At 42.3% G+C, this 72,089-nt stretch overlaps 3 long non-coding RNA genes across 4 annotated transcripts in view; 1 reads left to right on the forward strand and 2 right to left on the reverse strand.

The window, feature by feature from the left end:
• The window catches only part of LOC131495798 (uncharacterized), a 15,974-nt gene extending 8,325 nt beyond the window's left edge, over positions 1-7,649 (forward strand). Inside the window, exons 5-10 of one of the 2 annotated variants that reach the window (XR_009254125.1) lie at positions 348-708; positions 4,304-4,389; positions 4,506-4,751; positions 4,832-5,977; positions 7,090-7,185; positions 7,293-7,649. This is a non-coding gene — a long non-coding RNA (uncharacterized LOC131495798). Of the gene's footprint in view, positions 1-347; positions 709-4,303; positions 4,390-4,505; positions 4,752-4,831; positions 5,978-7,089; positions 7,271-7,292 lie in introns of those variants that run through there. The other variant, XR_009254124.1, reaches the window with a different exon arrangement.
• A 22,639-nt stretch (positions 7,650-30,288) lies between these two features.
• On the reverse strand, positions 30,289-35,037 carry LOC131495664 (uncharacterized). The gene is made up of 3 exons (XR_009254056.1): positions 34,680-35,037; positions 34,455-34,547; positions 30,289-30,743 (listed from the first exon to the last, which is right to left on the reverse strand). It is a non-coding gene; the product is annotated as an uncharacterized LOC131495664 (long non-coding RNA).
• Positions 35,038-60,321: 25,284 nt separating this feature from the next.
• LOC131496186 (uncharacterized) lies at positions 60,322-66,182 on the reverse strand. The gene is made up of 3 exons (XR_009254367.1): positions 66,048-66,182; positions 64,067-64,195; positions 60,322-60,649 (listed from the first exon to the last, which is right to left on the reverse strand). It is a non-coding gene; the product is annotated as an uncharacterized LOC131496186 (long non-coding RNA).
• Between the last annotated feature and the right edge of the window lie 5,907 nt (positions 66,183-72,089).

Here is a 72,089-nt window from a genome sequence, read left to right on the forward strand (position 1 = left end):
CAGCTCAGCCACTTACTACCCATTTGGCCTTGAGGACATCACTTAATGTTTCTCAGAATTAATTTCATCAGCTATAAAATGAAAATCGTAAACCTAGCACAGTGCCTGGCATACAGAAGGTGCTAAATAAAAAATAACTGTTACAAATGACGCTTCATCTCAATCAGCAACTGAGCACAATAGCCAGCCACTATCAAGTACCTCTGTCCCCAGTAGGTAGACTACAGGGAACATCCATGCAAGGAGAGAGATAACTCCCTGGGGAGGGGCAGGACATACTCCTCCACCCCCACCTGGAGACCCAGGTCGGGGAGTTTCCAAGTTCAATGAGCTCTGTTTGTGTTCAGCGAGAATAACAGGATCACAACGATCTCATCAGCACAGTTGGAAAGCAACAAATATGAAGCCCAGATCCAGATCTTCAGGCACAGAATGTCACCAAGGAAAAGCTGCCTCGCTCCTTCATGACAACATTCCCCCAAGAAACCATTGCTTGGAGAAACTTCAAGTTCTGTGCTGAAGTGCAGTGCAAAGCTAAACAAGACTCTGAAATGCAAATGTCTTGTCAGCACAGAGCAGAGCAAGTTTTTATAAGGTAGATAAACCTAAGGAGCCCCAGCTCCCATCTTCCCTGGAGAGAAGGGATAGAGGACAGGACAGGAGGCAAAGAATCAGGGGCAGAGTGGACACCTGACACAGCATCAGAAGGTAGGAGATGAGTGAATATTATTTATAGTAGAGCTTCTAACTACTCAGTGATGTGTATAATTCACTCATTAAAATGCAGATTTGTATTTAGCAAATCTGGGATGGTGCCTGAGACTCTGCATTTCTACAAGAGGAGAAAATTGGGCTAGATAACAAGAATTTTTTAAATACTTTCATATATATATATATATATATATACACACACACACACATATATATATAAAGCTGGGTTTTTTAAACACTTATTCATAGCGGGGTGCAGAGAGAGAGGGAGACAGAATCTGAAGCAGGCTCCAGTCTCTGAGCTGTCAGCACAGAGCCCAATGCGGGGCTCGAACCCATGAACCATGAGGTCATGACCTGAGCCGAAGTCAGATGCTTAACCGACTGAGCCACCCAGGTGCCCCTAAAGTACTTCCTAATTTCAGTTCTTTTTTAAACATTCATTTGTGGGTCGCCTGGGTGGCTCAGTCGGTTAAGCGTCCGACTTCGGCTCAGGTCATGATCTCACGGTCCGTGGGTTCGAGCCCCGCGTCGGGCTCTGTGCTGACAGCTCAGAGCCTGGAGCCTGTTTCAGATTCTGTGTCTCCCTCTTTCTCTGACCCTCCCCTGTTCATGCTCTCTCTCTGTCTCAAAAATAAATAAATGTTAAAAAAAATTTTTAATAATAAACATTCCTTTGTTTATTTATTTTGAGAGTGGGGAGGGGCAGAGAAAGAGAGAATCCCAAGCAGGTTCCATGCTCAGCACAGAGCCTGATGCAGGGCTCGATCCCAGGACCACGAGATCATGACCTGAGATAAAATCAGGAATCAGATGGTTAACCGAGTGAGCCACCCAAGCATCCCAAGAAGATTATTTTTAAAAAAAAAATTTTTTTAACGTTTATTTATTTTTGAGACAGAGAGAGACAGAGCATGAATGGGGGAGGGACAGAGAGAGGGAGACACAGAATCCAAAACAGGCTCCAGGCTCTGAGCTGCCAGCACAGAGCCCGACGCAGGACTCGAACTCACAGACCGCGAGATCATGACCTGAGCCGAAGTCAGCCACTCAACCGACTGAGCCACCCAGGCGCCCCCCAAGAAGATTATTTTTGATGGGCTGGAGAAAGAGGAAAATTTATCAATGCTGGAAACTTAATAAATTTTGTCTCCTTGCATAGGAACATGTCCTAGCACTATGCTTCATACAATGTATTGCTTAATAAAACGAAGGATAAATTATAAAATAGTTTGTAGGAAAAACACTTGTAAATTAAATGTTACCATCATAATCATCACCATGTTACCCTGGGCTCTCCCTGGCATGTTGTATTTAAGAGTGCCAATCAGTCCTCATCTATTCAACATTCTAAGGCTCTCAGGACCTCAAAATGAGCCCTAATTTTAGCCCAGAATATACCCTGAGCCCACACTATTGTTTATTCCATAAATATTTGTGCCTAAAGCTAAGCAGAATAATTTTTGGCAATGTTATTCTACATATTTTTCATTTCTGGTGATTTGGTGGGTTGTGTTGCCCAGCAGCCCTCCATCCTCACAGACTGAGTTACCCATGACTTGGGGTAGGATGGAGTAGAAGAGAGAACAAGGAATTAAATTTTCCAAGAAGAAGACTTTGACGTTCAAGTTCAATTTTTTAAGTTCACAGAGAAGAAAATAATCTTGAGAGCCCTGGTTTTCCAGTGCGAGAACTTGGCACTTGAGAAGATGAAAGACTCTTTCTGAATTCTGTAAAGTAGGCAGGATGGAGACATGAGGTGGGAGCAGTTTACCTCCACTGGAAGGGGAGAAGCTCAAGGAAAATCATGGAGTAGAATTTTGTGGCATGAGTGTCCTGATTGGACTCAGCCTATCCCTTCTGGGGCACCTCTCCAGGTGGTTGCTTACAGAATTCCAAGTGGAAAGAAAGGCCCCTGTCATGAGTTCATAGGGCATTGGTCAGGGTCACTTGTTCTGAACCAGAAGGACAGGCCACACATTACACGGGCTGCAGATATGGAGGCCACCAATGCAGTGAGAACAGAGGGTAATGCTCCCAAACCTGGAAGGACCAACTGCTCCACCTCAGAGGCCAGCCAGGACCAGAAGCCCGAACACAAACCAGACAGGAACCGTCCTCCCTCTCGCTGACATGATTCCATAACTCCTTCCTGCAGGGAGTGCCACCCTAGGTAGGAGAAGAGAGAACACTTGATGAGGGATAAGGATGCCGATAGAAAGTTTGAATTTAAAATAAGTGAGTTTGGGCGTGCCTGGGTGGCTAGGTCAGGTTAAGGTCCAACTCTTGATCTCAGCTCAGGTCATGATCTTGCAGTTCATGGGTTCGAGCCCTGCATCAGGCTCTGCACTAGCAGTGCAGAGCCTGCTTAGGGTTCTTTTTCTCTCCCTCCCTCTCTGCCCTTCCTTCACTCTCACTCTCTCAAAATAAATAAATAAATAAACTTTTTAAAAAGTAAAATAAATAAGTTCGTTTTTACTGTCTGGGTAGTGAAAAAAGACTACAAATCGAGACAGAATTTGACTAAGCTACCTTTAATTGTCAGGAATAAGTATTTTCACTATAGCAAAAAAAAATGATGCCTAGTGACAGTTTTAAGAAAATAACAGTGCAGTTAGCACATCTGAGTTGTGACTAAGTTTCAGACCCACTACATGTCTTGGTTTTGGGCAAAAGTAAGAGCAAAACAGGTCAAATCTGTACTCCCCTATGCAGTCTACAGTTCAGTGGGAAGACAGTGGTTAAACAGGCAATCCAACAGATAAAATACAAGACGACTGTTGTGCTCAGTGCTATGAAGGGAAAGTACAAGGAGGAAAGGAAGACCGTTGTCCCAAATCCTCCTGCCTGCCCATCTTGATGCCAGAAATTCAGCATCTAGACATGAATTCTATTGGTTCACCATCATTTTCTCCAAAGACTTGTGGAAGGAGTTGCTCGTGAACTTGCTAACCTTTGCATTTTGAGAGTTTAATAATTGTCATTCTGTTCAAAAGATCAAAAAGAGGAAGGCTCCAAAAGTCTAGTAGGGGACGTAGGAGCAAGCGGGAGGGGACCCCGTAGTAGCTGGGAGCAGGAAGTGGGCAGCATATGGGGAGGAGCACGTAGGAGGATCACTCACCGGGGAAACTGCGGAGGAACCCAGGGGGTTTGTGGGGATGGGGATGGAGGGAGGAATAGGGGGAATAGTGGGGGGGGGGAGGCAGGGGGTCACAGGCAGGAGCACATAGAGATAGAGGGAAGAATGGGGGGTGGGAGGGGAGGCAGGGGGCACAGGCAGGAGTGCATAGGGACGGAGGTTTTCACAACAAACTTGCTTGGCAGTCTTGCCCAGGGTTGCTCTGCCCTGTACAAAAGCATTTGGAGCTTAGCAGAAGTTTAACATGATACTGTGAGTATAGTCTGATGCCTGCACTAGGGCAGTATAGAGATCACCTAGATGTCAGGTTAGCTGGGACACCTGGAAAGAAGTTTAGTCTCTTTTCTAGACTCAAGGGACCTCAGCTTTCATCTTAGGGCCCAGTGGGAAGCAGGGTCCTTCTTCCAATGAGGACAGGAGACCCGGTTAGCCAGAAATCCCTCTCACTTCCAGGAAGGAGTATGGCGTTGTGATTAAATCCATTGCTCTGATGTCCAGCAAAATTCAGACTCAGCCACTTACCAAATGAGGGACTACGGGTGAGCTATTTGACCTCTCTGCACCATCACTTTCTCGTCTGTGAAATGGAAACAATAAATGTAGTTATCTCCTCATAAGATCAAATGAGACACCTTATGCAGCATGCTTTTTACAGTTACCTGCTACTCACTGGAGTTCAGAGAGAGGCAATGGTGTGAAGCTGGTCGCGGCCATCCAGACAGGTGTTCGCCAGCATCAGCATCACCTGGATGCTTGTTACACCTGGGCTCCACCCCAGACCTATGGAACCAGAATCTCCAGGAATCTGTATCTTAACAAACTTTCCAGGTGACTTTTATGAACCCAGGTTTGAGAAGCATGACTCCATGATCACAGATAGGCCTGAAGTCATCCATAGTGTGTAAGTAAAGCACTGGGGGAGGGGCATGGGTGTTGAATTCTTGCTGGCAGAGTATCTTATGCAAGTCTTTTCTTCTCCAGAGGCAGTGATAAGATTGATGAGAACACCCCATCATGTGCCTGAAAGGGTTTTGCAACACATCAAACAACGTGAGCATGGAAGAGATTGTGATTCTTATCGCCACATTTGTAATAGGGTTTTTTAAAGGGAAAACAGCCAAGTCCTTGGCTTTCCTTCCCCTGCTCTTGGCAAAACCTCCTACTGCTCTAGGAGGATTGCAAGAACATTGACCCAGAATTCCCTGCATGTTTCCTGGGAAAAGCAAGCTAACTCTGACAGCTAAAACTGCTACACGGTGTATCATAAGATCCCTGCTGCTCAGACCCGACAGCTATTCCCTCTGGTTTCTGGCCTGCACAGCTGGCCCACAACGGTGGGGCTTTCTGTGCCTTGGGAGCTTTCTGCTGATGGAGGATAGCTTCCAGGTAGCCCCAGGATTTGAATCAAGACCAGTAAGTGGGTAAAAGCTACAAAGAGTCGGGTTTCATGCCCAAGTAAGGAAGAACTTTGCAGGGATCAGAGCTGCCCCAAAGTGGCCTAAGCTTCCCTAGCAGGTGGCAAGTGAGATCCCTGACCGAGGAGATGGTCACTCACAGGCCAATGACCCTTTGGTGGGGCTATTTTATCCTTTTTCTTCTTACCGAGGTCTAGGAGCAGTGTGCTCTGCCTGATACCTGAGAAGCCTTCTCCAAAACATCCCTAAATCCCTTCTTTCATTCAGCTGGTATTTGCTCATCACCTACCACAAGTCAGGCGCTGGCCTACACACTCAGGATGAAGGGCCTTGCTCTCGGTTTAGACTAGGTGAACAAGGCAGGCCTCTCTGCACAAGTGATGTTGTAGGCTGAGATCTAGATCACAAGCAAGAGCCAGAAGTGGGGAAATTATGTGGATGAGCACATCGGGCCAAGGGAACAACTGGTGTAAAGCAGGTCCTGATGCAGGAGTCCTGGAGCACAGTCAGTAGGGGCAAACCCCAAGAGAAGGCAGGGAGAGACCAGATCCTGTATGGAAGGCCTTATTAGCCAGCGTATGGGGTTTGGAGGAGTTTTTCTTTTGTTTTTTCTTTCTCTACTGCAACACTTAAACAGACCTGCTGACTGCCAGCATCATTGAAATTTCTTCGTTGAGCACCTACTTCCTGCTACAAACCTCAGGAAACCAAGGTCCTGTCCTCCCCCAACCAGCTGCTACTTCCTCTAAACACCGAGGAGCCTGGCCTTTGCTTTCAGCATCTTTCTTCACTAAGTATCATTGAAAAACTTGGATCTGACAGCCAACTGCTTACTTTCTGATCCACCAGCTGGTTACAGAACCAACATCCTTTTTCTTCTTTTATCTGTCTTTTCCATGTGATGAAACACAGGTGCAGAGTGGATACAGGTCCAAATACAACCAGGAAAGAACAAACTCAATCTCTCCAGGGGAGGGGGGTGGGTCAGGGGGGCGCCAATGTAGCACAGTGGTTAAGGCACAGGGTCTGAGCCCAAATACAGGTTCCTTCTCACTTGCCAGCTATGTGACCTTAGGCAGGCCATCTCTCAGAGCCTCAGTTTTGCCATATGTAAAATTAAAGATAATGATAGTCCCTACTTCACGGGCCGGTGAGTACGGACTGATATTTTACAAGTAAAGAATTAAGAGCAGAGGCTGATTCTTAGTGAGTGCTTAAGAACCATAAGGCTTTATTTGGCCCAGTCATTGGCTTTTTGTGAATGTTAGCATTTGTTCCACACCAAACGCATATTTGTTGAATATCTACTATGGGCCAGGCATTGTGCTAGGCATGGTTTCACAGAAACAGCTTTGGTCTAGAAGTCATACAACCTGACTCTTTTGCAAGGAGTCAGGTGACCAAGGATCAGCCTCGTCATCTCTGAAGTCCTCAGGTCTCTTGCCCCGAAAGGAGTGCACTGGGATCACATGACTTCTGAGGCTCTTCTGGTCCTGGCTTGACAGAGTGACTGTCCTCAGGAGGATGCAGCCTTCAATCCTGCCCAGATGGGGCTGACCCCCCAGTCACTCACATCCACTGGTCCCTGTGTGTGAGCACATGCCCTGGAGAGAAGCAGGCCTGATCACTGTCTTGTGTTCGCCATAAAATATTGATTAGGGAATTTAAAATTTCGAAATGATTTAGGAGCCCCGAGACGGGGACGTAATGTGCTGTGCCCAGCTGCGTTATGAGCCATCTATCTCCTGTCAGCAAGCAGCACGATACTGACAGAATCAATACAAACGTGTCTGAAGAAAAGCTTAACTCATTTCCTTTCTCCAGGGGCAGTGGTTGGAATGGGTCAGCCTTGGGAGATCAGCACTGAAGCTGGAGCCTAGACACCCATCTGCCAGGTGCAGGGAAGGCAAGACTGTTCGGGTACTGGCTATTTTCACTTTCTCCATTGACTGCTACACGTATCTCTGCTAATACATCAGGAAAATTAATAAATCTAGAACTTACATTCTCTCCTTTCCTTTTCTAAGGTTTTAAATAGGATCTCTGGGCTGTGTCCTGAAGGGAAAATAATAATAATAGCTACCAAGAACCTTTATTTAGCATCAAGAATCTTCTAAGAATCATCTTACTTCTCAGAGCCTCAGTTTCCCTATTTGTGAAAGGAAGAGAATGATCACACGGTCTCACGGGGTTGATGCCAGATTAAAGCAGAGGCACTGTGATTGTACTTAATGCCACTGACTTCTATATTCAAAAGTGGTTAGGGCACCTGGGTGGCTCAGTCAGTTAGGCATCTGACTCGGTTTCTGCTCAGGTCATGATCTCATCATTCGTTAGATCAAGCCCCGTGTTGGGCTCTGCACTGGTAGTGTGGAGCCTGCTTGGGATTCTCTCTCTCTTTCTCTGCTCCTCCCTTTCTGTCTCTCAAAATAAATAAATAAACTTAAAAAAAAATTTTAATGGTTAGAATGACAAATTTCATGTTATGTATAATTTACCACTATAAAAAAAAAAAAAGAAGAACCTAACAAGGTTAAAGCAGAGAAACTATAGTGCATAGTACATAAAAGTTTCTCCCAAAATGGCGACTATTGACAAGACTGGGGGGCAAAGTGTAACAAGTGATGTGTCCAAGGTAACAAGTTTCAAAACCACAGAGCTGGCATCTGAACCCAGGTCTCCTGATACTATCACAGAAGCACTGTCCTTCCAGCTACACTGTGCTACGAGACAGAGCAAGTGTGTTACAGGAATCCTCTGTATCCTTCTTTGCCAGGTTCTCCTACTTCCTGACCAGCATCCCAGATGCAGGTCCTACATTCCTCAGCAAGGTTAATAAATATGTCACTCCCAGCAAATGGCTTTGCTCCTTCCTGCCTCACACGTGGTTCTATGCACCTGAAACATTTATTAAACCCACTGAGAAGCTTGAATAAGAATTTAATTTTTCTAGCTAAACAATGGTGTGTGCAGCAGGCAAAGAGAATTACTTGTTTAATCTTACCTTTGCATGCCTACTCAGTTTCAGGGGGTTGTCTTACCCCAGGAACAGCATGACATCTCAGAATCTAGGAGCCTAATTAGCACATCCGTAAAGGACCTATTTACTACATAAAGGAAAAACCAATCTGTAGGTCTTTGTAACTCAGGATTTTTTGTGTGTGCGATAAATTTATCTTCCTAAGGACATATATACACTAAAGCCACTTTTCCCCAAGGCAGTGTTGACCCCCTCACGGTGCAGAGTACAGACCTACTCTCTGTTTTCTCACCTAAGGCTTAAATTCTAGAATCTTTGTGTGGCTTTTGCTTATCATATCTTACCTTTTATTCAACCCCTTCCTGTAGTCTATCATTTATCACGATTATTGATTGAAAAAGCACTTTTTGGGCCCCTACTACAGGCTAGGCAATATGTACCATATGGAGAGATAATTAAGACAGAGTTCTTGCCCATAGAAAACTAACAGTCTAGCAGAAAAGACAAACATGAAAAGAAAAGAGCATAACTTAGTATTTGAAGTGTGACTCAGGGGTGCCCATAGAGGGGACAGTTTATTCTCCTGGAGGGCCAGGAACAACATCAAGACTGAGTAACTTGAAATGCATATTCATGCTAAGCATGAAGGACCCAAGTAGACGGAGTGAGGAAAAGCATTCTAGAAGGCACATGGCCAGTGGCATGGAGCTGAAGAACAGGATGGCTGATTAGAGAACTGAGTGTAGTTTGTCAAAGCTGGAGCATAGAGTGTGGGTACGGATGATGGGGGTGTAGATGGGGGGCCCAAAACTGTTGCTTTGGTTGTTAGCAGCCAGAAGATCTGAGCAGACATTTTTCCAAAGAAGACATACATATTGGCCAATGGGTATGTGAAAAAGTGCTCAACATCACCAATCATCGGGGAAATGCAAATCTAAACCACAATGAGGTATCGCTTCTCACCTGTTAGAATGGTTATTATTAAAAAGATGAGAAATAACAATTATTGGTGATGATGTGGAGAAAAGGAAACCCTTGTTGTTGGTGCAAATGTAAATTGGTGCAGCTGCTATAGAAAACGGTAAGAAGCTTCCTCAAAAAATGAAAAACAGAAGTACCCTACAATCCAGTAATTCTACTTCTGGGTATATATCTGAAGAAAACAAAAACAGTAATTTGAAAAGATATGTGCACCCTATGTTCACTGCAGCATTATTTGCAATAGCCAAGATATGGAAATTACCTAAGTCTCCATCAGTGAATGAACAGGTAAAGAAGACAGAATATTATATGTCCATTAAAAAATAATGAGAGCCTGCCATTTGTAACAGCATAATGAAACTCAAGGGCATCATGCTAAGTGAAATAAGTCATTCAGAGAAAGACAAGTCATACAGAGAAAGACAAATACTATATGATCTCACTTAAATGTGGAATTTAAAAAGAAGAGAAAAAACTCACAAATAAAAAAAAAAAAAACCCAAGCTTGTAGATATAGAGAACATATTGGTGGTTGCTAGAGGTGTGGGCAGATGGGAGAAATAGGTGAAGGAAGTGAAAGATACAAACTTCCAGTTAGAATATAAGTAAGTCTTAGGATATAATGTACAGTATGGTTAATAGTACTGTATTGCATTTTTGAAAGTTGCTAAGAGAGTAGATCTGAAAAGTTGTCATCACAAGAAAAATAATTGTAATTATGTAAGGTTACAAATGTTAACTAGACTTATCATAGTGATCATTTCACAGTGTGTACAAATATGACATAATTATGTTGTACACCTAAAACTAACATAATGTTACACATCAGTTTTACCTCAATTTAAAAAAATGATCTGCTAGATTCTATTATTGTTCTCAATTGTTCCCTCTCCCTTTCTATAAGAAATATGCATCCCTTTCTACCGCCAAACAACATCAATTTACAGAGACTCCTTGTCAAAGAAATATATTCCTTGCCCCCACTGACCACTGGTCACATGAGACTTGCTTTAGCCAACTCAGTGTGAACCAAAGTGACACGTGCCACATTCTACAGAAGAACCACCGTGTGATTCAGCCATGTCTCTTTTTATTTTCCATAAGAACCGTTATCCCAGATGGTGGCTGTTTCTTCAACCTAGTTAAAGGAAGAATATATTTGTTGTAGGAGCAGTGCCCTTCCAACCCACAGACGATCTGAAATGTGATCAAGAAATAAACTTTTGTTGTAAGCCACTGACATGTGGGGGTTGCTTGTTACTGCAGCCTAATCTAATGGAAACTGCCTAATACAAGGCTCCAAGAAACAGGCAAATGGAGCTTTAATGTTTAAAACTCTGCCAACCAGAATGAAAGTTGTGGACAAATGACTAAAGGAAAAGGGGCATTCATTCTCCCAAAGTCACAGTCCATTTCAAACATGACACCATTTCCTCTCTTGCATTCACTGCACAAAATCTCAGATTTCTCACAAAAGACCTTTGATCATCTTTCTAGACAGACACTAGTAGGGTCTCCAAATTCTCTAAATTGAAATTATTCAATTAAAGTCTAATACCAAATAGATCTAGGAAATTAGATGGAGCTAGCTGATTTCATGCTTCAAGTTTTTTTTTTTTTCATATCCAAACCTGATGGTTTCCATCTGTAAAACACCAAGGCAGTAGACCATCTGCCACTTAAGTTTCTGCAGTAGTACTTAAAGCAGACAATGCTTTTTGCCTGAGGAAAGTTATCTTCCTTCTTGTGTTAGCTTATCCAAGAGAGACAAAGATAGAGTTCTGGTGGTATTCAGAGGAAGACATTGCTACAAGGGTTTTCACAGATTATTCGAGCTTCCTTTTTAGAGATGAGAAAATTGAAGGCATAATGTGACTTATACATAGCAGCTGGCACATAATAGGTACTCAATAAATAACTATTGAATAAATGGATGAATTACAAACTGAATGAATGAGTGAATGAATGCTCACCCAAATAGCTGATGGCAGGACTGGTCCTAATTAGGCCTAGTATACCATGTCAAATGCACTTTTCCCTAGGATGAATTGTGTTTTCCCATCCATTCATCCATTCAGTCATTATCCAAATTGTATTTTGCTGCTCCTGTGTGCTAGATATAATGCTGTACATTGGGGAGGAGAAAGATGGCTTGGGCAGGTCACAGCTTCTGCCCTCCAAGAGCCCTGGTCTAATGTGAGCTCCTCACCAGCCTAACTTCCTCACCAATACCACCTTTGTATTCTATTTCTTTAATTCTTCAATCATCCTCCCCTTCACAAAGGAAATGTTTCTATGGGTTTGCCAGTAGTTATGAAGTGGCAATTGTCACACTTTGGGACCTCTGGATCTTTTTACATTCTTAAGCAATTATTGTAGACCCCAAAAGGCTTTTGTTTAATGTAGGGTTTTTTTTGTTCATCTTCCATAACAACTGTTAACGCTAACAATATTTACCATATTTAAAAGTAAAACTAAGAAATTTTTGATATATGTATTGATTTATTCAATACATTTAAATATGACTATAGTAAACCCACCACATGTTAACATAAATATCATTTTTCTTTTTGAAAAATTATATTTTTCAAATAAAAATAATTTCAGTAAAAAGAGTGGCAATGTTTTACATTTTGTCAAATATCTTTAATGCCTAGCTTAAAGAAAAGAACTAGATTCTCATGTCTGGTTCTATCTTTCATCTCTTGTGACATCACATGTCTTGTAGCCTTTGGAAAATTCCATGGTACACTAAGAATATGGAAAGTAGAAACAATAAACAATGCCTTAATATTGTTTTGAACATAGTTTCAATCTCAGGGACTCGCTAAGTGGTCTTAAGGACATCCCCCAAATCCCTGGACCACACTTAGAGAACCACTGTCCCAAAGACAATTTAATCTTCCTTTCAATTGGGGAGGAGGGAAATTGGAAAGTTAAAAGGGAAAAGAAAATGCTAAGGGACCTGGGTGTGTTAAACCTCTGAACAGATGCCCATTTAGGATAGAGAGTCAAGGTGGAACATGGTTCCCCCCGTAACCACTTAATTATTTTTTTAAGGTTGGACAGCAACTCCCCAGGAACATTTAATACTCTTTACATCAGGCCCCATGAAATTTAAGGCAGGGTCATTGCTATACCAGTGTTTCTCCTCCATTAATCCTGTTTCATCCTCTTGAGGACCAAATGACTTACAAGGATAAAGCAAGTTGTTTTAAAGGAAAAGGTACAATCAATTACCCATACACCAATCCCATGTCAAATAAATAAATGTCACCTTTACACTAGCGAAGACAAGAATAATATACCCCCAAAACATGTCTAAGCCTATGAAACCTTTCTTTTGTGTATATATTACTCAAAGGGTAACTCATTGTAGCAAAAAAGGATTTATGGGAAGTTATAAAAATATGCAAAATACATAATAAAAATAAAAACAAAAATAGTAACATTAAAAAAAAGAAATAACACCTAACAGTAACATGAAGCCATGGAATGATAGGAGAGAAAAATGCAAGATTAAAAGACATGCACAATGATCTAAATCATTTAAATTTGAGGTCCTGATTCCTATAAACCCGAGCAAAGGCAGAAACACAATTAGCTACAAGAAAATATATGCTAACTTTATCTAACATAGCTTTACTGGCACTGAAACTGTGGGTTCTCATAGAGGTGGACAGTAAATGGCATAGAGAAAATACATTTCTTATAACCTCCCTCACTACAAGCTGAGGCCATAACAGAAAGGCCTTTAGGCCACAAATTTAATATCTGTAATATATTGAGAGTCTCATGATTCTCAGTAATTCCTAAACTTGTACAAAGGTTTCTGGTGGCTTTTCACCTTCAGTGACTCACATCCACACTCCCTAGGCCGGCATTCAGAGCTACAACCTAATTTCCTGAAGTTATCTCTCACTGCACACATACTCAAACCCTCTACCCTAGACAGACTGCTATAGTCACCCCTTGAAACTTGATTCCTGCCTCCGCACTTTTGTCTATGCCATGTCTCCCACGGAGTGTGTGCCTGGTAGGTATTTGTTACTTCAGGGCTTATGCCATGATCAGAGAAATACAGATGAGTAACCTCTCTTCCCTTTAAGCTCTTTCTCATTCATTTTTGTTGGTTTGTTTAGTTTTGTTGTTGTTTCAGGAAGAAGAGAATGAAATGGAACAAGTCATGTGGACCAGAGTATCACATCTATGATTCATTTAGTGTCTCCATACAATATACCCACCCACGCCTTTCCCTTTCCTATCCTATCCCTATCCTATTCCTATCCTATCCCCAGTTCACTGATTAAGTTCCATGAAACGTCATTCATTCCATCATTTATCCATTCAACAAAGATTTAAGAGTCAGGTGCCATTCTGAGCTATGGGGATATAGCAGGGAGTGAGGAAGACATAACCCCAGCCCATGCAGACAAAACACAAGTAAACAAGGAAATTGCAAGCAATAATTGATGCTATAAAAGCCAAAACAAGGTACTGAGAATGAAATTAGCACTTGGGATAGGGGAGTCAAGGAAAGCATCCTTGAAGAGTGATATTTCAGCTAAGACCTAAAAGAACAAGAGGAAGTTGTTACAGGAAAAGGGGGAAAGAGCATTCAGATGACTAAATATGAGTCAATTTTCTCATCTGTTAAATAAAAGAATAACAGTTCCTGTCTTACGTGGGTGATGGGAGAATTTAATGTGTTAATCCATGGAAAGCACTTAGAACTGACTAGGCTCATAATAAATGCCATTAAATTAGTGATGTAAATTACCATTCCTGGCAAAGGGGACAGCATGTGCAAAATCCCTGATGTGTAAGGGAGTATGATATGTTCAATGGATTAAAAGAAGGCTGGCATGACTGGAGCATGGTTAATAAAGATGAAAACATTGAAAACATGGTATGAAAAAATTAGAGAGGTAAAGGCCAGAGCAAGGAAGGTCTGGTATATATGACAGGAACTTGGGTTTTATTCTAGAGTTGCCACTGTGTGTAGGGTGGACTGTAATATAGAATAAGACTGGAAGAAGAAAAACCAATTGGGAGGTGGGTGCACTAGTACAGGTGGAAGATGATGTAGGCTGGGACTAGTAATAGCAATGGACATTGCAACTCATGTGAAGAGTCGGGAAAGAGGCACCAAGAGTACCTTTCTGGTGTTACTCAGTAAGAAATGTCTATAGGCAACAGTGTCACGTAGACAACAGGATTTATAAGTCTAGAACTCAGGAGAGGTGAGACAGAAGATATAAATATTGGGGTGCCTGGGTGGCTCAGTCGACTTTGGCTCGGGTCATGATCTCACAGTTCGTGGGTTCAAGCCCCACATTGGGCTCTATGCTGACAGCGCGGAGCCTGGAGCCTGCTTCATATTCTGTGTCTCCTCTCTCTTTGCCCCTTTCCCACTTGCTCTCTCTCTCTCTCTCTCAAAAATAAATAAATGTTAAAAAAAATTTAAAAAGAAGATACAAGTATTATGCACATCAGTGTAAACATATTTAAATACATGGCACTTGAGTAGGTCAGATAGGACAAGACTTTGGAAAGAAAAAGAGAAGAAGAGCCAAGTCCAAGCTGTAAAGAATCTCAGTATTTAGAAGTTGGGTGTAGGAGAAAGAGCCAGCCAAGGAGATTGGGGGGGTCATGGTCAGTGAGGTCAGAGGAGTCAGGAAAAGAATTTTTATGGAAGCCAGGAAAGTAGAATAGGGAGAAAATAGTCAACATTGTCCCAAGATGTTGAAGGTCCAAACAAGGTGAGAATGAAGAGATGCCATTGTATTTAGTAACTTGAAGGTCACCGGTTATCTTGGCAAAACTGAGTTCAATCAATTGGTAGGGTCAAAAGTTTGACTTGAGTGAGTTGAAGAGAGATTGGGAAGTTAAGACATGGAAACAATGTGTACAGACAACTCTTGAAAATTTTGTGTATGAATATCAGAGAAATGAGACAGTAGCTGGAGAGCATGTGGAGTCAAGGAAGGAGTTCTGTCATAACATCACTGGTATTTATTGGAAGTGAACTTTGGTTTCCATGACTTTGCCTCAGAAATTCTAAGCTCAGGCACCAAATGGCTTACATCTTTTGTCCCCTAAGGGGAAGCTTGAAGTTGTAGGAAAACACTGACATATGTAAGTAGTCCATCCTGGGCACTCCTCCTACTTTCTTCCCCCCACCCCCAGCTATTATTTTACTTTTCCAAGCCTCAGTAGGATATTCCTAAACTTTCTTTATCCCAATATCAAAATAACCTTATTTCAGAAATTAATTCAAATCGCAACTATTCTTGGCTGGGAGACATGTGTTCCATATGTCCTCACCCCTGCCTGAATGCCACAACATCTCCCTCTCTCACCTGGATGCAGAGTAAGTCATTAAGTTTCAATGCACCAAAGCAGCATTCATTTAGATAGACACTACAGTGAGCCAAATATACTCATTTAAACATCAATAAACTCGACTTCCAACTGAGTTCATTTGTGCAGAGGGAGGTAGGATAGATTTGAGGAACATCAGTGAACCCCGTTAGCTCTCAAGATGTTATTAAAGCAGAGGAAGCACCAACCTCCCACCAATAGTTCCTAAATGTGATCACTTTCAATTTGTTCAATTCAGCGGATAAGTGACATACAGATTCGAGGCTTGGAATAAATCGTAACAAGAATTCCAATGCTGTAATGTTCTAGCAGGAACTAAGAGCACACATCCCCATCCCACTCTACTGAATTAATTTGGGCCTGTTGTGGCTGGGTAGGCTGCTAGTATCACAAACCAGTAAACTTGTGAAAAGCAAAGTCTGCTTCTATCACCAACTGACTAAAACACTAATGGCCCTACAACCTCCCAATGCAGTTTGATTACTGATTTTTTTCTAAGGGCCGTACTTTATCTAAGGGCTGTACAGTGTCTGTTGTATATAACACCATAACAGAAGACAATACAAAGCCAATTCCCTAATCAAGATTCTGTTTAAACTCTATGGGGCGCCTGGGTGGCGCAGTCAGTTAAGCGTCCGACTTCAGCCAGGTCACGATCTCGCGGTCCGTGAGTTCGAGCCCCGCGTCAGGTTCTGGGCTGATGGCTCGGAGCCTGGAGCCTGTTTCCGATTCTGTGTCTCCCTGTCTCTCAGACCCTCCCCCGTTCATGCTCTGTCTCTCTCTGTCTCAAAAATAAATAAACGTTAAAAAAAAAAAAAAAATTAAAAAAATTAAAAAAAAAAAAAAAAAAAAAAACTCTATATATCGAGGTAATCTTTGGTTGGTTTGGAGATAGAGGTGTTGCCTTGGATGGGTCAAGCACCTTTCATTTCATCCAAGAGCATAAGCTCAGTAAACATTTTCATTAAAGCACTTTATCAAAACAGAGGTTTATTCTAACCTAAAAATGAGTAAAACCATAGTTAATTAATGTGCTGGATGTTTATCCTTGGTATAAACATTAATCATTTGAAAATAATATGGCGGGGAGAGAGACTGAAACAAACCCACTCTTTGTTTAGATGTCTAATGTGGACTAGGAGCTGCGTTAGGGGCTTTCCTTTTAGTAACAGACTTAATTCATGCACCTGTCATATAAGGAAAGTATTATTACCACTGATTAGGAAGTGGAGTCTGGCATGTTAAGTGATTGGCCCAAGGTCACCCACCCAGTAAAAACTGATTCAAGATTTGGCTGATCCCAAAGTCCATATGCTCTTCTCACTTTACTGAGCAACCTCCCCTACAAAATGACCCAAACATATTACAAATGAGAAAGGGGAGGAAGTCAAAACAATTATTTGTAGGGTCAAGACCCTAGAGCATTCACCTTTACAAGAAATAAATCATGTTACCACAGCGATCCATGCCAGTGAGTTAACTTCTCATTTATTCATTCCGCAAAATAATCTAATTATTTCAAGCCACCAGAGAACATGAAATTATCGCTCTAGTGCACTAAATTGCTCGCCAGTAACTTTAAAAAGCTAACCAAAAGGTCTAAGTTATTCCTGGAAAACCCATCAGCCTATTAATCAGGGAGAACTCATCCACTGCCCACTATAAATTGAGGCATCGCTTCCTATTCAGCTTCTGAAATCTCACATACTCTAAACAGCTAGCCCTGTGCAGCCACAATACGAGGTAGTAGTTTTCTCAGAAGATGGTACTTGATCAGCCCTACTTACCTAAACCTGCAAATGGAGAGGCAGGAAGGGAGGGAAAGAGGAACACAGAAAGAGTGCCAGTAGGCTGCATATGTGCATGCACATGCGTAGACACTATTTATTTTTCTCTGTGTTGATATGTTTAACCATCTCTAATAGACTCCATAAATGCTTTCAAATCCAGTTTCAATGGTCTATTTGCTGCCTAGTATAGCATATAATCTTTTCCAAAAGTGGTATTGATCTTGTTAAGTCTCCTCATCATCTAGACTTTGAGCATCCCTCTGCAACATCATTCCTGTGGGCAAACCAGGCACTGCTTCCATGCAGCTGTCCATTCCCAGTGTCTGAGAGCCCTTGCTTACTAAATCGGATCAAGAGGCAGGGGATAATCATGATAACAGCCACCAGGTATCGAGACGTACTATGCCAAACACTTCACATTCATTTTCTCAAACAAGCCTCACGACAGCCTATGGTGGAAGTATTATCATCCCCCTGTGAGGCCAGGTATTATATGTTATCCCTATTTAAGACAGGGAAACCAGGATGAAAGAGTTTAAGTAGCTGGCCCAAGCCCATTCATTCCACTCAAAGGCACCATCCACTGGGTCCTCCCATCTGTCCTCTCTTTCTCTACTGCTTGCTCATCACCGCCCTCCCCCCCCCCCCAGTTTTTGAAGCGTCTAAGAGAACTATGTGATTATTTCCTTACTCATCTCTAAGGGAAGTATCCAATTCCATTGAGAAACCTGCAATGAGAGACAAAATGGAATGTGAAGTAGCATCCTGTCCCCCAACCCAAAGCTGAATATGGAATGAAATTCAAACTCCTAAGGCTGTGCCCGATCTTTCCTCCCAACCAGACATTCTCTTCCTCTTCCACTTCCTCCCTACTCCACACCACACACACAGTCATATCTGGCCAAGTCCAGACCCCAGAACACTCTGCATCTCTGTTCTGGTTGAATTCCTACTTTCCCCTCTACAGCCTTTTCCCTGACATTTCAACCCATCCAGACCCTCTTCAGCCTTCAAGGCCCTGCCAAATTCCACCTGTTCCTCGAGGATGTCCTTGTTCCCAAGTCAAGGTTAATCTTCCTCCTTCTGTTCTCACTGTACCCCTTTACCTCTTGTTCATGGCTGGCCTTATATTATAGCTACTCAGGCATGTCTATCTTCTCAGCTAAGCTGTGATTCCCCAAATGTGACACGCCATGGCTTATTCATCTCTGCACCCATTTCTCTGCCTGCCCCCACCCCATAGCCATCAGCACATTGCTTTACAGAAAGTAGATCTTCACTACACATTTAATGAGTTGAATTGACTGTTTGGGCCCCAGGTGGCCCATCAGCAATAGATATTAAAGGCAGAGACCCAGAGAATATTTCAGCTCAGAATAACACCTATGAGTAAAGGAAAACTTCTCTTTAGGCAGAATGAAGAAGGAAATTGAAACTGAACCATTACCACCTCAAATTTAAGAGGAAGGAGTGGAAGGATCCATTGCCTGGGCTGATTGTCAAGGCCTGGGAGGGGTTTCTGCATGAGAGATGAGGTGGTCCTCCTGGGTATGTGGAAGGACTGATGGGACAGTCTAATCGAACAGGCAGGCCTGGAAAAAGATGAGGCTGAATGTGAAACTTGGCCTAGGTCTTTACCTAAGACCAACTTTCTTTGCGAGGTAACTCAGTTCTCACTGCTGAGACAGCAGGAAGCTCTGCAGACAGCCTTCTTCCTTGCCCTGTGCCACTGACAGGGAAGATTCATAAGGCCTGGTGAGGAGCAGTGACCTGCCTGCTATCTCTTTATGATCTCCAGCAACATGCTATGTACGTGGTAGAGAGGGAGGGGGAGCCAGCAGAGGAGCAGACACCACCCTCACCCCCTCGACATTCACATGACCTGATTGTGTCAGTGCCACTTGTCCCCCCATCTGTCACAATGTCAGCTCCTGCTGGGGCCCCGGGATCCACAGAGGTTGCTCCATGTATCGCCCCATTTATCTTTGCAGGCGGCAGTGCTGATGTGTTTGACACTTCTATTTGTTATCCTACAAAGCAGGGTCCCCACTCTTCAAAGCAAAGGGGTGGGGGGGGGGGGGAAAGTCAGGCGTGGCACAGGACCAGGACAGAAATAAGCACTAGGAGAGATCTGGAGAAGGAGGTCTGCAGCATCTGTACATCTAAAGGAGATGAGAAGAGACACCAGGCAATTTGGGAAAAGCAAGCCATACGCTTTGCTTTCTGGAGGATGGCTGAACCAGCAGAACATGTGTGTGTGTGTGTGTGTGTGTGTGTGCAGAGATTGTGGCATGACACTATGACTCTCCAATGACAAGAACGGTCTGGTGTGCCTTTGTGAGAATGTCCAATGTCTGGTGGCCACCACATTCAAACTCCCCTTCCCCATCTTCTCCTCCCCCACACCTTCTTCAAAGAGGGGACCTAATGGAGACATGGGTCTTCTGCCAGCTGATACCTCAAACTAACCCTTGCTATAGGCTATGGCATTTGTCACAGTCTGTGCTCAGAACACAGACTCTGTCTTTGAAAAGATGCTAATCTTGGAGCAGCCCTGGGTCTCCCCAGACTCCTTGGAGCTCACATTGTCATGAAAAAGCCCTCTGCCTGGATAACACACCCCACAGGAAGCTACCCGGCAGCTGTACAGATGGGCCCGTGCTCTGTACCAAACGCTGACACCAGAGGGTCTAGTGGGGTCTGGGACAGACTAGACTCCAGAAATAGTCCCCATGGGACTGGGCTGTGAGGTGTTGATTGATGTAGAAAGGAAACCCGGTGTGACTATCAGTTAATGAGACTAATTTCTTGTGGCTCCTTAGCTGATTCCAAATGAATAAATGATCTGAAACTCCAGGACCTGGGAATCCTTAAGAATGGTGCATAAGGAAGGGGGGCAGTGATCGGGCCCCCACATCTGGTCAAGGTTTAGTGGAACAGACGTGGTCTTGGAGTCCAAAAGGATTAGAATAAGAACCTAATGAATTGATGAGGGAAAGCACCAGAACACAGCAGATCTTCTGTAATTGGTATCTATTATGACATTTTTGTCATTATTGTTACTAAAACCATCTGCAGCCTGGCCAAAAGGCTTCTATCTGGACACCAAATATCCCACACTCTATTGCTTCACACTGAGCCTGGGGAAGGAGTGGGAGGGAATGAGAAAAAGCATCCACATTTGGGAGTGTCTGGAGCTGGCTGGCAAGGCAGACTGTAGTGCATTCAGAGAGCTGAGTGATCGTCAAGGGGACAAGAATGGACAGTTCCTCAAGGAACTGTCAAGGGAAGTCCAGCAGTGAGGGTGTGATAAGGATTGGGGCAGGGTGGGGGACAGCCCAGGGACAGGCAGAAAACAAGCTCTGCTCTGGAGCCTGGGGACCAAGGGGTGGGGTTTTCCCTCATCCTCACCTTCATGCAGCCGCACTGACCACCATAGTAATAATAAGTATAATGATTGCTGTTTTTGAGTTCTGATTATAGCCAATCACTCAGGTAGGCATTCTCCATATATAATTATTTCATTCCTTATCTTAGATAGGAAATTACTTCTCGACAGTTAAACTGGTTTGTTCAGTGTCACTCAGTCAGCAAAGGAAGCTGAACCTAGAGACTTCTGATGCTAGTTTGGGCTCTTTTCACAAAGCCACACCGCCTCTCAACAAAGGAATGGCTTTTCAACTGTTTCAGACCAAGCTAAAAAGAGTGCATGGTTTGGAACATCAAAAGACTAGAGCAGGAGCTTCTGACCATGGATCGTGGGCTATGAAGAACCACAGGCCTGTCTCCTGCTGCTGCCCAGTCCATGAAAACCCAGAGGGCTTCAGGGAGAGGTGACCAGGAATCCAGCTGGCTGCTTTGTGCTTCTTCCATCCTTGAGGCTCTTCTTGGACACCATTTGGTAAGGCTTTGAAGCTGCCATGGCTCCCACATATGTCCCTCCCCCAGGCTGTTCTCAGGTATCCCAATGACATCCCTGCTTGAAAGGGTGAACTACTGAGAAATTGAGATGAGATCATAAAGTAGGCCTATGGCCTAAAGAATACCGAGATACTGGTTCTTTGACTACTGGCTCAGTGGTCCCCCACCTGTCTAGTGACAGTCAACCTCCAGGGCTCTGAGGGAACCGCTGGGCAGGGAAATATAGCCCAGGAAGCCACTATCACTTGGCAATTTCTTAAAATGGAGAGGATCTTGCCCCAGAATAAATAACAAGAATGGTTCTTATTCTCATGAGAATATGCCCATTTGTTCATGCTGGAACTTGGTGTTGTATTTTTCAAATGACTTTAATATGACCATCAGTTATTCAAAGAATGCCTCTTGGGAACCAGTTTTATATATATATATATATATATATATATATATATATATATATATATGTGTGTGTGTGTGTGTGTACTATAAATATTTTGTATACACTCAACACTTACATTGAACATCCTTTATCTTACATCACTAAAGTCCTCTAGAATTATATTTCATTAGCTTCTCCCCTTCCTTGCTACCATAATAGACTGTCTACTGTATAATACCATTCCCATTATATCACTGAGGACATGGAATCGGCCAGCAAATGTTGTAACATATCCTTTTATTTTATTTTTTTAAGTTTATTTATTTTGAGAGAGACAGAGCATGAGTAGGGGGAGGGGCAGAGCCTGCCATGGGGCTCACACTCACAAAATTGAGATCATGACCTGAGATGAAACTAAAAGTCAGATGCTTAACTGACTGAGCCACCCAGGTGCCCCTGTAACATATCCTTTTAAAATATACCCTTTCGCGGTGCCTGGGTGGTTCCGTCAGTTGGGCGTCTGACTTCGGTTCAGGTCATGATCTCACGATTCGTGGGTCCTGCCCCACGTCAGGCTTTGCTCTGACAGCACAGAGCCTGCTTGGGATTCTCTGTCTCCCCCTCTCTCTGCCCCTCCCCCACTCACTCTCTCTCTCAAAAATAAACAAACATTGAAATAAATAAATAATAAATATACCCTCTCCTGGAAACTCTTTGTAAGTGCAAGGCAGGTGGCACACCAAGGCTCATCAAGCAAGTAACCAAGGAAAGTGAGATATTTTTAGCCCATCCTTTTCCCCTGCTGACCCCTGGCCCTGTTAACTCAGGCTGTAAGTGAAGGGCTACCAAGCTGCCCATCTGCTTTGTCAGTTTCAGACATGGAGTCTGGCCCTTGGGTTAGTGGTGGTACTTGAGTTTCACTAGCTATTGAGCTGGAAAGAAATATGTGGCAAGGAAAAATAGTACCTATGCATAAAAGCAGAAAGCTATCATATATATGTGTGTGTGTGTGTGTATATATATATATATATATATATACACATACACATATATACATACACACACATATACATATATATGTATATATAGCTAATATAATTTATATGATGTAATTATATTATATTATATTATATTATATTATATTATATTATATTATATTTAGTGCTCCCAAAAGAATTGTAATGATTCCATTCTATCCAGACAGCCTTAGTAAAGGGCCTAACAGACAAATGCAACACCCAGATGCAGCCTCTGCCCAGTGAAACAACCAAGGATACAATGGGGAAGGCTCAGTTTGGTAGGAGAGGCTGACATCACCTAGGTCAAATCACGACATGCTTATTTAGAAGACCCAATTTCATCCCTGTGGAACTCACCATTTCTTGGCTGTTCTTGCCCAAAGAAGGATAAGGTACTGGGACAGAGGGAACATTGGACTTGGGCAAACAGGCTTGGCTGCATGTTCCGGATCTACCGTAGTGGTTAAGTCACACGCTTTCTCAGCCTCAATTTCTTCATCAATAAAATGGAATTCGTATCTTTCCCGTGGATATTCGTGGACTGTTGTGAGATACAAATCAGAGTTGTAATTTATAAATTATAAAATGTATAAGGCCATAGAAGGAAATTTCCCTGCACTACAACTGGAAAACTATGTAATAGCTTTCAGGTTTGGAGGCAGATACAGACAAACCCGTGCCTCTAATCTGCAGGATGTGTATGCAAGTGTGCTCATCCTGTGTTTGGCAACATTTTATAAGTACTCATTTGTGGATATGCGCTGTACACATGCAGGTCTTTCCAGGGAGGATATAATGCCACGTAGGAGGTGCTAGAGACATGTACAATACTCCATGTGAACACAGAGACTGTTTCGAACTCATTTTTCACTATTTTGTTTTGGAGATTTGGATTTTGTCAGGGATAGGGAGGCAGGGATAAAAGCAGACAAGGAGAGAGAGGGAGAATATAGGAATTGGAACAACCCAGAAAACGACTTCAGGGTACACTTTTTCAGGCTAAATGTCTAAAGATCCTCAAACATGGCATATCCTAGGCCAAACTCAGCATTTTCCCAACCCTAGCCTGCCCATCCTTTTCTGTTCGCTGTGTCAGACAATGGCAGGACCAGCCACCCATTGTTCCAAATCTGGGCATCACCCTGGATTCCCCGATCCAGTTAATCCAAATCCAGTGACAGTAAATGTCTTTAAAATGTCCAGTCTCATGACTAAACGTGGGGCCCTCTGTTGGCCTGAATTACCACAATCCCCTCTCAAAGCTCCCTGTTTTCTCCCTTAAATCCATTCTCCGCATTCTTGATTCCTACAACCACATCTGATCTCATCCCTTCTCTCAGGCTCCCACCTTCTTCTGTGAATGTATTTCTTGCCTTTCTCCCACACACATCCAGACTTTTCGGTCTTGCTTCCGAGTCTTTCCATATGTTCTTCCCCCAGCCTATAGGCACCTTTTCCCCCTTCCCCTAGGTAAGTTCTTCTCATCCCGGCTTCCAGAAAACCATCCCATTCTCGCAGAGTGAATTCAGAGTCCCTCTCCAGTGCTTCCTGTTCACATCCCTGTTGACAGGATCAAGTATGGAGAAACTGAATGGTAAGAATTGGTTTGCCAACAGATTTCAAGACCATGAACACTTCTGAAGCAGGGCCCAGATCCTATTTCAGTTCTGTGTGTTGAGCACCCACAAAAGTGACTGAGCATAGGAGGTGCTTGATAACTCTTTGTTGATTTGGGTGGCACTGAACTGAAGTGGATCTGGTTTGGTTAGTCTGAAGAAATCAAAAGAGGCCTTGTTCTGACTCTACCCAACTCCAGAGGCATGCCTGCATTCCCCAGCCCAGCAAGTTGGTGACTGACTGGTGCCTTTCCATAAGTCAGCCCTCTCCAAAAAGTCATGAAACTTACTCCAAAGCTGGCCCAAATATGTTGTTTGCCCCAGTGAACCTGGCTTGTCTTCTCCAAAATAATCCATCTTCGGAGGTTGGTGTTCATGGTCCTAGACCCAGAAGGGGACTTGACAATAGTCTTAAAACCATCACTTCAACCTCTTGACAGCCCCATTGAATGTGTGTTTCTCAAATCAATCAATTAATGAATATAAATAAGGTTTTGACACAGGCCCTATGTATTCTGCAGCATAAAGGAATAAAATTGTTCCCATTCCTTCCAAGCTCTGTTCCTTGCTACTTCAGTGGGGCTTAGCGGGGAGAGAGCATGCCTCTGCTATCAGTAAAGTATATGGATGGCCTTTGTGATAGCTATTTTCTTGACTTTTTTTTTATGTGAGTGATAGTCTATATGGCCAAATTTGCCAGAAGTCAGGCCCTATTGTCTATATATATTGTTATATGAAACACAATCATTAAGATTTCTTGGGTTTTTAAAGTGTCACTTCACCTTTCTTACTGACCTGAATTGCCCACGTTAGGAGGTTGCATAATGCAGTAGCTTGCAAACGTGGCCACAAGGCCTCATTTCTCCCTTTATTCCAAGCACTTTTCAATGTGACTTTTAGCTCCTTCCACCCAAAGGTGGTCTTTTTCCCCTTCCCTTGAATTGGTCTGGCCTTGTCATGTGCTCTACACAACAGAACACAGTGAAAGTGACAGTGAGCTAGTTTGGAGCCTAGGCCTCAAGAGACCTTTTGTGCATCTGCAGGACCCCTGCTAGTTCCTGCATGCAAACAAGCCCGGTCCAGCCTGCTGAGTGACACTGTAACTCCATTCCAGTTATCCATTGCTGCATAACAAGCCACCTCAAACTCAGTGGCTTCAAACAATTATCATTCATTTTCCTTACAAATGAGCACTTTGGGCAGGTCCTGGCAGAGACCGTTCATCTCTGCTTCACATGGCATTTGTTGGAGCAGCTCGAAGGCTGGGGGTGACTCATCTAGGAGCTGGTGTCATCTAGGTGTTACTCACTCACCTGTCTTCTGGTTGATACTGGCTGCCGGCTGGGATCTCGGCTGGGACTGTGGGCTGGACAGTCCTTGTGGCTGCTGGACTTCCTCACAGCATTGTAGGTGGGCTCCAAGAGTAAAGTCATGAAAGGAAGAAAATGGAAGCTGTCAGTTTCTCAAAGCTAAGCCTAGAAATTGGCCCAGCATTACTTTTGACCTATTCTATTGGTCAAAGTTGTCACAAAGCTCTTCCCAGATTCAAGGGAAAGGGATAAAGGAGAAAACCATGATATCCCACTATAAAAAGGACATATAACACAGGATATATTGCAGTGGCCATCTTTGGGACATACAGTCTTCCATACCTTCATACTCTAACCAACAGTTAACCAACTGCCAGACACACAAGAGGCCATCCTGAACCAGACACAGATACACACACACACACACACACACACACATCAGCCAACTGGCCAACTGGCTGCAAATGCATAAGCATGCTCAACCACATTTAGCTGAACCTGACTCAGATCAGCAGGACTATCCAGCTGCCCTGACAACTAATACTGGCCATAGACTTGTGAGCATTACTAGATGGCTATCTTTGTAAGCCATCAAGTTTTGGGGTGGTCTGTCACACAGAAATCATCCTAGCTCCACCATCAACCAGCAAGTTAACCACTTTGCACCTCAGTTTCTTCACTTATGGATATACCTATGTCATAGGATTATAACTCATTAGGATTCAATGACATAACAGGACTTATGTGCCAAGCAAAGGGCTGGCAATGAATTCATATGTGACAGTTCCCTTTCCTTCCCTTCCTCACACATTCAAAGCTGTAATGAAGGTCACATTCTCATCATTCCCTATGCTGTATAAACCAAGGTCGTAGAATCTTGACTGTATGTCAATCTCAGTTCTGCTCTGCAGAAGGTGACTTTCAAAAATAACTCTCCTTACTAATCAATTAAACTAGTGAGAATTTTCAAAATCACTCAACTATTCCAGGAGAAAGGATAAAGGGCAGGACAAGAGGTGAACTGTATGATCCTCCTAATGAAAATTTCAAGGAGTCTTGGTTTATAAACACTGCAAAAATCCATTCTAAACAAAAACATCAGCTTTTCACTGTGACTTGGATATTAGCCAGCAATGAAGGAGAGATTGACCTGATTTAGGGTTGGTTGCACAATATGAAAAGTGATTTTTTTTCCCTTTCCCTAGACCTAGAGCTAATAGCTTTGTTTGTGTCCCTGATCAACAGAACGTTTTGCTTGTCCCCTTTAAAATCGTAAAGTGCACAAATGGAACTTTGCTTATACTTAACTTCACATGCACTTTGGAGCTACTGCAGTTGACATAAACTCAACTAAAGCAAGGGGTCCAGAATAAATGCATGATATTCTGATACTCTCTGTGCCTAAACTCCCAAGGGGAGGGAAGTGGAAAATACAAAAGCAAACGATGGTCAGTTGTCTCAACTTTTGCCCCTGAGGATAAAAACATAAGCCTATATTTGCAGGGGAATTTGCATTCAGCAGAGGGCTGCAGGTGCATGATTTCCTTTTAACCTGTACAACAGCGCTGTGTGACAGCGGAGTGTTAATATTCTCCTTCTGTAGATGAGGACAGTTCTGTGATTTGACTACTTGTTTAATGGTCACCAAACTTTTAATGAACGCTCAAACTGGGGAGTTGGTTAGAAATTCAGATTATAAGGTTCTATCTCAGAAATCTGAACTTAATAAAGTGTGGGATGGGGCTCACAAATCGGTATTTTGAACAACCTAGATGGCCCGCTGATAACATTGCTTCAGCATGATACTCTTCGTACCATGAAAAATCAAAGGATGATTTTTAGAACTCATGCATACAAATAAATCCTATTTTTTCATGGCTTGTTACTCTTGAGAATTTGGAAATACCATGGGTCACATCATGCCCTCTTGAAACATAACTATTACCTTCAGTGAAAGCCTCATAGAGCACAGTTAATGCATTAGGTTGGTGCTTGATCTGACTGCCAACACCACAGTATTTGGCTTTGGAATGCAGATTTTTTTTTTCCAGTAGATTTGTCTTCCTAATTATGTCTGACTTCAGATAACATTAAAATTAAATTGCTTTTCCTTTTTCTTGGGCTCACACCAGGGCAGGGAAGAAGTAAGGAAAGCTGCTCCTTAAGTGTGCTAGATGGCAGAAAAAACAAATGACCAACTCAAAGAACTATAGTGATTATCCAGTCCAGCTTCTCGTTGACTGAGGTTGAGAAACAAAGGAATAGAAATATGAAAGGCCAAGACAATCCAGCCTTGACCAAAATAGTACCCAGCCATACATTATATAGCCCAATTGGCATTTGAAACCTCTGTGAGGGCAGTCTCAAGTTTTTCTTCTCACAGTTAATCAACACTCTGCCATATTTGCCCACCTTCTCATGGAGCTAATAACTCAAATGAGATGTTAGCAGCCATATAGCATAATTATTCCTATAGGACACTGTGTTGTACCTTTACAAATTACTATTATTGAATAGATAATTTCTTGAACTGAAAATTTCTACCCCTTTGTAAAGCTACCTTACTATCTGAAGATATAACCAAAAACTATTCTTATTGTCTTTGCACAGTAGATGCCCAATAGCTGTTTGATGGATGAATCATTGAACGAGGGCAAGGCAAGAACCATTTGGATGATCCAGACAGACTCACATTAAGGGGAAATTCTAGAGAAGAGATAAGCAATAACAATTAACATCAAGTTAAATTAGATTAGCCAGAGAAAAGGGGTTTCAATGTTCCCTGGAGTTTATCAGGAAGGGTCTTGATGCTATGAGAACATCTAGAAAGCATAAGGTTACCACCACTTCCTCAGCATCTTGACCCTAGGAAGCAAAAAACGAGTTTCGCCTACCCAGTGGATCAGGGGGCATCCTACTCAAAGAGGTCCTCACTCTGCTGTGCATGTTAATGTGCACATTCACATTTTAAAGTACAAAGGGCTTTTGCCTTGATCCAGTGGCCAAGGTCTCCAAACTTCCCTTGTTGCAACCCACCCTATAAAGCCTTACCCAATACAAAAACTCTTTCTTATTTTTTTTATTTTTTATTATTTTTATTTTTTCAATATAATTTATTGTCAAGTTGGCTACCATACAGTATACACAGTGTGCTCCTGGTTTTGGGGAGTAGATTCCCATGATTCATTGCTTACATACAACACCCTTCTTTAATTTCACATCAAAGAAAGTCATGCAGCAGAGGCTAACTAAATGCTCGCCAGTCCCTTTTTCCCCTCATGGGAATACAGGGAATCTACATTTCCTAGATTCCCTTGCAGTTAGGGTGGGACGATGTGACCAGGTTCTGTCCAAAGGAATATGAAAATAAATGATGATTGCCACTTCCAAGCCAGGTAAAATATTCCACAATCATCCACATTCTATAGCTTTGCTCATCAGTGAGGAAAGCTGAAGCCCCAGTGGAGAACATCAGAAAAGCCATAGGAAACATGGGAACCACAGGACAAAATGGGTCTAGACCCCCATATCAACACTGGAGCAGAGCCCTCAGAAGATGTATCTGATCTCCAGGAAGCCGCGGCACAAGGGAGAAGTAAGCCTCCACTAATATAATCCACAATGAGGTGTGGGGGGTGTTGGTTACAACACACAGTTTGTGCTAACTAATATGGGTCACATCTTCATGACTCAAGAATTGAGTCTATAATAGGCATATCTATCAACCAATACAAAACAATATAATCAAAAGATGAAACAATCTTTGTGGAATTTTTTTCTCTCTTCTGGAGAAAAAGGGGATTTAGTAAACTACACACACACACACACACACACACACACAACAGAGCAAACTGAAAGTCACTCCCTCTATTTTGTAGAACTAAACACTTTCTTTGTCACACTTCTGTCTTGTTTGTATCTGAAACTGAGTCAGTTATTTATTTTTGTGACTGTATAATCAAATCCAATCAATAAAAAATTTGAACTGCTGTCTGTTATTAGCTTGGATCCACTGGCTTTTTCTTACAGATGCTCTTTATTTGAAATACTCATCTTTGTATCATACTCTTGGTGCCTCTAGGAGAAAAAAAAATGATCACTAGATTTAGTAATACTTACTAAGCATTTACTTTGCATCAAAGACACTGCTAGCATCGTCACGAGCACCCTAGGAGGTAGGTCCCAATTGACAGGTGAGAAAATGGAGGCAGAGAAAAGTTCTACTTGTTTCCTAAGGCCACCTAGATCATAAATTATTTAGGCAGATTAGGATCTGTTCCCTCGCACTATAGAATCTGCTCTCTTAACCACCTCAGCTTATTTTCTTCTTTGATGAGGGTTTGTGCGCTCATTTTCTCAGGGTTGTCTGTGACTGTCTCATAGTAACCACTTTCCTGGAGACAGAACTCCAAATTTGCTGTGAAGCCAGTTACTTTAATTATGGTCTGGTCACCTTCCTAAATGTACTTCTGAATTGGCCCTTATTTTATTACTCTAAGCTCTACATATTTATGAACGTAACCAAGGTTCTTTTGAGTTATGAATTCTTCAAACTTTTCCAACTATTTTTCAAAGGCTTGGGGCTACTCATACCCCTTAATGACTTAAAGGGAAATTTTCCTTCCATTACAAATTTCAAGCCTGCTTACCTTTTTAAATATTTAATATTTAGGTATTATAAGAGCCACAGGACTATTTGATGTCCTAATTGCCTCAGGCCTTGTTTTCAATGCCTTTGTAGCAAAGGGTGATGCCAGAAGTAGCATCTATCCTGCTGCTTAGTTTAAAGAGCATCCAGACAGCCTGTCTGATGTGGGACCCAGGGTTGAACTCACGGGAATATGAAGGTGCAGACTAACCACCCTGTGGGGAGTCATACCCTGCCCCCCTCTCCCCACCACCTCCAAACACACGCACACACGCATACACACCTGCTGGTAAAATGAAATCACAACACACATCCAGGGCAATATTAAAGAGAAAAGAAAGAAGGGCAGTGTGAGGCACAATCCCCTTACCTACTTTTTCTTTGTTACTGGGGATTCCGCCGACTGATGATATTTATAGATAAATGTACATCCGTCTGTCCATTTTTGTGTGTCTGTACAGAATGAGAAAATGGGGCTTTAGGCTAAAGTCTTGAAACACAGATATCACTTTGCAATGGTGTCAAATTTCAAAGGAGGGAAACAAATCTATTCAACCCTTAATCCCTTCACCCACATCAAGGTGTAAGATTGCACCATTAGAGACAAGTAAGCTATATGTGTGTATATGTGTATGTATGTATGTATAACGTAGATATATGGATAAATATGTATCCTATTGGTTCTAATTCTCTTGGAAGCCATGATACAAAGGGAACTGTTAATAACGAGGCCCAGACAACAAGCTACTGGGACCAGCCTGAGTAAATTGGGATGCATGATCTTCTTCATCAAAACCCAAGAGTTGGAGGAATGTGGAAAAAGGATTAGAAGTGCCATGGAGGAGAGGGGAGAGAGAGAAGTCTGAGAACACTCCTTTTCCCTGACCATGGCCTCCTGCCTGGAATAAGCCTGAAGTGAAAGAAAGGGAGAATTTTTTTTCTAATGTTTATATTTGAGGAAGAGAGAGATAGAGCGAGCGGGGAAGGGGCAGAGGGAGAGGGAGACACAGAATCCAAAGCAGGCTCCAGGCTCTGAGCTGTCAGCACAGAGCCTGACGTGGGACTTGAACCCATGAAATGCAAGATCATGGCCTGAGCTGAAGTGAGATGCCCAACTGACTGAGCCACCCAGGTGCCCCAAAAGGGAGAATTTTTTATTTTATTTCATTTCGTGTCATGTCATGTCATGTCATTTCATTTTATTTATTTTATTTTTTAAGTTCATTTATTTTTGAGAGAGAGAGACAGAGTGTGAGTCGGGGAGGGGCCAGGAGAGAGAGGGAGACACAGAATTAGAAGCAGCCTCCAGGCTCAGCTGTCAGCAGAGAGTCCAATGTGGGGCTTGAACCCACAAACTGTGAGATCATGACCTGAGCCGAAGTCGGACACTCAACCAACTGAGCCACCCAGGCGACGCAAGAAAACTTTTTATTTTAAAACAAAATTTGAGTTTTAACTATAACATAGGATCAGAAATACTAATTTCCATCCGGAGATGATGCTGGCACCTTGAAGCAATGAGGGAACCATTTGAGTTACTCTGGCTTGGACAGAAATGTCATAGGGCATGTCTATATTTCACTGGGTGAAGATAAGAAATCAGTCCCACAGAGTGGACTTCGGAAGTCAGTAGAAGAAAAATGCAGGTGACTACCTGACCTCCCTCCCTGTTTACGTGTATGCATGTCCTTCTCCTTAGTCGGAAGTCCACCTGAGTTACACCCAGCTACCAGCCCCTGCAGGGCAAAGTTGCAGCCCTGGAGCCCGGGCACATGCCTCTATTCTTCATACTCCAGGGGCAGCTCAGGTGGGTTCCATGACCTGGGATGAGCTCAGCCACAACTTGGTATTTTGGCACTCAGCATCAATTCTGCTCATACCCCAGTTAACATGATTAGCCCTCAGGGTATATAACTGCAAAATCTGTTGAACACATTCAACACATACTTTACACATTCAGTGCGTATTCATCAAGCATCTGCCTGTGCCTAGTGCTCCTGGATAGAGGTACAAATACAGAGCTCTGACTTCAAGAAACTTGCAATCACATGTAAATATACATATATATATATATATATATATGGAATACATATTCATATATATGAAATATATAACTGTCATAAATATCTTCTTATATTCAATATTAATCCTCTTATGTATCTTAGTCAACATATATTTTAAATTCTAAGAACTCTGAATTTGACTTACTTGCTTTTCCAAACTTAACCCTGTAAGCTCTGTTCCCGACTATAAAAATCAGAGCAAAGACTAGTTATGTGGTTTGAGTGAGAAACCTAACATAAAACACCACAAACTTTAGATTAGGAAGACTTTTAGTAGAGCTTAGAATATGTGCAAAACCCTTTTATTATGTATAGTACACAGACGCACACACACACAATTATTATATTTAGATTTTTCAGGTTGCATTTACGTGATCTACTTTTTTTCCCTAAATACTGAAAAAGGGCCTAAGGACTAAAATAAATTGCTCTTCCTAAGATATGGGAGTAGCACTGAAATTATCCTTTTGAAAAGCAGAGGACCAGATGGCCAATGTATACAATTCTTTGAAAACACTTAATTCTACCACTGAGAGCTCATGAAATGGCCTCAGATTTTCTTTCAGGAAGTGAGAGAAGATGAAGCCAAGGGCTAATATTCTTAAGCACAAGATCTATGCGGCGAAGGAGGGAAATGAGGGGCCAAAGCTTTGTTCTGAGCTACAAAGTTCAAATGGCAGTCAATGAGGAGAGGACCAGAAGCAGATAGGGAGGTCCCCAGGGCTTCATATCGGATCTGAATGAGACCTCGTGGGCTAAGCCGGGCAGAAGGGACATTGTCCTAACCGTGGTACAGGCTTTTAGCAACTACTGACGTATTTGGGGGAACAATGAGCTACTGACGCACTCAGTTCCCTGCCACCTGCCCCTTGCTGTTCCCAGTAAGCTGCACTTTAGTTCCTGTTACAGCCAAAGCCAGCTTCCTTGTCACTGAAGCCTTGCTCTGCACCAGCGTTTCCAGAATTAAATCTGAGACCATCCAGAGACTGATTTCATAAAGGAAATGGGAGTGGGGGGTGCTATTGTTTTACCTAAAACTAAATGCATTTCCTTGCTCCCTGCCTGGCCGTTGGTTATTGTCCATAAAAAGCCAGCAAATTTCCTTGAACGGATCTTTGCTTATCCCCTGTGAAGCCTCACTACCCCTGCCCCAAATAAACCAAATTACCCTCAGCCAGCTCAATGCCACTAGCAGCTGGCCCTCCCCCTCATCCCCATCACCAAGTCTCATGAGAGTTTTCCAGCCTTGATAAGCCTTCCTTCCCTCAGAATTCAGTTAATTCACCTTTTCCCCCTCAAGGATACACATGGCTTCTGTCTCACAGACTATCCTTGGCACATCATGGCCCACGCCTGTTTTGTACCACCAGAATCTCCTGAACTTTATCAGAGATGATACAGATGTAATTAAACCTGAATTCTACCCTCTCCTTGTGACAACTCAGCGGACAATTAATGATGATAAAAGAGCCTGCCAGCTGCTGTCTGACATACCAATGTGAGCTTCCAGCTCCAATGAAGATGGAGGGTGAAGGGCAGGTCCCTCTGGCTCCATTTCAATCTGTCTTTTATCTCACACTGGCTAAAAATTAACACTCACTTTGGGGAAATTCAGACTCTTTCTTCTCCTTTCTTAAAAGCACCAAATAGACAATCTGGGGTAATGCAATGTCTATGAGATAAACAAGAACGCTTCCGGGAAGAGTAATTTAAGCTTTATCGCCAGGGGTGGTAGATTCAAGCCTGAAGCCGGAGGAGCAGGCCCTTAACCACTGACCCAGTAGAAGAGAGGATGTGCCCACCACCTTTTGGTCATGGTCATGGGAACGTATCAGTTGGGTATGGAGGGATTTTCATAGGGAAGACACTTCGTGGGTTTTTCCACAACAATGCTGTTCCCCCTGAAAACCAACTTTGATGTCATTTGTCCCTCTCTCTCCAAAATTTCAGGTTCGGTCACGACTGCCGCCTGGTGCAATAAAATGTTTGGAGCGAGACCAAGGCTTGAGGGAGACATAGGCTGTGGAGGGAGATGACTGGAGAGAAAATAATCAAAACAAGGAAGATGAGAGGGAATAAGAGAAGCCTGTTCAACACTCACACTTCAAAAACACGTGCTGAGGCTCCGTGGCAACAGAACAGCGCTGCTGGCTTCCCGCGTTGCTCTCTGTTTAACAGTTTGGTGTTTGGGGGACTTGAAAATCCATTTAGACAATTCCCAGAAGAAAAAATGCAAATGACTCATAAACGTATGAAATAAATGTTCGACATCACTTGTAATCAAAGAAATGCAAATATAAAACAACAAGATAGCGTTTTCACCTACCAAATTAACAGAGATTAAAAGGAATTCTAGCCGTCAACGGAGGTGGTGAGATGGCCCATGTCTCCTTGCTGCAGTGCTAATTGGTACGACCTTTCTCCTGGGCAGTTTTTGCAATAGGTAGCAAAAGTCTTAAAAATATTTATATTTCTTGGCCCAGTAATTCTCCTTCTAGCTTCTACCCTAAGGACATAAGCAGCCATCTGAGTGAAGATACGTACTAATGTATCATTGGGATGTTGTTTACAACAAGAAAAAGAAAAAAAAGTAAAATGTTATTTTGTTATTGAATATATAATATAAATAGGAAATACACAAATATAAAAATAGATTACAACATTCCTTCACTAATATTGTGCCACAGATGATATATTTTAAAGACTATTGATAGAATATAAACCAAAAACACCAATAGTGTATACATAGTGTGATCTTAGTTTTATGAGAAAAAGAGAGAAAGAAAATACATCAAAATATTAACAGAAATTATTTCTGTATAGGTAATTTCAGTGCATGTTTATTTCTTTTTGATACTTTTCTGTATTTTCAAAGTTCAGATATGAATGCACATATGCTGATCAGAAAATGTAAGCAGCGTTTTAAATGTGTAAATAAAGAATTAAAAGCACATTAGTCAGTATGGGCTTTGTAACAAACCCCAACACTCAGTCGCTTGAAACAATAAAGCCTTGCAAGTCCACTAGAGACTCGTCCCCACGTTGTCTCACTCAGGAACAAAAACAAATAGAGCCTCCATCATTGGAAGCCTCATGGTCACCATGACAAGGCAAGGAAATGTGGGAAATTATAAACTGACTCTTGCTGACTTTCATCCAGAGGTGATGCATGTCACTTCCACTTATGCTTCATTGGCTGAAGTCAGTCATATGATGAGTCTTTTCTCACACAGACTGAAAAGCTCAATCCTACAATGTGCCTAGAGGGAAGAGGATCAGAAACATTTGTGAACAGAACCAATATTTACTACCCCCAAAAGAAGTTCATTTTTTTTCTTAAGAATTAATTAGATGTCAGTCTGAAAGTCTTTCCTCTCTGCTTCATTAGCCATCAAGATGTGACATTATGCATCATTCATAAAACCCTGAACAACTTGGTTCTGCCTATCAATTCAGCATACAGAACTTAGGTTATTTGAGAGACGTCACTATTGCAGGCAAGAGGCTATTTAAAAAGGTAAACAAGCTGCAAACATACCAGAGCTACACGACAGAAACATCCTTTCTTTCCAGGACTCATGGAGTAGCCAGGGGAATGTCAGCACTTTCCAGCCAGCATTCTAAACACAGAAAAATCAAAATAAGCCATGTTGGAAATGTCTCCCACCTTTTATTCAGTGTTGGAGAACATTGTGTATATAAATATATATATACGTGTACACACACACACACACACACACACACACAAAAGTTGTTAACCCAGTCACTGGGAACATTTTTCTAGTCAATATAACCTGTTTTCTTTTTAAATCTGTACTCTGCAAATATAAAAGATGAGAACACACCAATACCAAAACACAACTATCAATGTTAAAGAAAATACCATTAAAATCCCCTGCACATACAGTTTATCATACTCCATTAAGTACCATTTTAAAATGTTTTTGTGCTAACGAAAAAAACTAATACGACTTTACGAATAACAAAAATGGAAGGCAACATCATTTGGACATTAATTCGCATTTGTTTTTTGAGATATATGTTTTTACCATGTTAAAAAAGAAAGCTAATTACATAGGTAGGGGCGCCTGGGTGGCTCAGTTGGTTAAGCGTCCAACTTCAGCTCAGGTCATGATCTCACGGTTCGTGAGTTCGAGCCCTGCATCGGGCTCTGTGTTGACAGCTTGGAGCCTGGAGCCTGCCTCTAATTCTGTGTCTCCCTCTCTTTCTCTGTCCCTGCCCCACTTGTACTCTGTCTCTGTCTCGCTCTTTCTCAAAAATTAATAAACATTAAAATTTTTGAAAAGTTAATTACATGGAATGTCAGCTTGTAGCTCGCATTGATAGACCTCTCTAAAGGACTCAGGTAATGATAGAAAATCCCATCCTACCTTAGAATTATCATAGAATCTTTTCATCACCCACTATATAACTAATTGGTCTTCAAATGTTATAGATTCTAAACTTCCTAAATATGTGTTTATCTAATTTTTCTCTCCATTGACAATTACTACACTCAGGGCTTCTTCATCTTTCACCTGGGGTATTGCAATCACCTATTTTCTTGTCTTCTTCCTTCAGACTCCCCTCCGTCAGCCACCTTCCACACTGCCACCAACATTTCTAATCCTGATAGTTCTTCTCTTAACATCCCTCAGTGGCCCCCTGCTACCTGGAAGATAAAGTCCAAACCCTTTAGCAGAACAAGGAAAGTTCCTCGCTTTATGCCCCCAGGCTACCTCCCAAGCCTAAAGTGGCCTTCTTCAAAATGAGATCAATGGAATATCATTTCCATGATTATGAAGATGAATGTGGGTTCTATGGTCAAATATATTGGGAAAAGGCAAGTTCGACCTGTTTTGTTTCTTCAGGGGTTGTCAGAGTTGAGAATTTAAGGGTGACTCTCCATGACTCCCAGGACTTAGTCCTGGCTCTCTTCTCTTGCTCACCTACACTCATATCCTGGGTGACCTCACCCAGTCTCCTAGCCTTAAGTACTGCATATATGCTGACAACTACTCAATTTGAATCGCTGGCTCACACCTCTGCTCTGAACGCCAGACTGCCTATTCCCAACTCTCACAAGATATCTGAGCAACATCTGAAACTTGACCTCATTTCAACCTCCTCCCTCAGTCTTGCCACCCCACTTAACAGCAACTTCATTCCATAAGTTAATCAGGTCAAAAGCTTAATGCCATTCTTGATTCCTCTATTTCTCCCACGCCCATATTTTGTTCATTGGCAAATCCCATCAGCTCTACATTCTAACTATTTCCAGAATTCAACCACTTCTCATAGCCCACTCTGCACCTGGGTTCAGGCCACCATCATCCTTCACCTGAATTCTCTGAAGAGCCTCCTAACCAGCGTGCTTGCTTCTGCCCTTCCCTGATGGCATCTAATCCCAACCCAACACCTAGGTGGAGTGTCTCATGGACTTCAAGAGGTCACCACACCCCTTTCCTGAAACCCTGCAGCTGCTTCCCCTTTTACTCAGAATGGAAGCCAGAGTCCTATGACCCCAAACCCTAAATACTACTCCTGCATGACTTTCCCCCCACATCTCACATCTTCTCCCCTCCCTCCCTGGGCCGTGGCCACACTGGCCCCCAGGCTCTGTAAACCCTGGGCACTCACAGCTCCCTCTCCTCTGATTGCTCTTTAGCCAGAGATACACCCACCTCCCACCTCACTCCTTCTCTTTTTCCGGGTCCCTCCTCAAACATAACATCTGGCAAGAACTTCCTTGACCTCCCTTTCAAAATCCCAACACTCCCCTCCCCCACACCTCCAATATTTCTTTCCCACTTTATTTTTTCCTCTGTAAGAGTTAATACTCTTCTCTAAAATACTGTATGCTTCAATTTCTCATTTTATTGGTTGCCTGTCTGTCACACCATGTAGAATGTAAGCTCCATGAAGACAGGGACTTTGAAATTTGCTGGTCACTGTTGTGTCTCCAGTGCCTACAACAATGCCTGGAACATAGTAGATATTTAAAATATATTCATTAAATGAAGGGATGAATAAGTAATCATGAATTAATAGAAAAGAGTAAACAGCATTTCCCCAAATTATTCTACCTATTCTAATTGTAATTCTAACACACATCTCTTTTTCATGGGGCATTCCTTATGAACAAGCATCTGCACCCTGTCTGTCTCCTGGTCTGCTCAAGAGGCCATGGCTTTGTCTGCTTGGCTTTTTCTCTCCCCCACTCTTGCGAAGGGTTCTTCCTTTGGCAGTTCTTGAGGTCCACTAATGCAGATTATGGAGAAATGGACCTATCCTACCATAGTAGGCATTTATATATAAAAGATGAAAAACATTGCATTATTCCTTCCTTAAAGTAGAGTCTTTCACTGAATCCACTTCATTTAGTAAAATATCATTCACTAAATGCCAGGTGCCAGGCATGTGTTCGGCCCCTAAGAGCTAAAATGACTAATATAGCCTGGTATTTGACCTCTGGGGAGAGAGGCAGAGAATAAACTACTTGGAGAATTAGAGTAAGTATGAAAACAGATATATGACCAGATGTTATGGAGATTCAGAGGAATGCTTCACTGCCTACAAAGGCCAAGGAATGCTTTCCAAAGGAGGTGGCCTTTGGGCTACATGTTAAAAGTAGAAACTTTCTGTGAGGGTCATTCCAAGCAGAGAGAAAGGCAGTGCAAAGGCATGGAGGTGTGAGAAGAAACTAATAGCAGCTTACATCAGTCAGAGGAAAGTGAAGAAGTTTCTGGGAGAGGAGACAGGGATGGTAGTCAAGGCCTAGGTTAAAGAAAGGCCTTGTAGGCCCTGCTCAAGAGTTGGCCTCAAGGGCGGCTAAAACTTTTCTTTGTTCAGACACTCTACGGAGGAATGAATTCCTCAAGGGGAGCAAGAACTGTAGGACAGGCGAGGGACTGAGGTGGCTGGTGCACATGGGTCCCTAGTGCCCACTCTTCATACTCGGCGAGCTGGGCCACCACATACACATATATAGGACAGGCTCATGTTGCACTGGTATGGGTGGCACATGAGTCTGTTGTGCCTGCTAATGGACGAAGTCTTACTGGATACTCAGTCAGTATGTTACTTCTCCTGATCATGCTGCCACCCTCTCTCCTGCAGCTGAAGTCACACGCCATGTTTCTAGTAATGCTCAGAGTGTAAGTAGGAGAGGAAGACACCAGTGAGGTTCTGGCTGCATCCCTGCCTGTGAAGCCATGCCTGATGCCCACCATCCCCGCCCCCCACCATGTTCTAATTACATCACCTTCCGAAAATCATGCATGCTGCACATAGGAAATAGCTACCATATGCCAGACATGGAGACAACAACTGGTCCAGTACTGAGTCCTAACTCTTTAGCCATGCCTCTGCTAACATAGCACTTAAAAGTCCTTGGGGTTGTAGAATTTCATGGAGTCAGATTCCCATTCTTCTTCTTTGTGTATAAGTCTGTCTTATGCTTCTTGGAAATCAGAAAGCATGTTTTAGGCATCGGTGAGTCGATCAGGGACCGCCCATGATGTCTGGCACACAGTGGGTGTTCAATAAGCATTTGCAGCATTGCAAGTAATTGTGCGAGGGTGGTCAATCAAAAGTAGCCATTGCGAACGGGCTTCACTAAAACTGTTCAATGGCCCACGCGAGCCTCACACCTGAGCTGACTGTCACTCCAAAAGGGAGCACTGAATCCAAAGGAAATTAAGATTCCCAGACTTCCAATAGAGGGCAGTACATTTATAACATCTAGACATAATCTAATGCCTAATCACTGGTCTGTGATAGTAGGAAATGTGCCCCAGCCCGATAGACAGAAGGAAAACTGCAAAGAAAGCATTTATGGTTATAAACAATTTTTCTTTATTTCTCATCTGGGTCCTGAGGCCTGTGATTTGGCTCCAATTTTTCATTTGTGGCTGTTTGTTTCAGATAATAAAACTGTTCCTTTAAAATAATGGAGACTATATTGAACCTAAAAATAACTATCAAAAGACCAAAGTCCCTGAGTGGGAGCAATTATTGCAAAAGGACTGGCCAAACTCAAAACAGCTGTGAAGGGATCCTGGCCCAGGCTGATCTGGAGTCAACGTGAGCAGGTTGACAAAGCAAAGTAGACAAAATTTTAAAACACAGAATACACACACACACACACACACACACACACACACACACACACCAATGGCAAACACCCCGCCCTATGCACATCACTCTTACTTGATCATTATTGACCACTAACTCCTTGCAGTATCATCAGGACACATCACAGAATCGATAGAAAATGAGCAGTCGACATGTGAAGGAAAACAACACCAACCAAGAAGCAGAAGGAGGAGCTACTTGTGAATTTCTGAAAGAAATAGCGCCAGGGTCCAATTTTGCTGTTAGATACAAGAAGACCCAGTAAGGAAGCAAATGAGAAGTAAGCCAAACTGATGTGGCTTCATTTCAATACTGTGTGTGTTTGTTCGCAGATGCATTCAGGGAAAAAAAAGTGACAGAATCATTCAATAAGTTCCAAAGGCAATAGTCACCAGGAGCCTGCAGCAATTTTAGAATTGCCTTCCTCCACAAGATCTGGGCCTAACTGGCTCGAAAACACAACCAATATTAATTTTTCAAGAGACCTGTATGTAAAGACAACGCGCTTAGAAAGTACAGCGTCGGGGGCGCCTGGGTGGCTCAGTCGGTTGAGCGTCCGACTTCGGCTCAGGTCATGATCTCACAGTTCGTGAGTTCGAGCCCCACATCGGGCTCTGTGCTGTCAGTCCAGAGCCTGGAGCCCACTTCAGATTCTGTGTCTCCCTCTCTCTCTGCCCCTCTCCCCCACTCACATTCTGTCTGTCTCTATCAAAATAATGAATAAACGTTAAAAAAAAAATTTTTTTTAAAAAAAAGAAAGAAAGTACAGCGTCTATTGGCATGCGTCGTCCCCTTCTTAAATGAATGTTTCAATATCTGTGTTGTTTAAGGGATGCATTCCAACCAGTAATCACCTGATCAATTCTTTTTAATAACAGATTTTCTCATCATTCATTTATTTAATAAACATTTATTGAGTACTTACTATGTACCAGACACTCTACTAAATGATACCAGAAAAAAAAGTGTTTGTTTCTGTCCTCAAAGAGCTCGGGATCTGGTGGAAGTGGTTCAAGGAAAGAGATATGAAAGATTAAGCCAGGTAAGTATTGTGATACAGGAACACAGAGGCTTGGCACTGAGTCCAGCTGGTGGGCAAGGGCTGGGATCAGAAAGGTCTTCTGGAGAAATCTAAAGAGGGGTAGTAAGGGAGGTATCCCTCAACCAGTTGACCTTGCTAGGACCTGTGGAGAAAATAAGAGACTTATTATCATCTGTTTATTGAAAGCAAAACCAGAAACTAATATTGATCAAGAGCTTACTCTATGCCAGACGTTAAGTATTTAGATTATTAGATCTTGTTGAGGAGACATTATTAATATATATGGAATAATAGGCTATCAACATATGGCTGTGGTAGGAAGAGTAATGGCACCCAAAAACATGTCCACGTTCTTATTGCTGGAATTTGTGAATATATTACATTGGCACAGTATGGTCACATGCAAAAGGGGCTTTGCCATTGAAATTAAGGTTACTATCTTTTCAGACAGGGATATGGATTAGCCCAGATTATCCAGGTAGGCTCAATATAATCAAATCACATGGGCCCTTAAAAAGGGACCAGCAAATCAGAAAAGGAGGACAGAGCAATGCAGTGTGAGAAAGGACTCCCCCAGGTGTTGCTGGCTTTGAAGGTGGAGGAGGGAGGCCACAGGCCAAGTGAGTTGGGTGGCCTCTAGCAGCTGAGAATAATTCCCCAGCCTGCAGCCAGCAAGGAAGTGGGACCTCAGTCCTACAACCACATGGAACTCTATTCTGCCAACATAATGAATGAGCCTAGAAGCAGATTATCCCCCAGAGGCTGCCAACCCCTGGATTTCAGCCTCACAAAACAGGCGAGAACCCAACAGAGCCCACTAGATTTCTGACCTATGGATCTATAAGATAATAAATGTGTATTGTTTAAAGTCACTAAATTTGTGGCAATTCATTATGACAGCACTAGAAAACTGATACAGTGGCAAGATCTGATTAAGTGACAAAGTAAAAGGAATGGGAAAATATTACCGCACCTACAATGTACGTGGAGCTTCTCAAATATCATCCCCTTGAATCCTCATAAACATGCAAAGTTAGTGTTAGTCTCCCCATTTCACAGATGACAAACTGAAGCACAGAGATTTTTAAATAGCTAAAGTCAGATTTAATAAATAGTAGAATTAGGATTTGAGCCCAGGTCTGTCAGCTACCAACAATCCCGTTCTTTCCACTCTGCCGTGTGGCTCCCAGGTAATTATTCTTTATATGTGTATGTGCTGGGTCAGAAGCACTTCTCTGTGCATTAACTTAATTGAACCCCACAATGGTCTGTGAGGCAGACAGGACAGGAATAATTTACCCCCTTTTCCAAATGATGACACCCAATGTCCACAGAAATTGCGAGCTGCCTGTGGGAGCTCACAGGTGAGAACACAGGCCTTCCAACCGCCAGCTCCACTCTCTTTGCTTCACCACTTCAGTGGCACAGAGATTATATGAATTACACTCTCCTCCAAAGTGACCTCAGACTGGTCACTTTGCCTTGATGACTTGGCCACAAGTGGCAGGAGTGTGTCACTGTGAGGAGAGACAGTGCTGTGGTGGCCTGGGTGATAAGTCAGCATTCTAAGTAAAACAAACCTGCAACTACATTGCTAGAGCTATATAAGCATTCTTTGCCCCAGTTGTGATGATAATTATTTTTAAAAATGCCATAATAGGACTTTAGTGCAGAGAGTTATGTCTTCAATGTCCTCCACAACTGTGCTAGGGACCAGCAATGATGCTCCAAATGTCTCATTTTTACTCAATTATTTAATATATGTGTTCCTAGAGTCATTTTGCACCCCCCTGTGCTTTAAAAAAAAATCTTGTTTTTGAGAAGGCTCCAAAGAGATCTGTTTTCTCTGTAGCAGAATCCAGTTACTCGAAGGTCTTTCTGGAATGCCTCTACGGGCCAGGCAGGGTGCTAGGCACCATCAATGCTGATCCCCGCCCCAATGGACCTTACGTTCTGTCAGGAAGACAGACATTTAGCAGGTTAGCAAATGAATAAAAGAATCATATAAAGATACAGTGAAGGCAATAAATAGGACCAAAATAGATGGGAGGTACCTATTTTAAGAGTACATAGGGGCAGAGGCTCTAGCCACAAGGATTAGAAGCCTAGAGCAATAGGGCTTCTGCACATAGCAGTAATCTCTGCCGACCGTGCCCTGAGAGGGGTAGATTCTAAAACAATGGACAGATCCCCCATAGAGAGGCTGGTGTTGCAGGAAGCCAGGGATAGAAGGTTTAAGTAATTCATTTCCTACAAAATATATCTGATCTGCTTCTCTTTCCTTATCATGTGAAGTTGGGCTGTTAATTGACCTCTCTGGGCCTCAGTTTCTTCAAAGGATTGTATCAATGCTTGTAAATCACTGAATAGTGTCCAACACACAGAAAGTGCTCAAAAAATAAATAGCTCCTGGTACATAGTTATTGCTTGATAAATACTGGCTGTCTTGAGGGTGTGTCAGCCTGAAAAGTGAAGAAAAGGGAGCTATTCCCCACACTAGGTCCACAGTGAACATATATGTATACATCTCTTACTATCTTTGTCACCTTCATAAAAGGATGCATATTGTTATAGGTTGAACTGTGTCCCCAAAAAACAATATGTGGAAGTCCTAACCCCAGCACCTCAGCATGTGAATCTTATTTGGAAATAGGGTCAGGGTAGATATAATAAGTTAAAACTGTAGCAGAGTAGGTCCCTAATCCAATATGACTGGGGTCCTTATAAAAATTAGGAAATTTGGACACATAGACATGCAAATAAGGCAGACAATATGAAAACATTGGGAGAAGACAGCCATCAACAAGCCTAGGAAAGAAGCATGGAACAGATCCTTCCTACAGACCTCAGAAGGAATAAGTCCCACCAACTACTTGATCTCACAGTTCTAGCCTCCAGAACTGCAAAAACAATAAATTTCACCCATTTTATGGTACTTTATTAAGGAAGCCCTAGCAAACAAATACGTATTCCTTAAGGGTAAGATGTATATATTGTCACTTAGGAATAAACGTCGCCAAGGAGGTGAGAGACTTGTACTCTGAAAACTATAAAACACCAGTGAAAGAAATTGAGGATGACCCAAATAAATGGAGAAATATTCTACACTCAAGAACCAATACTGTTAAAATGTTCATATTACCCAAAGCAACCTACAGATTTAATGCAATCCCTGTCAAAATACCAACAGCATTTTTCAAAGAATTAGAACAAATAATCCTAAAATTTGTATGGAACCACAAAAGACCCCCAATAGACAGAGTAATCTTGAGAAAGAAGAACAAAGGTGGAGGTATCATGATCCTAGATTTTTGTAGATCACTACAAAGCTACAGTAATCAAAACAGTATGTTACTGACACAAAAAGGACACATAGATCAATGGAACAGAATAGAGCCCAGAAACAAACCCACACTTATATGATCAATTAATCTATGACAAAGGAAGCAAAATTATACAATAGGGAAAAAACAGTCTCTTCAACAAATGGCACTGGGAAAACTGGACAGCAACATGCAAAAGAATGAAATGAGGCCACTTTCTTACACCATACACAAAAATAAACTCAAAATGGATTAAAGACCTAAATATGGGACATGAAACCACACAACCCCTAGAAAAAAACATAGGCAGTAATTTCTTTGATGTTAGCCACAGAAACATTTTTCTAGATACGTTCCCTCAGGCAAGGGAAACAAAAGCAAAATTAAACTATTGGGACTACACCAAAATAAAAAGCTTTTGTGCAGTGAAGGAAACTATCAATAAAGCAAAAAGGCAGCCTACTGAATGGGAGAAGATATTTGTAAATGATATATCCAATAAGGGGTTAGTATCCAAAATATATAAAGAACTTATAAAACTCAACACCAAAAGCAATCTAATTTAAAAATGGGCAAAGGACATAAAGAGACATTTTCCCAAAGAAGATATACATACAGATGGCCAACAGACACACAAAAAGATGCTCAACATCACTAATCATCAGGGAAATGCAAATTAAAACCACAATGAGATATCACCTCACCTCATACTGTTAGAATAGCTAAAATAAAAAAGACAAGAAATAACTGTTCTTGGTGAGGATGTAAAGAAAAAGAAACCCTTGTGCACTGTTGGTAGAAATACAAATTGGTACAGCCACTGTGGAAAACTGTGGAGTTTCCTCAAAAAATTCAAAATACAATTACCATATGATGTAGTAATTCCATTACTGGGTATCTACCTCCCCTAAAAAAATGAAAACACTAATTTGAAAATATATATGAAACCCTATGTGTATTGCAGCATTATTTACCATTGCCAAAGTATGCAAGCAACTCAAGTGTCCACCCATTATATATACATACATATATATAGAATAGAATATTACTCCACCATTAAAAATAATGAGATCTTGCCATTTGCAGCAACATGGATAGACCCAGAGGGCATAAGACTAGGTGAAATCAGTCACTCAGAGAAAGACAAATACTATATGATTTCATTCATATATGAAACTTAAGAAATGAAACAAATGAACAAAGAAAAAAGAGACGAAAACCAGACTCTTAAAAACAGAGAGCAAACGGTTGGTTACCAGAAGGCAGGTGGGTGGGAGGATGGGTGACATAGATAAAAGAGGATTAAGATTACACATATGGTGATGAGCACCAAGTAATATATAGACTTGTTGAATCGCTATATTGTACACTCGAAACTAATATAAGACTGTATGTTAATTATACTTCAATTTTTTAAAAAGTCAAAAGCAATAAAATGGGGGGAGGGGAATACATATTGTTTAATTCTGAGTCCCCAGCAGCTGAGGGACTGGCAGATGCTAGGCGCTCAATAAACATGTATTAAGTGAAGGAATAAATGAATAAATATCTAAATAAATAAATAGACACTTATGGCTCATATTCTCAGCAAGATATGCCAGAGGAGACATATTTAAGGCCAATATCCAGGCCACTGTTAAGAAGACGTGGCTGACACCCATATGTGGGGATCTACCACATATGAAAGTCACTAGTCAAGAGGCAGACGAGTGTTGGACACTGTGGCGAAGAGGAAATTCTTGGAAGCCCTAACCTGTTAGGAGAACACAGACATACAAAGGAGGTCTGTGGCCTGCATCTGTGAGGTCTGTGCCTGAAAGCAGGCACCCTCATCACAACGGGCTACGGTGAGGCGCCAACCAGGCCCTGGTGAGGGAAGCTGGCAAGAATAAGCATCATCCCCCCAGGTGTAGAGTGAAGAGCCAACAGGGTATGCAAAGGAAATCTCAGAATGAGGGAACATTCCAGAAGCCCAGGTTCACAGTCTGAGAGGCCTGGAGGGGATGTGGGCTCCCACCTGGGAAATGAGGTGACAGTTCAGGGGTCAGCCTGACAGAAAGGGGTTCTCAATTCTCAGCCCACCCTCTCTGGGGAGGACTAACGTGAGGCCTCTTCTGGGGAGGAGTGGAGATGCTACAGAGGAGCCCAGGGCATCTAGCTGAGAGTGCTCTGGGGTCAGCAGAGCTAGAATGATGAGAATGAGGTTCAACACGGGGCAGTTGGAGAAGCAAGAGTTAAGGTGATAATTCTACAGAGCAAAAGAAGAAGGGAGAAAAAAGGATTTTTGTAATTGAACTATTCTAATTGACTGCTGACTCTACACTGTTCAGATTCACCAGGTAATTGCTCAATTCCCCATTTCATTTCGTCTGTGTAGCCATAGCTGCAGCGGTTAGTTGGAGGGGGGAGGGCGGGTTTAAGAACTGATTAGGGGAAATCACTCCTTGCAGGCCTTAGGTTATTCTTGTTAAAAATGATGCCAGGAAAATCATAATTAAAATGGGAACATGGTGAATAACAAGTGCCCCTTTCCTTGAATGTGAAATAAATTTTAACAGCTACCTTAGCTAAAGAACCCAACACATTCGACCTTCCAATAAGGGTAAGCAGAGTTTTCTATCAGAGTGAAATAGAAACTATAAATCAAACGTTTCATATCTAAAGTCCAAGCTGGCTCCAGTGAGTAAAATTCCACTCTCCAATAGTCTTACATCCCCCTCCACACACACACACCCCAACGGCTGCCTATCAGACTTCCTTGACTCTGGAACTATATGGATACTGTTTCTTCATCTTAAATCTGTGAAACTACCTTCAAAAGCTATAGTCTTGACTACTTGTGACATACTATCCAAGATAAAGAAGCTGGTCAATAATAAATGTGCCTGTGTGCGAGATTCTATCAAGTGCATATGGCTGAGATGGAATCATCCAGAGGGAGGAGAGTGGGAGAGAGGTAATGGGAAGGGGGGTGGGGTGGGGGCGGGGTTGAAGAAAGACTCCAGAAAAGGAGGCAGCAGCAAGAAGCACAGAGTTTGCTAGAATGCATTGTAGAGAAGGGTTTTTGTTGATAATCTAATTCTCCTGCTTCAAGTACAATGAAAATTTTCCTTCCCTGAGCCTACATTTTCCCTGGTATCCTCAAACTCAGTAAGGGATCCAAGAGCATCCTACGCTGAGGGAGAGTTTACATCTCAAAGGAGACAAGCTGCCCATAGAAACTTCAGGTAGCTTTTCTAGGATGCTGTTTGCTAACCAGAGGAGTGCTCAGAGCTGTGTGGCTGACTGATACCTTAGTAATGTTGAAAATACAAGTGGGGCACCTGGGTGGTTCAGCTGGTTAAGCAACTCACTCTTGATTTCAGCTCAGGTCATGATCTCATGGTTTTGAGATCAAACCCCATGTCAGGCTCCACACTGAGTGTAGAGCCTGCTTAAGATTCTCTCTCTCTCTCTCTCTCTCTCTCTCTCTCTCTCTCTCTCTTTCTCTCTCTCACCCTCAGAAAGAAAAGAAAAGAAAAGAAAAGAAAAGAAAAGAAAAGAAAAGAAAAGAAAAGAAAAAAGAAAAGAAAAGATACAAGTGAATCATCCCTCAGCTGTGTGGTTCAGGGCCAGATGAAATATGTTCCTATGGTCACAGTCACACTTTGCAAACTCTTCAGAGGCTCTCACAGCTCTCCAGTGACTCTTTGATCATCTTAATGGGCTTCACAGTAAGAGTCCCAGGTCCTGATGCAGCTGCTGAGGGGAGCCAGATCTCAAGGGAACTTTTTCAGCCTTTCCAAGAGGCAGTGGAACCTTCTGCTGACCCAGCCCAGCTCCTTCAATGAGACAAGGTCTGGGTCCCAGGATACCTCAGTGCCCTTCCCCTTCCTTACATCCCCACACCCCCACCTCCTTCACCAGGTACCTCATCTCAGGCTAAGAGAAATCTCAAAATCATAGCAGTGAAGGATTTGAAAGCCCAGTGCCCGTTCCAATTACTAAAGCTTACCTCCTTTCTCTGCAGCCATCCTTCCAGCACCTTCCCTGCCCCCATGCTGGGCTGTCTTCAGTCCAACCTCAGAGAGGTCTCTTAGAAATAACCCTGGATGGGAATGCAAGCTGGTGCAGCCACTCTGGAAAACAGTATGGAGGTTCTTCAAAAAACTAAAATTAGAACTACCCTACGACCCAGCAATTGCACTACTAGGCATTTATCCATGGGATACAGGCATGCTGTTTCAAAGGGACACATGCACCCCCATGTTTATAGCAGCACTGTCAACAATGGCCAAAGTATGAAAAGAGCCCAAATGTCCATCAGTGGATGAATGGATAAAGAAATGTGTATACACACACACACACACACACACACTGGAGTATTCCTTGGCAATCAAAAAGAATGAAATCTTGCCATTTGCAACTACGTGGATGGAACTGGAGGGTATCATGCGAAGTGAAATTAGTCAGAGAAAGACAAAAATCACATGACTTCACTCATATGAGGACTTTAAGAGACAAAACAGATGAACATAAGGGAAGGGAAACAAAAATAATATAAAAACAGGGAGGGGGACAAAAGAGAAGAGACTCATAAATATAGAGAACAAACTGAGGGTTACTAAAGGAGGTGTGGGGGGATGGCTAAGGGGCACTAAGGAATCTACTCCTGAAATCATTGTTGCATTATATGCTAACTAATTTGGATATAAATTTAAAAAAATAAAAAATAAAACAAGTTAAAAAAAAAAAAAGAAAAAACCCTGGAAACTTAAGGGGTAGCCAACCCACTTCCACCCTCATCCAGGTGAGACCTGCAGTATACCTCTGGCCAACCACAGACCAGGGCTTCTGGCAGATGCCTCCAGCCTTCCCATCTCCGGATGCTCTTGTCAGGTGCTTCACACCCCTGGATCCCATTAGAATCGCCTGGGAAGTCCTTGTAAAGAAAAATGCCAACACCCAAGCCCTGCCCTCAGAGATTTTGATTTGATTGGTCTGGAGTGAGGTCCCGCCTGGCAGCCATGCGTTTCAAGAGCTTCCCAAGTGACTCTAAGCAGCAGCCAGGGTGGGCTACCAGATGCCCCTCCAAGTTCTCTGGGTTACTCTTTGCAAGGATAGATGACTGCTCTCAGGGACTTCTGACAAAGGTGGTCTCACCGATTCCTTGCTGCCCTGGATAAAACCTCAGAGGGTAAACAAACCCAGAATCTGCAGGTCATAGAGGTTATCTTCAACATGTGACCTACAATATACCCCATTTATTTATTCAGAGTGAACAAACATTTGCTAAGTGCCTGCCACACACCAGACAGGGGCACTGCTGGGAATGAAGGCATGAGCATAAGCATCAGTTTTGGACCATGTGTTATCCTCTCCTCTGCCCCTTCGTATCCAGAAGCCGAGCCTTCTGTGATGAATTCCTGCTTCCTCTCAACTATGTTGACACATCAACATAGACACATCTACTTCTAAATCTTACAGTTCGTGCTCATCAATCAAGAGCTAATCTCCAACACACTCCTGAGGTTCCATGAAACTGGAAGGTGAGAAAACACCCACAGAGAGTATGAACACACCTCACACTCCCTTAGCGACCTCATCTCCTGATTAAATTTCTAATATATTAGGGGCGCCTGGGTGGCCCAGTTGGTTAAGTGTCCAACTTCGGCTCAGGTCATGATCTCAGTTTGTGAGTTTGAGCCCTGTGTGGGGCTCTGTGCTGACAGTTCGGAGCCTGGAGCCTGCTTCAGAAGATTCTGTGTCTCCCTCTCTCTCTGCTCCTCCCTCGCTCATGCTCAGTCTCTGTCTCAAAAATAAATAAAGCATTAAGTTTCCAATGTATTAGCCTACGGATCTAACCAATGGTAAATATTCGAGAAGCCCCAATAAAAGACTGGGCTCTACTCTCTCCTCCGCCCTTTAAAGGGCTAAGGGTTTACCATGCTGTCAGGAAAAGCACAATCATGAAACTCCCCAACCAGATTTCATAATTCTTGTGTATGCTTGCAACCTGAGGGAAAGGAAAGAAAATCCTGCTGCTGTAAACACACTCCTACCAGAGCCTAAAAGACCGAAGATCTAGGACCACAAGCGCAAACGGCCCTCATTAATCACGAGTCCCTCCGCCTCTGTGCTTCCGCTCTGCCTCCTGCCTGCTTTCACCATTGTTTCCTATTTCAGTAGGTCTGCCTGTCTTCCCCCCTAGACCACAGCTGACCCACGACCTGTGACTTATTTTCTGCTGTACCCCCACCCTCCCAAAGAGACTGCATCTGGTAATAATTCACACATATCGAGCTCTCACTATGTGCCCGCCACTGCCTTACATGCTTTTCATATATTACTTAATCTTCACCTCTGTGAGTTGAATACTTTCTCAACGGAGTACAGAGTTTTAAGCAACTTGCTCACATTTGTGCAGGACCCAGGAGTCAGAATTCTGATTCAAACCCAGGCCATCTACCTACCGATCCAACTCTTAGTCATTACTATACAATACTGGGTCTTAGACCAAAAACAAACAAACAAACAAACAAAAACAAAACAAAAAACAAACCCCCCCCCAAAACAAAAAACAAACAAACAAAAAACAAAGAAAAAAACCCATGCAGTTGTTTCCAAGGTTTTTATTCAGTAGGAGGCAGCTGTAGTAATTATTAGACACATGACCTTGAGAAAATTACTAAGCCTCTCTAAGCCTCAGTGTCCTCTTCTAGAAAATGAGAGTAACGCTGAGCTCATGCGGTTACATGATGATGAAATTAGATAATGCATATAAAGTGCTTAGCACAGTGCCAGGCATTCAGTAAATACTTTAAAGCTAGACGTGGCTGCTGCCACGGGTATGTGGCTTTCCAACATTAGGAGCATCTTGGGCTATTCCACAAGTGGAGTGGCACTGCCTCTCTACACCAGCAGTGGACAGTAGCCACTAATCTTTTTATAACTTTATTGAGATGTAAGTCACATCCTATACCATTCACCCATTTAAAGTATACCATTCCGTTGTTTTTAGTATATTCACAGGACTGTACGACCATGAGCACAATCAATTTTAAGACCAATTCTCTTTTAGAATCAACTTAGAACCAAATTTAGAATCAATCGGGGGGGGGGGGTTCATCCCCCAAAATGAAGCTCTGTAACCATTAGTAGTCACTCGCCATTTCTCCCAAACTCTCCCCCCACCATCCCCTGGCAGCCAATCTATTTTCTCTATATTATGGACATTTCATGTAAATGGACTCATGCAATATGTGGTCCTTTATGACTGACTTACTTCACTTAGTACAATGTTTTTGAGGTCCCCGCAGCCTCAGCGTGTATCAATACTTCAAATAATATTCCACTATGGGGGTAGACCCCATCGTATTTATCCCTTCACTAATTGATGGGTATTGGGGTAGCTGCTACTTCTTGGCTATTATCAATAACGCTGCTAGGAACATGAGTGTACAAGTCTTTGTACAAGTTTCATTTATCTTGGGTATATACTTTCATTTATACTTGGGTATATACGGTCAAATTGCTGGGTAACTCTATATTTAACCTTTAGAGGAACTGCCAGACCATTTTCCAAAGTGAATAGTCACTCATCTTGCACTTGCCTTGAGGTGACTGGGAACAAAATCCCGCAACCTCATGAAGCCTCAATTTCCTCATCAGCAAAGTGAGGGCATTGTCTACCAGAGGAGATATTTTAAGTACAGTGCCGTCTACTGACTGACACTCGTCAGGTGCTTAATAACCTGTAAGTACTCTGTTGCCCCTGGCAAATGGTTCCCTGCCTGTCCCTCCCTATTTTGGATTCAAACTGGAATGCCCATAACCATGGAAGTCTTGAGTACAGCCTAATGAAGGTGTTAGGTGGAGAAAATCAGAGTACAAAGTCACATTACCTTCGTAGATCATTCATCCCGTCTCTAACATAAAGAAAATAAAGAAATAAATAAAGGATCGACTCTCCACTCAAGTGTGTGTATGTTCTCTTTGCTTCTGTAAACTGGACTTTTGCCCAGAATTCACAACAAGTAAAGAAGAAATCAATAATCCAAGTTTTATATGCTAATGTAATTTGGTGAAAAATGTACTACAATGAGCTCGGTTAAAACAACATTCTCTTGATTGCCAAAATTTCTTACAGACTGCATCTCCAGAAGGACCCACAAAAACAAGATTCAGCAAAACCGTTGTCCATGTGGGCCTAAGAAAAGCATTAGAAGTGTGAGCCCCAAGTCCCATTGTGCTGAAGGCCTGATTAGCATTTCTGTTTCCAGCAGAAAAGACTGACAGTCCATCAGTCCCAAATAACAATAAGATAGCTCTGCAAAAAGAAACTATTCAGTTCTTAGGGGAGTTAGTGTTTTTTCAGGGTAAAAAATATCCCTTGGGCAGATTCACTTCACTGCAGAAGCTGGTTTCAGAGTTACTCTGCAAAACCTGAGGGGGAGAAGGAAAAAAAAAAGCAAAGCAGAAAAAGTTGTGTGTGCAATATTTCACATTGTGAGGAATATTTCTGCTTTGGGGACAATAGGCAGGACATTTGGAGAGACCTCTCCTAGCATATGGGAAAATAGAAGGAATTGTGTCATTAGCCGCAAAGATAGTTAATAGGACAGACTTGAAGATTCAATGCAAGGGGGGCTGCCCCATTAATTGCTGGCTCCACGTGGGTGTGGAGGTCACACACAGGCTGAAGCCATTGTCCCAGGCTTGCTTCCGTGGCTTCCAGCTTCTGTGTCCCTCTGCAGTAATGCTAATTATGGGCTGAGAAAAATTAATCTTTTCTTTTTCTGAAGACATTAATCAAACCTACCAAAGAAGTACAAAGGAAAAACCCTTTCAGCTGGGGATTGCAATGAAAGATTTAAGAGAAAAAACTATATAGGATTTGCTTACTATTAACCACGTGAAGGTTAAGAGGAAACATGACAATTAAGTGAGTAGAAGCTACCTGGGATGTTCTTTATGTGTTTTATACACACACACACACACACACACACACACACACACACACAACATATTAATTGAGTATCTGAGCACTCAGTTGTCACTGAGTAAAAATATGTGTCAGGTAAATACAGTGGCAGTTCCTGCACGTGGTATTACTGTTTTGAGACTGAATTCTATAGGGAGCAGGTGTGCCATAGAGCCCATCAGTTACTAGAGGACTAACTGATCTCATTAGGAGTCGATGCCTGAGAGGCTGAAACACTACCTGTGTGGGTGGTGGGGGGTGGGGTGGAACATCTGATCTTAGGGCCAGAGAATAAGTACAGTGGCCTTATTGAATGAAATTGAGGCATGGTGGTGGGGGAAAGGGTGGGTTTTTCTCCCCTGAAATATTGCAGCTCTGAATCAAGAGAAAACTTCAGTCTCTAAATCTAAAATATTCTAGGGGCCCCTGGGTGGCTCAATCAGTTAAGCATCTGACTCTTGGTTTCGGCTCAGGTCATGACCTCACAGTTCCTGAGTTTGAACCCCACATCAGGCTCTGCACTGACGGCATGGAGCCTGTTTGGGATTTCTCTCTGCCCTTCTCTAGATTGTGCGCTCTCTCTCTCTCTCTCTCTCTCTCTCTCAAAAAGTAAATAAACATTTTTTTTAAATCTTAGTAAAATACATCTAAAATATTCTCTGTGCTCTCTGGGGCTTTGTTTAGGTTGTTCCTTCTGCCCTACCCCACGCTAGCCTACATATCCTATGGTCTTTGCACAATCACCACTTCCTGTAGCCCGAGTCTCCCAGCTCCTCAAAGCTGAGTTTTGTGACACCACCATGTGCTTTTCCAGCACCCTATAATCATGTTCTCATAGAAACTCTTTACTTCTTTATCTCCCCTGCTAGATTGTATGTCCCTAGAAGAAACAGAAGAGCCACATCTTATTCATGGGGTACCCTCAGGGTCAACACAGCATGTATTTAAGGGGCTTAATATCTGTACTAACTTCACTGAAGTCTCTAGCTGAGTGGGAAAAACAGAGCATCTGAACCCAGGAGTGGAATAAACCCTGAAATAGCCCACGTACCAAGGTAAACCAGGTCAAGTACTAGGGGTTGGAGGGGTTCTGGAGGGATGGTTATAGAGAAAAACATCTCAAGGACGAGATTTTTCCCCTTGCCAATTAATGTCTGTTGGAGCTTCCTTTTAAGAATCTGTGGCTCCTTAAAGAATGGATTCAAACATGAGTGACCATCAACTTATCATAGACTATTATATGCAGATGGTATATACAAACTTAATTGTAGCCACAAATGAAAAACCAGTAATAGATATGCAAAGAATAAGGAGAAAGGAATCTGAGTATATCACTAAAGAAAACCAGCAAACCATGAAAGAGAGCAAGAGAAGAAAAGTTCAGAGAATAACTATAGAAACAACCACAAAACAAGTAAAAAAAAATGGCAATAAATACATATCTATCAATATTTACTTTTAATGTAAGTGGACTAAATGCTCCAGTCAAAAGACACAGGGTGACAGAGTGGATAAAAAAACAAGACCCATCTATATGCTGCCTACAAGAGACTTATTTCAGACCTAAAGACACCAGCAGATTGAAAGTGAGGGGATGGAGAAACATTTATCACACAAATGGATGTCAAAAGAAAGCTGGAGTAGCAATGCTTATATCAGACAAAATAGACTTTAAAACAAAGACTGTAACAAGAGACAAAGACATACACTATATAATAGTAAAGGGGACAATCCAACAAGAAGACCTAACAATTGTAAATATTTATGCACCCAACATGAGTCCACCCAAATACATAAAACAGTTAATAACAAACATAAAGGAACTAATCAATAGTAACACAATAATAGTAGGGAATTGTAATACCCCACTTACATCAATGGACAGATTATCCAAACAAAATTAATAAGGAAAGAGTGGCTTTGTGCTTTTTTAAATTTTTTTTAATGTTTATTTATTTTTGAGACAGAGACAGAGCATGAGTGGGGGAGGGGCAGAGAGAGAGGGAGACACAGAATCCGAAGCAGGCCCCAGGCTCCAAGCTGTCAGCACAGAGTCCGAAAGCAGGGCTCGAACACACAGACCGTGAGATCATGACCTGAGCCTAAGTCGGAAGTTCAACCAACTGAGCCACCCAGGCGCCCCAGGAAAGAGTGGCTTTGAATGGCACACTGGACCATAGGCTTAATAGATACAGTCAGAACATTCCATCTTAAAACAGCAGAATACGCATTCTTTTCGAGTGCACATGAAACATTCTCTACAATAGATCACAATTTAGGCCACAAAGCAAGTGTCAACAAATTCAAAAAGATCAAAGTCACATCATACATCTTTTCTGACCATAATGCTGTGAAACTACAAATCAACCACAAGAAAAAACACAGAAAGAGCACAAATTTGTGAAGGCTAAATAACATGCTACTAAACAATGAATGGGTCAACCAAGAAATCAAGGAAGAAATAAAAAATTACATAGAAACAAATGAAAATGAAAACACAATGGTCCAAAATCCTTGGGATGCAGCAAAAGGATGATTCTAAGAGGGAAGTTTATAGCAATATAGGCTTACTTCAAAAGCAAGAAAAATCTCAAATAAACAACCTAACCCTACACCTAAAGGAGCCAGAAAAAGAACAACAACAACAACAACAAACCCAAACCAGCAGAAGGAAGGAAGGAATTAATAAAGATTAGTGCAGAAATAGATTATATAGAAACTAAAAAAAATAATAGAACAGATCAATGAAATCAGGAGGTGGTTCTTTGAAAAAAATCCTCTAGCCAGCCTCAGGAAACCCTCTAGCCAGCCTCATCAAGAAAAAAAGAGAAGGAGTGCCTGGGTAGCTCAACCAGTTAGGTGTCTGACTTCAGCTCAGGTCATGATCTCATGATTTGTGGGTTCAAGCCCCACATCAGGCTTTCTGCCATCAGCACAGAGCCTGCTTTGCTTTGGATCCTCTGTTTCCCTCTCTCTCTCTCCCAGTCCTTCCCCTGCTCACACACATGCTCTCTCACTCCCTCTCAAAAATAAACAAACATTGAAAAAGATTTTTTTAAAAGAAAAAAGAGAAAGGACTAAAGTAAATAAAGTCACAAATGAGAGAGGAGAAATAACAACAAACACCACAGAAATACAAACAACTGTCAGAGAATATTATGAAAAATTATATGCCAACAAATTAGACAAACTAGAAGAAATGGATAGATTCCCAGAAAAATACAACCTACCAAAACTGAAGCAAGAAGAAATAGAAAATTTGAACAGACTGATTACAAGCAAGGAAAGTGAAAAACTCCCACCAAACAAAAGTCCAGGACCAGATGGCTTCACAGGGCCATCCTACCAAACGTTTCACAGGACAATCCTACCAAACGTTTAAAGGAGAGTTAATACCTATTCTTCTCAAACTTTTCAAAAAAAAAAAAAAATAGAAGAGTAAGGAAAACTTCTGAACACATTCTTTGAGGCCAGTATTACCCTGATACCAAAACCAGATAAAGACGCCATGAGAAAAGAGAACTACAGGCCAGTATCTCTGATGAATATAGATGCAAAATCCCTCAACCAAATATTGGCAAACCAAATCCAACATTACATTAAAAAAACAATTCACCACAACCAAGTGAAATTTATTCCTGGGATGCAAGGATGGTACATTATTCACAAATCAATCCACATGATACATCACATCAATAAGAAAAAGGATAAAAACCATATGATCATTTCAGTAGATGCAGAAAAAGCATTTGACGAAGTACAATATCCATGCATGATAAAAACCCTCAACAAACAAGGTTTAGAGGGAACATACCTCAACATATGAAAAACCCACAGCAAACATGATCTTCAATGGGGAAAATTTGAGAGCTTTTCCCTTAAGGTCAGGAACAAGATGCCCACTCACCACTTTTATTCATCATAGCACTGGAAGTCCTAGCCACAGCAATCAGACAACAACAAAAAAATAAAAGGCATCCAAATTGGTAAGGAAGAAGTAAAACTCACTATTTGCAGATGACATGATACTCTGTGTATAAAACCCTAAAGACTCCACCAAAAAACTACTAACTGATGAAGTCAGTAAAATCACAGGATACAAAATCAATGTACAGAAATCATTTGTGTTTCTATATACTAATAATGAAGCAGCAGAAAGAGAAATTAAGAAAACAATCCTGCTTATAATTACACCAAAAATGATAAAATACCTAGGACTAAACTTAAGCATAAAAGCGAAAGGCTTATACTCTGAAAACTATAAAACATTGATGAAAGAAACTGAAGAAGACACAAAGAAATGAGAAGATATTCCATGCTTATGTATTAGAAGAACAAATATTGTTAAAATGTCTATACTACTCAAAAGCAATCTTCACATTTAATGCAATCTCTATCAAAATACCAACAGCATTTTTCACAGAACTGGAACAAACAATCCTAAAATTTTTATAAAACCACAAAAGATCCTGAATAGCCAAAGCAATCTTAAAAAAGAAAAACAAAACTGGAGGTATCACAATTCCAGTCTTCAAGTTATATTACAATGCTGTAGTAATCAAAACAGTATATACTGGCACAAAAATAGACACATAGATCAACAGAACAGAATAGAGAGCCCAGAAATAAACCTGCGATTACATGGTCAATTAATCTTTGGCAAGGAGGAAAGAATATGCAATGGGAAAAAGACAGTCTCCTCAACAAACGGTGTCAGGAAAACTGGACAGCTACATGCAAACAAATGAAACTGGACCAGTCTCTTACACCATATAGAAAAATAAATTTGAAATAGATTAAAGACCTAAATGTGAGACCTGAAACCACAAAAATCCTAGAGGAGAGCACACGCAGAAATGTCTCTGACATCAGTCATAGCAATATGCTTCTAGATATGTCTCCTGAGGCAAGGGAAATAAAAGTAAAACTATTGGGACTAAATCAAACTAAAAACCTCCATAGAAAAGGAAACAACAAAACTAAAGGCAACATACAGAATGGGAGAAGATATTTACAAATGACATATCCAATAAAGGGTTAGTGTCCAAAATATATAAAGAACTGATACAACTCTATGAGAACTGGGTGATGTATGGAATTGTTGAATCACTAGATTATCTACCCAAAATTAATATAACACTGTATGTTAACTATACTTGAATTAAAATTTAAAAAAATAACTGATATAGTTCAACACCCACAAAACAAGCAATCCAATTAAAAAATGGGCAGAAGACATGAACAGACATTTTCCCAAAGAAGACAGTACAGATGGCCAACAGACACATGAAAAGATGCTCCACATCACTCATCATCAGGGAAATGCAAATCAAAACCACAATGGGTTATCAGATTACACCTGTCAGAATGGCTAAAATCAACAACACAAAAAATAAATGTCGGTAAGGATGTGGAGATAAAGGAAATTTCATGCACTGTTGGTCGGAATGCCAACTGGTGCAGCCACTGTGGAACACAGTATGGAGTTTTTTCAAAAAGTTAAAAATAGAACTATCCTATAATCCAGTAATCATAGCACTGGATATTTACCCAAACAATAGAAAACCACTAATTCAAAGGGATACAGGCACCCCTAGTTTATAGCAGCATTATTTTCAATAGCCACATAAAGAAAGCAGCCCAAATGTCAATCAATAGATGAATAGATAGAGATGATGTGGTACGTGTATACACACACACACACACACACACACACACACACACACAAACACACACACACTGGAATATTACTCAGCCATAAAAAGAATGAAATTTTGCCATTTTTTTCATTGACATGAATAGAGCTAGATAGTATAATGCTAAGTGAAATAAACCAATCAGAGAAAGACAAATACCATATGATTTCATCTGTATGTGGAATTTAAGAAACAACAAACAAGCAAAGGGGAAAAAATGAGAGAGAGAAAGAGAGAGCGAGGCAAACCAAGAAACAGACTCTTGAGAACAAATTGATGGTTACCAAAGGGGAAGTGGGGGGTGGGTGAGATAGGTAATGGGGATGAAGGGGTACATTCACCATAATGAGCACTGGATGTTGTATGGAAGTGTAGAATCACTATATCGTACAGTTGAAACTAATATAATGCTGTATGTTAACTATACTGGAATTAAAATTAAAACTTAATAAAAAAAAATCTGTGGCTCCTTCTTACTCTACCTTAGAGCAAAAAAGCCTCATGGCTGTTACCTTTAAAAAGTAAAAGCCCTTTTCAACTGTGAAGTGTTGTTATTAAATAGGAGCTTAGATCCTGAATACAGATTAAAAGAACAGAGGCAAATAGACCTGAGTTCAAATCCTGACTTTGCTTAATAACTCAGTGCCTCCGTTTGTTTTGTTGAAGTATTGTTGACATGTAATGTTACATTAGCTTCAGTGTGGTTCAGTTTTATCTTGCAAAATAGTGATGATAGTAATAGTTTCATTGCAGAGTTCTTATAATGATTATATTAAGTAATGCAAGACATATTTGCCACTCCCTGCAGTGATATTTGTTGGTGATGGATGTGTGTGTACGAGGATGTGTTTCAGCAACATTTAAAGGTATGAAGTCCTAAATGCTTACTAAATTTGCTCCTGTTATGTCAAGCACTATAAACAAGCTATATTTCCCACCCTGGGGGAGGTCATAGTGTACGGACTTCAACTGACCCAGGACCAGCTGCAGCAGAGAGGCTGAGACATTTGCCTGAGGCTCCCAGGTGACAGAAGTGGGACACAAATACGGGTCTAGTCATTCCCAGACACTGCTCTTTCCAATGGCTTACATTTCAGGTGAAGGGGAAAGGGCATTCCTTCAGCTTCCATGCCCCCTCTGTAGAAGGTAAGTAAAAGAAAAAAATAGTACTACATCAGAGGTATCTTAGACCACTCAGGCTGCTCTGAGAAAATAGCATAGACTATCAGTAAGACATTTATCTCTCATGCTTCTGGAGACTGAAAAGTCCGAGATCAAGGCACCAGCAGACTGAGCATCTAACAAAGACCCACTTTCTGGTTCATAGACCCATCTTTTCCTTGTGTCCTCATGTGGTAGAAGGAAAGAGGGATATCTCTGGGATCTCTTTTGTAAGGGCACTAATGCCATTCGTGACGGCTTTACCCTTATGACCCAAACACCTTTCAAAGACCTCATTTCCTAATACCAGCTTGGGAGTTAGGATTTCAACATATGAATATTGAGAGGACCAAATATTCAGTCCATAGCAGATGGCAGACAGGGTGTTTCCTACTAAGCATGTAATGAGGCTTATTACAAAAAAGGCAAAAAGTAAGTTCGAGTTTTATTTAACAGTGTTGCCTCATGGGTCACTCAGAGCTAAAAACCTGGACCAGTAAAGACCAAGGAGCTATATTTCAGCAGTAGAAGGAAATGCAGGCAGCCTTCCATTTTCACCCCTGCATTTCAATGATTCCTCTCTCAAAAAAAAAAAAAAAAAAAAAAGAATTGCCTGTTGCAAAAACTCTTCCATACGCTGACAGGGAAAAATTTATGTGTAAAAGGAACAAAATCATTTATTAACATTCTACCTCCCACTTCAACCTGCCACCACCCAAAGGACTAAATCCTGATAGCCAGAAAGTTCTCTGTTTAATAGGTAGAGTAGGGGTGTTCAGATATGGGTTAGGGGAAATAGATTACTCTGCATAGGAAAGAAAGAGCCACTCCCACGGCAAGCAGCTGCACAGTATACACAGCTTGCAGGAGCCAGGCTGGGCAAAACTGACCCTGTCCTTTGGATATTGTGAATCAGTGTTCTGATCACTGAATGCTACTTTTAATCCCAGAGGTGCAGACAAAATGGCGGGCAGTCATTGTTTTTGTGCCTCCCTCCAATGATGCGAGCCTCTGGCCTACAGCAGAAGTGACTTCCAGGGGATTTAAAGGACAGGCACCCTTCTCTCTCTCCTTTTATTTTTCTCTTTTTCCAATTTTTTGGAGCCAGACATCAAAGACTAAGATATTCAAAAGCAACTGTGTATATGGGGGAAATCAGAAAGTCACTGCACGTGCACAGGGAAAGATACAGGCTCAAAAAACACCTGAGAATATCCTAAGTTCACAGCTCAGGCTGGTCCTCAGCAGAGGCAGCCGACAACAATCAAACAAAAATTTAGCAAAAACAAAAACAGTAAACCCTAGGGAGGGGAGGAATCTGATTTTTAGAGTTAACACATTAGATTCCAAACAACAAAACAACAACAAAAAAGGAAGAACTATGAAGAGGGACCTTGAGGGGGCACCTGGGTGGCTCAGTGTAGGTTAAGTCTCTGACTCTTAATTTCAGCTCAGGGCATGATCTCTTGGGTTCATGAGCTTGTGAGTTAGAGCCCCTCTTCACTGCCAGTTTGGAGCCTGCTTGGGATTCTCTGTCTCTCCCTCTCTCTCTCTGCCCCTCCCTCATGTGTGCTCTCTCTAAATAAACAAACAAACTTAAAAAAATAAAGGAGGGACCTTGAGGAAAGTTCCCAACCTAACCGCCTCCAATACATACACATTGGGCATCTACTTTGTATTTGGCATTGACGAGCTGAGTACACACATGGTCCTCACTGCAAGTCACAATGTGCCATGAGCCACAAACTAGGCGTCATTGTTGTGTTTCATTTTTTTTACCTGTGGAAACAGGCTGAGGAGGTGAAGTGATTTCCTGAAGGTGAAACTGTGGCCTATACAGGCCATGGTGGAAATTAGTTTAGACAAAGTTCATGCTTCTAGGGTAACAGAAGGCTGAGCACAGAGCTTAGCAGGAGTGGGAAAGGAGACCCGGACACTGGAGGAGGAACAGGGAGGGAATAGGAGAAGTTCCTGAGAACTCTGTGAAGTTAGGATCACCTGGCATCTGGGGAACTTCTAAAGGCAGCAACGTGAGCTGGGAAAGCAGAGGAAGAGAGGAGCCTTCTGGAGAAAGAACAGTGCAGGAAGGAAGGCCAGGCTTCATCAGGATTTTACCAAAGGCCAAATAGGGGTGAGAGCGAGCCTGACTACAATCACAGGCTGCTGCCTTCGGTCCTCACTGTGCTGTATGCCTGCTGCTCCCCCTTAGTTAGGTGGGTCACTGAATCTCCTTGAGTTTTGCCATTTTCTCACCTGCAAAACGGGCACTATTTGCTTCACAGCAATGATGAATGAATCTCATTGAAGGCGGCTTGAAAACTGCCCGGGTCTCAGAAATATGGCCTGTAGTGAAGCATTCCCAGTGGTTCCTCAACCACCATCTCCACTCTGACGCCTCTTCTGGGGACATGGTCTATATCTTGAGCTTTATTTGTTCCAAGTCCAATTATTTCCTAATCGTACCTAACCAGAAACTAATGTAACATGGTATTATAAGTTACACTTGAATTAAAAAAAAAAAAAAAAAGAATTGTACTTGACCACATTTATTTCCTTTCCTAGATAAGAGAGATGCTGGGTAGAGAGGAGAGCTCTCACCCACACTGAAGATAATCCTTGTTCTAGTCCCACGTGTGCGAAGTCATTGTCTCCTTTTGACTGAGTTTCCTTATCCTTAAATGAGAGGGTTGGGACCAAAGATCTCTAAGGTTCCAAAGGTGTGTGGTCACTTGCAAGACTCCTCCTGAGGCTTTCCTACCAGCCCAGTGTTCTAGCACTTTCTATTGTCCAATTAGCAGCATTTATCCAACTTTTTGTCAGGTATGTGCTTCTATTCCAGGCATTCTGAGCCAATTCTGCAAATCAGACTTCTTGGAAGACTCAAATGTTTTAACATTCTTCAAACATATGACATCAAACGTGCCATTTTCCCTTCATCCACCAACTTTGTACTTTTATCCAAAAAAAAAGAAAAAAGAAAAAGAAAAAGAAAGAAAAGAGGTACTGAGTCCATCTGGCATGATTTGCTTTGAATAAAAGCCCATCTGCTTATTATTTCTAATTTCATTGTCCTCTAGAATGTTTACAGAAGTTTCTTTCAATATTTATTGCACTGTGTTTCTAATTACTGATCCGGACCATCCAGGCAGACTTGGTGGGGTGCCGTGCTAGGATGTAGGTGTCTGTCTCAGTTTCATCTCCACAGTGCTTTACTCTGGGGGCACCGTGTGGTCCTTGGCCGTCATCATGCTGCCTGGGTGTAATGCTGCAGAGGCGGATTCTGACAATCAGCCCCTTTATCGCGAGTCTCCCCGGGGACTTCCAAAGCCTCCTCTGATGAATTTTTGCCTGCTTCGACACCATTATTGTCACAGGAAGGATGGAGATAATTACCTGGTTTATTATCCTGAGGCTGGCTTCATCTGGGGGCCCCATGATCACTGGAAGCAGAAGGCTCATCTCTGTCTTCACGAGTCCTGAATAGATGGGCAAAAGATTCGCATTTCCCAAATTATGGTGTCTCTGAAAGGCAAGGGATGATCTCCGCAATGAAAACACTTCCAACTCGATCCTTTTAAAAATCCCCCCCAAAAAACCCAAAATGCTGTTTTAAGTTAAGCTCTTTTTCTCCCCAAATGAGTTCCCATTTCTGATTTCCCCAGTTCTGTTTCAATGCTTTATTCTTCTCATCTCACGGTAGTATCACCCCCACGACCAAGCAAATCCTGTTCCTCTCTTAGTAGCATCTTAATGCCGTCTCTGTCTCTTCCACTGTCTCTTCCAGTGTCCGCCCATATCACATTGTCCCCATTCCTGAAGGGCCTCCTTCCTGTCTCCTAGCGTCTCCCCAACCCCGCCCGCCGAGCACCTGAGTCCGGAATAACCGACATAAAATATGAATTAATTTCATCATCGTTGCTTCATCAGCAATACTGTGTGAGCACCCTTTGCCTTCAGGATGTCGTGCCCACACCTGCTGACCAGCAGGGTCTCCGCTGTTGGGCCTCCCACCGCCAGCTGGGCTTCCCACTGAACCCTCCTTCCGGCCACACAGGGGAGCTTGGGCTCTGCAGTCTCACCTCCCACCCACACACCGACTTCCCGGACATGTAGAAAAGCTGAGAAAGAAAGACGGTATTTGTGGTGATTCTCAGTAAAGACATCTAGGAGTTAAAAGCAAATTCGACCTTATTTTTATATGTGCATATCATGATCCTCCTTATTCTGACACTCCCCCCAGATCCTGGGAAAATATTTCCACCATATTGTCCACTAAATAGGCCATGGTTCTCCCTCGGCCCTCAGGAATTCAGAGGAAATTCTATCCAAAACAAAAGGGAAAGGAAAGAAAAGAGAAGACATGATACAGGAAAGGCAGTGAGTATGGGTTAAAAAGATGGGATCTGGAATCAAGGAGAACTGGATTCAAACCCCAGCTCAGAGACCTACCAATGCTTGGCATTGGTTGAGCGCATCAGGTAACCTCCCTGACTGAGGCTGCCTCCTTATCTGCAAACAGGGTTAGTAATCACCTCGCAGGGCGTGAGAGCTAAAGCCAACGCACCTAGCCTCCCCCTCTGGGTTACATCACTCCAATGCCATCTCCAGCCTCGGTGGGTTCACTCCAAGGCTCCTCACATGGAGGGCTCACTCCACCAGCCCCTCACAGTCCTAACTAGGGCGAGAGGGCACAGCCAGAGTCCGGTACCCCGTCCGTGCTCTCGGCTCTTTCTTCACAGATCACAGCTCTGCATGTGCTCCTGCCGAGACTTCCCTGCATCTCCTCGAAAGGCAATGCCCCTTGTCACTCCTAGTGACCGGTTGTCAACCGGGGCTCCTAGAAAGTGAGCAGCACTGACTGTGGACTGTGATGGCAACCAACAGGCAGGAAGGAAGGGTCCAGGCAGGTTAATCTGAACCTGAGCTCCCAAGTCATGCCGCCTGAGGTCACCCCTGCCTTCGCTATTTCCCAGCTGGGTGATCGTGAGCATATCGTTTCAACATTGTGTTTCGGCATCGGTACAACGAAGACAATAGGGGTATGTGCTTCGTGGGGTTGTTGTGAAGATTAGATTCCTTCATACACACGAAGCACTTAGAATACGGCCGGGCAGGTAGTGGGTGCTCAGTGAGTGTTAGCTGTGAGAATTAATGAACAAAGGCCTCCATCCTCACAGTCTCGGGAACCTTGCCATCAGGCTGATTGAGATGGTTCTCTGTTTGCCCAGGGGTTTCTTCAAAACTCCCTATTTGTCATCAAAACCACCATGTGCACACATGTGATACACACACACACACACACACAGCCCTCAGCAGTCCCCCAACACAAGAGACAACTAACTCCCTAGAGGCTTTGATAACAAGCACAGCTCACCAGCTCCTCCTAATGAAGCTATGTCGGTCTTCAGAAGCATCCTAGATCTGCTCTGCTCCGGGACCTGCCTCAAATTCCTCCAGGTGGGCAGGAAAGAGGTCAGAGGTCCAATGGAATCTTCTGGATTGATCCTTTGTTGAGAGATCATAAACATTGGTGACTTGGGGCCCAAAATGTCTAAATTGTCCGTACCACCTCGAATTGCCAGATGTTTCTCAACTTCACACTTGTTTTTGGCCTCTCCCACTCAGAAAGTTTACAAATTTGAATTCAATCTTTCAGAAAACATTCACCAACCATCAGTGTTACGGCAGGCACTTGGCTGGAGACTGTGGATGTAGAGATGAATCAGAGACAGACTTTAGCTGCCAGGTCACAGTCAAGAGGGGAAGGCAGGCAGCTGGACAGATCACTCCCATGCAGTGTGTGAAGTGCTGCATCAGAGCAACGCACAGGGAGCTTTCAGAGAACAGAGAGGCATCCAAGCCAGGCACGGAGATCAGGAAAGGCTTCCAGGAGGTGGTGACCCCAGAGAAGGGTCTTAAAGGATGAGTAGTCATTAACAAAAGAATGGCGCTCTTAAAAAGAACACAGGCGGGGCGCCTGGGTGGCGCAGTCGGTTAAGCGTCCGACTTCAGCCAGGTCACGATCTCGCGGTCCGTGAGTTCGAGCCCCGCGTCAGGCTCTGGGCTGATGGCTCGGAGCCTGGAGCCTGTTTCCGATTCTGTGTCTCCCTCTCTCTCTGCCCCTCCCCCGTTCATGCTCTGTCTCTCTCTGTCCCAAAAATAAATAAAAAATGTTGAAAAAAAAATTAAAAAAAAAAAAAAAAAGAACACAGGCATGAAAAATATAGAGGGTGATTTTGTAACTCTAGTCATTTTGCAGCACTGGAGGGCACAGGGTCTTCTCAGAGACTGAGAAGATGGGCAGGTAGCAGATCATGAAAGGGCTACAGTCATTTAGATATTACTCTGGGATGAAAGGGGAAACATTGAACAATTCTTGCAGGGGAGTAACACGGTAAAAGTTGGCTTTGGATAAAAGTGAGAGCGTTTTCTGGAGGGGGAAAACAGGGGAGAATGTTTAGAAGCAGAAATCATTTAGTGATTATTTGTAATAATCCAAGTGAGAGCTGGTAAGAACCTGAACTAAGGACCTATTGGCAGGATCGAAAGAAGTGAAGCTATTTCAGAACTATTTAGGAGGTAAGGTCATCAGGATATGGCACTGGTTAGGAAGAGAAGGGAGGAAGCAGAGATGAAAGAGTCCCAGATTTCTGTCATCAATGAAAAGTGAAGCTTTGATTTATGAGTTAGAAATTCTAAGAGTATTTAGATTTATATGATACTTTCTCTGGGCAATATTACAGATATTCTCGATTTTCGGACAATGCTAAATAGAAGATTCATTCATCATACCAAATGGGTAACAAATACTTCCTTTCTAGACCTGAAGCCTCAGATGGACAAATTTTTCAGGCAGCAATAGAGCTTGTATTCAACTGAAACATCTACTACTGAAGTCCAGTCTGCTGGAAATGACAACCTATACAAAGACCAGATGGAAGGGGATGGGGGGGATACATATGGAAGCAAAGGCTCTCATACAGGTACAAGACAAATGCCTGATGTCCTGATGGTGGGAATGTGATCAGAACACTAGAGAAAGTGAGAAAGCGACCCGCTGCAGCTCGGGGGCGCTTCAGCTAACAAGCACTAAAACCAGAGTGATGAAGGACTATGCCTTGAGATGGGCTCTATTTGAAACTCTTCATTAAAATTTTCAACCACAAAATAGTCCAACATCAGTTCATTTCCCATCTTAGTCTTTCTGGATTGTTCAAGTTTCTTTCGTCAGGCTCTCCTAACTAGAACCAGAAAGGTCCACATGAGAAAATGGAAGATGGGGGGTGGGAAATGAGCTTTGGAGGGAAGGCAAATGTCAGGATTTGGGATGTGGTCTGCATTTGTGAGCAACAGGGAGCCATTGAAGGCTTTAGAGCAGAGCCATGATGCGATGAAAGCAAATTTTTAAGAAGAATAGTCTGGCACAACTGTACAAAATGAACTGACTTGAAATCCACTCAAATACTGAATTACTGTTGTCATTCTAATTAGACCTTTCACTTTCGCCATTAATTGCATCTTCAAACTCTGGTCTTTCTAACTCCCCTGAAAATATTATTTCCTAAGGGTTCCTAGCTCTTTGACTCAATGATTTTCAACCAGAGGAGGGGCACAGGATTCAGAAATCAGTTGGCATTTTTTAGCGAGGGTGTCGCTATGTTCACAAGAGGTAGGTAAACTGGGGTTTATTTCCACAAAGGTCAGTGATGCCAAATATCCTCAACAAGCTAAGAAGCCATGTACAAAGACGTGTCCTGCCCAAAATGCCTGCAATGCCCTGGGCGAGAAGCACGGGATCTGGTCTCTTTCACTGCCCCTATCTCTGTCTTCCACAAATTATCTTCTTCCGTCTATCACCAGGCATCCCGCCAGTTGCCTGATTCAGGTTAAATGGTCACTCAACTGTCATTGAACTCCTCCCTTTCAGGGGCAACTGGAGAAAAGCCAATATGCATTATTGACCTAGTTCCACAGCACTTAAGATTTCCACAGTGCTTTGCAATGGCTTCTATTAGCTAATTCTCATGTCAACACATCCATTGAGTTTTCTTATTAGGGGTTTGCAAGTGGAGAGATTCAAGTACAGAAGATTTGGAAACTTGTTCATGTCTCTTGCATTAAATTCACAGAACCAAATTGTGGGAAGTTATTTTCAAAGTCACAATAATTCTCTCATACCTCTAGGACATTCACTTAGTAGGGTGCCATTTGTGACAAAATGTTAATATAAACGTTCCTTGCTTTTTAGAATTTAAATACTTTGGTGGCCTAGTGATGAAAAGTGAATCTCCCTCTCCACTGGTTTTCATTATATTGAAGATATATTCAAGTTTTTTTAATCTCTCTTAAAAGCTGAATGTTTTATTGCCATCTCTGTGGACCTCTCTTTTGACATCTGTTACATTTCACTTTGTATCATTGGGCCTCTTCCGGGGACTGTTGTGGCTCCTGAACAGATAGGAAGTGTTTTTGTTTTTGTTTTTTTAATATTTATTTATTTTGAGAAAGAGAAAGGGAGAATGTGAGTGGGGGAGGGGCAGAGAGAGAGGGAAAGAGGAAATCCCAAGCAGGCTCCTTGCTGTCAGCACGGAGCCAGACACGGAGCTTGATCTCACCACCCTTGAGATCATGACCTGAGCCGAAATCAAGAGTCAGACGCTTAACCGACTGAACTATCCAAGCACCCCCAGATAGGAAGTGTTTTGAGGGCAAACTGTCTTATTGTTTGTATTTCTCCCGACACTAGGATAGTGCCTGGCCTCCAGTATATTTGCTCATGGATTGGGGCTCAAGTTGTTGGCCAGTTCCACAGTATACAAGGTTTTACCTACTGGAAATCTACTCTCTGAAAAACAGAAGCCTCACAACACACTAGTGTATTTTGCCCCTATGGTGTCCCTGTTGCAATTAGTTACCTTCCACCGATGCCCATCTCTAAACTATGGATCTTTCTCTCATGGCCAAGGAGTCCCTGACTCCACAACTGCCACTCCCATCATCTTTTTTCCACCCAGAAATTTACTGTGCCAAATATTGCTAATAACTTACCTAGTAGGGGTGTGGTAGATAGACGGTCACAGTGGGCAAAATGATCACAATTTTCCACTGACCACTATGTCCTTGACCTTCAAACTGTAACTTTGCATCTACTCCTATCACAGTGTAGGGTCTATTTTTCCATCCCCTTAAATCAAGAAGAAAATGAAAATCCCTTAAGTTGATAAAGGAAAAAGGAGATATACCAAAAAACCCACCGGAAGCCTCACACATAATCAATGCATTTTTTTTCCAATTTTTTGGAGTATTTTGACAAACAATATTACATTTGTTTCAGGAGTACAACATAGTGATTCAACTTCTCTCTACCTTGTGCTATGCTCACTGGAAGTGTAGCTACCGTCTGTCCCCACTATTACAATATCATAATCAATGTGTTTTAAATGCATTCCTTTTATTTCTTTTTAAATGTTTAATGTTTTATTTATTTTTGAGGGAGAGACAGATAATGAGTGGGGGAGGGGCAGACAGAGAGCGGGACACAGAATCTGAAACGGGCTCCAGGCTCTGACAGCTCAGAGTCTGACGCAGGGCTCGAACTCATGAACCACGAGATCGTGACCTGAGCCAAAGTCGGACGTTTAACCGACTGAGCCACCCAGGCGCCCCTAAATGCATTCCTGTTAATACCAGAATAAGACAAAGGTACTTACTATTATTGCCAATGCTTTACATAGTCCTCAGTGTCTTGGCCAATGCAATGAGACATGAAGATTGTAAGGGAACAGCAAAACTGTCAATGTTTTCAGATAACAAAGAATACACAGGATTTTATAGAGAAATTTTTAAAACCCATTAAAATCACACAGTCAATCATTAGTGGAGAAAAACCCAATGCTCTTGAATGAGATTATTCAACACTGTAAAGATGTAAATTATCCACCTAAATTAGTTCATAAATTTAATGGAATTATAAACAAAATTTCAGCAGGGTTTTTTAAACATTTCATCAAATTGATTCTATAATGAGTAGGGAACGGGTGCCTAGGTAGCTCTGTCAGTTAGGCATCTGATTCTAGATATTGGCTCAGGTCATGATCTGAAGGTTCATGAAATCGAGCCCCTTGTCGTGCTCTGTGCGACAGCAAGGACTCTGCTTGGGATTCTCTCCCCCTCTCTGTCCCTCCCCTGCTCATGTGCTTGTGTGTACATGTGCATGCACACTCTGTCTCTCTCAACATAAATAAATATACATTTTAAAAAGAATTAAAATGAGTATGGAAGAACATATGAATAAATAAAAACAATTTGGGGGCACCTGAGTGGCCGAGTGGGTTAAGCACCCAACTCTTGATTTCAGTTCAGGTCATGATCTCACAGTTCACAGGTCCGAGCCCCACATCAGGCTCTGTGCTGTTCGCTTGGGATTCTCTCTCTCTCTCTCTCTCTCTCTCTCTCTGCCCCTCCCCCACTTGCATGCACGTTCTCTCTCTCAAAAATAAATATAAATAAACTTAAAAAAAAATAATGAAGACAATTTTGAAAACCAAGGGGCAGAAGCCATCAATATCTAGAATAGTTTTCCAGGGCTGCTGTTAACAAGTTACCACAAACTGGCTTAAAACAACAGAAATCTATTCTCTCAGTTTGGGAGGCTAGAAGTCCAAAACCAAGGTATTGGCAGAGCTGAGCTCCCTCTGCCATTTCAAGGGGAGAACACATTCCGGGTCTCTTCCACCTTCTGCTGGATGTCAGCATTACTTTGGCTTTCCTTGGCTTGTGGCTACATCACTCCCATCTCTGCCCCTGTCTTTACATGACCTTCTCTTCTGTATGTCTGCATCTTTCCCTCTTCTGCCTCCGGGAAGGGACACTTGTCATTGAATTTGGGACCCATTCAGGTAATCCCAGCAAATTTCATCTCAGGATCCTCAATTTTATGGTGTCTGTAAAGACTCTTGTTCCAAGTAAAGTCACACTCACAGGTTCTGGAGATTTGGCTGTAGGTCTTTCTGGAAGATAGATCTTTCTACCAGATATGGAGGTGTGCTGTAAAGCCACAGTATGATCCTATCATGCCCTGGAACAGTAATGGATTCATGGACCAATGGAACAAAATAGAGCCCAGAAAGAGTTCCAAGCTGAGAATTAAATATATGGGACAGTTGACATGATAAATCAGTGGGGAAGGATTAGTTCAGGAAAGGAGTTAAAAAAAAAAAAACTATATGGATATACTTCTAATTTGGGCCCTACTTCACATCTTACACAAAGGTAAAATCCAGATGAATTAAAAGCCTAAAGATTAGAGATGAATAATGTATTAGGTGAGTATGTGTGTAAAGAAGATATAGAATATCTTTGTGGCAAGATTTCTTAGACAAGACCTAAAAAGGACAAGCCATACGGTAAAAAATAG

The sequence above is a fragment of the Neofelis nebulosa genome, chromosome 15 (genome assembly GCF_028018385.1).
Source record: "Neofelis nebulosa isolate mNeoNeb1 chromosome 15, mNeoNeb1.pri, whole genome shotgun sequence".
NCBI lineage: Eukaryota > Metazoa > Chordata > Mammalia > Carnivora > Felidae > Neofelis > Neofelis nebulosa.